At 40.8% G+C, this 62,263-nt stretch overlaps 3 protein-coding genes across 3 annotated transcripts in view; 2 read left to right on the top strand and 1 right to left on the bottom strand.

Annotated features, from left to right (window-relative positions):
- Nucleotides 1–3,228: 3,228 nt before the first annotated feature.
- On the top strand, nt 3,229–13,632 carry Heatr9 (HEAT repeat containing 9). The gene is made up of 15 exons (XM_051181022.1): nt 3,229–3,359; nt 4,530–4,579; nt 5,843–6,021; nt 6,304–6,430; nt 6,632–6,688; nt 6,876–6,932; nt 7,971–8,028; nt 8,401–8,531; nt 10,083–10,265; nt 10,649–10,738; nt 10,831–10,950; nt 12,099–12,172; nt 12,561–12,612; nt 12,995–13,081; nt 13,267–13,632. The coding sequence occupies exons 1-15, from the start codon at nt 3,272–3,274 to the stop codon at nt 13,630–13,632; spliced, it is 1,719 nt and encodes a 572-aa protein (XP_051036979.1). The 5' UTR covers nt 3,229–3,271.
- Nucleotides 13,633–17,066: 3,434 nt separating this feature from the next.
- Nucleotides 17,067–48,455, bottom strand: Taf15 (TATA-box binding protein associated factor 15). Its single transcript, XM_051181151.1, has 16 exons — nt 48,313–48,455; nt 40,686–40,725; nt 38,036–38,087; nt 37,844–37,928; nt 37,659–37,761; nt 35,969–36,159; nt 34,217–34,337; nt 26,562–26,596; nt 25,950–25,982; nt 24,510–24,619; nt 21,837–21,966; nt 20,476–20,568; nt 19,150–19,231; nt 18,955–19,043; nt 18,348–18,831; nt 17,067–17,389 (listed from the first exon to the last, which is right to left on the bottom strand). The coding sequence occupies exons 1-16, from the start codon at nt 48,317–48,319 to the stop codon at nt 17,350–17,352; spliced, it is 1,695 nt and encodes a 564-aa protein (XP_051037108.1). The 5' UTR covers nt 48,320–48,455; the 3' UTR covers nt 17,067–17,349.
- A 10,059-nt stretch (nt 48,456–58,514) lies between these two features.
- The window catches only part of Mmp28 (matrix metallopeptidase 28), a 24,051-nt gene continuing 20,302 nt past the window's right edge, over nt 58,515–62,263 (top strand). The window contains exon 1 of the mRNA XM_051180769.1: nt 58,515–58,645. Coding sequence (XP_051036726.1) covers nt 58,535–58,645 — 111 coding nt within the window. The 5' untranslated portion in view covers nt 58,515–58,534. The remainder of the gene's footprint in view (nt 58,646–62,263) is intronic.

Here is a 62,263-nt window from a genome sequence, read left to right as displayed (position 1 = left end):
CCAGCACATTGGGGTGGGGGTTAGGTAGTCCACCTTTCCCACCTATGTGTCCCTTCAGGTGAAAACATACAGATAACAGATGTAGTCATAGATGTAGATAACATTACTTGAGCACTATGTGCCCAGCACTGATTCACCTCCTCACATTCATCATCCTTTTTTACTTTATAACTTCAGAGTGGATATTAGATGTTTATGGTTTTCATTTTTAAATTATGTGTGAGACACACACACACACACAGAGAGAGAGAGAGAGAGAGAGAGAGAGAGAGAGAGAGAAAGGATTGGGAGAATGGACATATGTGCCATGGCACACAGTGAGTGGGTTCCATCTTCTCCTTTTATCTTCTCATGAGGTCCAGGGGTCAAGCTCAGGTAACCAGGCATGTGCAGCAAACATCTTTACTCATTGAGCCATCTCACCATCTCAACACTCAGTAAAAATCATGGTAAAATGAAATTTACCCAAAATTCTACAACGAAAGGAAAGCAAGTTTTAAAAGTTTCTAAACCCATTAGATCTAATATAAATCTCTACATGTTTGCCCAGCTTCAAATTACAAATTTTTAAACACAAAAAATTTTCAAACAAATCTTTTAAATTCTCTGGTTAAACATCTTTTTTCTGAGCCCCTCAAAGCTGCATATGCAATACCACTACACCTCTAAGGGTTTCAGTATTATCTACTAATAACAAGAATGTAACTACAAAGTGAAAAACACAGGAAACTTAACGATGACATTACTATTTCCTAAAGCACAATCACCAAATATATATTATCACATCCTCCCACTCTCCCGGTAATGCAAGACTCTAAGTCAGGCCAGGAAGTGGTAGTGCACACCTTTGATCCCAGCACTAGGGAGGCAGAGGCAGGCAGATCTCTGTGAGTTCAAGGACAGCCTGATCAACAGAGTGAGTTCAAGGACAGCCAAGGCTACACAGAAAACCCCTGCCTGGAGTGGGGGGAGTCTAATTCAGTACACACATGGTATTTAGAGGTATATCTTTTAAGTATTATTGGGAAAAAAAACACAATAGGATCTCACTGTGTAGCCCTGGTTGCCTACAACTGACTATGTAAGTCAGGGTGGCCTATAATTCTCTGGGATCCACCTGCTTCTGCCTCCAGGGTGCTAGGATTAAAGGCATGTGCTACCAAAACCGGCCTTTTCAGTGTTCTTTAACACAGTTTTTGGCTATGTGTGTGTGTGTGTGTGTGAGAGAGAGAGAGAGAGAGAGAGAGAGAGAGAGAGAGAGAGAGAGAGAGAGAGGGAGGGAGGGAGGGAGAGAGAGAGGGGGTTTGTTACAAAGCCCTGAGTTGCCTGGAACTCCCTATGTAGATGAAGGTGGCCTGGAACTTAAGATAATTCCCTCCATCTCCAGCGCTGAGGTTACACAGCTGACCCACCATGCCCAGACATTTGTCTATTGGGTCAGGATCTCAGTACATAGCCCAGACTGGCCTTGAACTTTCGGGCTGGAATTACAAGTGTGTGTGCTACACCACCTGGCTGAACAACTTTTTTTTTTTTTTTTTTTTTTTTTTGGTCCTTAAGAGTATTGAAATTGTTAGATGTTTAGATTATATTTTGTCATTTAGATTTGCTTATTTCCTTATAATTAGACTCAGATTAAGTAATTTTTATAGGAATCCCATTTGAGTAATGTTATCCTCATCTATGTAGCTTATAAAAGCATATCATGTCAGTTTATTTATATTAAGACAGATAACTCAATGATCCATATTTTTAATATATTTTTAGATTTGTTTTTCCACTTTATGTGTATAAATTTTTTGCAAGCATACATATATGTTCAGCACATGTGTGTCTCCTGGATCTCTTGTAACTGGGGTTGTCAGTCACCATGAGTGTGCTGGGAATTGAACTCAGGTCTTCTGTATGAGCAACAATTGGTAACCACTGAGTCACCCATCTAGCCCAATGATCCATATTTTCTTGATACATAGTGTCATGGTTAATCTTTGCTGACAAGATTGAATGAGTCTGACCCAGCAGTAGTGCCACACACCTTTAATTCCAGCACTTGGGAGGCAGAGGCAGATAGATCTCCGTGAGCTCAAGGCTAGCCTGATCTACAAAGCAAGTTCCAGGACAGTCAGAAACCCTGAATGAGTCTGGAATCAACTAAGCCACTGGCCATACGTGGAAGGGATTTCCCTTTTTCTTTTTTTAAACATGAATTTAAAAGATTTTATTTATTTCATGTGTATGTTTACCTGCATGTCTGTGCACCATGTGTGTCCTTAGTGTCCATTCAAGTCGGAAGAGACATTAGATCCCCTGGAATGGAGTTTTAAACCATTGTTTAAAGTTGCCATATAGATGCCAGGAACCAAACCTGGGTCTTCACTAATGATCTTAACTGATGAACTACCTCTCCAGCTTAGTAGTAGTAGGAAGATCCTACCTTTAATGTGAACAGTACCACAGGGCCAGGCCCTGGACTGAATGAATTGAGCGCGCTAAGCATAAAGAGTGTTCTCACTATGCCTGACAGACTACTGTGACTTCCCTGCCATAGTGGATTATAACCTGAACTACGAAGTAAAATAAACCCTTTCCAAACATAAGTTGCTTTTGTCAGAGTATTTTAACCACAGCAACAGAAAAGAAAACGACACACAGTAGGCTTCTTGCTGTAAATTGCCCAGTACTGTTAGACACTGGGGTGGAATAAGAAAGGGATTACATCAGAGTCAGGTGGGGAAGGAATCTTGGGGAGGAAAGCCTTCAGAAATGACAGCATTGATATGGATTTGAAAGATCTGTCAGTAGGAAGGAAGGGAAAGGCTACAAGGTAGATGGAACAACAGAAGCAAACAGAAGAGATCTGAACAGCAGCTCCTTACCACACAACCTTCTACCAGCAAGGAGGAATGTGTATATAAAAGCTTTCCTATCCCTGTCATTTTCCTGATGCCCAATCCTGTGAACAACCCCTGCCCCTAACATGGGCTGACTTGAGTGGTTCACAAACACTTTGTGCCCCACTGGAGTCACGCAGACATGTGTGACTTTGCCATTTTTTCTGCTAAGATGCGCAGCTCAATAGGCAGGCCAGCAGTAGGGCTCAACAATGGTAATGGGTTCTGTTTCCATAGGCAACCTGGTTGCTGGGCGCTTGGAAGCTTCCTTTTCCAGAAGTCAGTCCCAGGAGGAAGGGCCTTGTCAAGCTGTGCCCCCTTTACTTCACACCCTTGAATTTTTGGCTGTCCTAGTTCACCTCTGGCCTACACCAAACAAGATGGACCATGAAAAGCAGACCGATTTCTCTCAAATCCCCAAGCCAATGTCCAACTATCCATGGCTGGAATATCGAAACAGGAACAAAAGTGAGGATGGGGTGGGAAGGACTGGAGCCAGGGGCGGGGCCTGATAAAGCAAAGCTAGCTATCCAGACATGGCTCTGGGTTTTGCAAATCCACAGGAAAGGCCAGGGCAGGCTTTGAACAGTTGATGGTTCCCCACCACCTCAGTCTATTTCCTCAGCAGGACTTAATGGATTATCTCAACTTCAGACACCTGTGTCTCTCCCACATCTGTGCCCTGCTCTCTGCATCAGCTCTCATACCTCCCAGCTCTTTGCATAAGGTCTTCCCTAAGTCTACTGCCTTTTCTGATGAGCTCTTTTTAATTTTTTGAGACAGGGTTTCTCTGTATCGCCCTGCCTGTCATGGAACCTATTCTGTAGATGAGTCTGGTCTTGAACTCAGAAATCTGCCTGCCTCTGCCTCCTGAGTGCTGGCACAGCCACCATCACCAACTTATATGCAAAAGTTGGTCTGTATCATCTCCTCTAGGAAAAAAAATACCTGATTCCCCAGCCCCCAGGGTGCCTCTCAGCCCTACTGCCTGTGTATATTTTCACATTAGTTTCCCTTTGTAAATCACTACAGACTAGAATTTCTGCCTCAAATGCTAGGCCAGTGATTCTCACAATATCCCAGAATGATCAGATCAAAGCCCAGAGAATCAGTTACTAGGGGGATGAGTCCCAGAAACCTGTGTTTTAACATTCTTTCCAGGTGAGTTTAATGCACATTCCCATTTGAGAAAACAAATGAAACCAATAGTTGTCACCTTTAACTAACTATTGGATCTCCAGGAGAGCTTCCCAAACGCCTAAGCTCTATTATCACAAACCTGACTCAAATTATTCTGATACAGGACCAGGCATGCTCAACTACATTACAATAATTCTGATATGCAACTAAGATTGAGAACACTTTGCTAGTTCTGTGTTCCTTAAATGTCAATTACATGGAAGGCACTGGGGATCTGGTTGAAATGAAGTTCCTGATGGCATTTCTGAGAGGCTTGTGAGCACAGTAACTGGAAGACCACATGGCCCTGATGGAAAAGGGCCACTTTAGTTCCTAGGGAAATCCCTAGTGTTAGTATTTAGTAATGCAGAACAAATGAATGCCTCACCAAGCATTTAAACCTACTTTTTAAACTACTGTCTCATCTGTACCACATATTTATCCTTGCTCTCCTTGCAGAATTCAGAAGAGCCATGGCTCCAGTTCACCTACCCTTGTCCTGTTACAAGGTAAGTAACTTTTTGTTACCTTAAGAACTGTGTCAAAGTAGGAAGGCCACCAAACTCACTCCCAATTCAAGCTATCTCACAAAACTACTGACATTCATCTGTGGGTCTGCCATTATTGCTGTGTGATCTTGGACAAGTTATTTTCCTTCTCTGAGTAAGCCTTTAGAGTCTCCTTGTTATAGGTCAACAGTACCTGCCCCTTGTGTAGAGACAAAGTCCATAAGGCCTGGGCTGTACAGCGTGCTTGCTAAAAGGAATCATTTTGTTAATGCAGCAATCCTTACCTGGGGTTGCCAGATAAAATACAAGACTGCCCAATTAAACTTAAATATCCCATAAACAATGCATGGGGTTTTTAAAATATATAAATGTCCTAAATACTTTATTCATTGCCTGAAATCCAAATTTAAGTTGACAATCTTTTGAAGTTTCTTATTTTTGCTTTTCTAAATATAGAAACCCTATTTCTACAAGTCAACGGTCCATGATCTGAAGTCATGATAATCACTGGAAAACCCTTAAGATCCTATCAGTCACTAAGTTGGGACTTCCTGGCTGAAATCCATGCCCAGAGAGATTTATTGTTAACATGGAAAAGTTTGAGAGATGGCTGAATATTGGCCAGATCCTCCGAAAACCACTGGCCTACTCGAACCCCTGCTACAGTCATAACTATACCACAAAGTTAAAGGCTTGGGATCTAATTGCACAAGGCCTAAATGTAGTCTCAGCAACACATACAACAGAATAGTCACACAGTTAAGAGAGTACTTGAAGGAAGTCTATGAAATTCATGGAGGCAGAGAACTATGCAGCATATGGTAGGTGCTGGTGTATGAATAAGCAGTAGTCTCTTTTCCCTAGCTTTCTATCTCCCCCAGCCCTGACCTCCTTTCTCTCTGCCCATGTGACCTTTCAAAGGCTTTGAGATTCTCAAGTAAACAAACTGTGAACTCAGATCAATTTACAAATCCCTTCGAGATCTAGAGTGCTTTTAAGCTTCACAACTATCTTGGGAGAGGAACAGAACAAAGAATTAGACTCCATTTTACAGAGGAGAAGACTGACGCCTTGGTAAAGCAAACATTTCCAAGTCATATAATGGGGGAGATGGTAGCTGTGGCTCCAGCCTGGATGAGAGGCCCAAAGTGGTATCACTCATGTTTCCTTTTCCTCCCTTCAATATCCCCTCTCTGGACCTAGCACCCCAGTAACAGCCTAGGGGAGCCCTCTGACTGCTCTGCCACTTTCTCACCCTACTAGTTGCCAAAGGAAGCATTTCCCCCAAGTCCAGAGCGCTGGAGGGTTCATCCAAGCAGGCCAAACTCAACTCCTGGCTTCCATAAGAAGCCTGATCTCTTCATACATTGGCGCACCCTCTATGATCAACGCAAGGAACGGGAGTCACAGAAGGTGTTTTTGAAAAGGAGAAAGCTCCCAAGGTGTGCTTTGCCCATCTTTGTACTCTTCACACCATACAACTCCTCCAGGAAAATCAGAATCAGAGGAAGAATCAGAATGGGTTGGGCCAAAAGTGGGACAAGTCAGGTGCTAGAGAGGACCCTGGGTTCTAGAAGGGCAGCTCCATCAAGTAGGTATTGCTGAGTCTTCTTTGATATCAGTCTTTCTCTGGTCTCTTCTCTGAGGCTCTGTGGCACAGCTGGGTTTGTGGACTGAGGAGAGGAAGAAGGGGACCATGGCTATCTGTGCAACTTCTCACACAGGTACTTCAAAGACAGTGCCCAAATACAAAACCTCCATGTCTCTATCAGCAAGTTGACTGTAAAACCTAAGTTGGGAACTGGGTCATTAGATCCCACCAAGGACCCGCTGAAGTGGCAAAGATTAAAGGTCAGGACCATGGTGGGATGAGGACTGTGGACACTCCTTTCCTTTGGATACCTTTACCTTGGGTTCAGACTACCTACCCTTCAGCCCTGAGTCCTCTGCATTATGGAGGGAAGGGAAGGTGGGGATAGGGTTGACTGTACTCCTTCCAATTTTGAGTGCTGTTTTTTTCTTCCATTGAACTGGCCAACCTTGGATGAGCAGGAACTCATAAACAGCCTGAAATCTTCAAGAGAGGACGAGCAGTGCTATGCAGCCTATGTGAGAAGCAGCAAAGGGATTATGGGAGGGCAGCTTCTGGGGGTGGTAGCTGAGATGGAAAGGGAAAACCAGCTAAAGGTGGGTGTGGGGAACACCCCAGGTATAAATTTCAGCTGTGCCCAGAAGACAGTAACTCTTGAGCTAGTGTCCAAGGTCTTTTTCCTTTCCTCTATCCATCTTCCTGCAGGCTTTAGGTCATCTGGGCATCAATAACAAGTTTGTCATAGAAGCACTGTGGCAGGTGGTGAGTCTGGGGGCTCCATGGGGTTCAGAGAAAGAGGAAAGGGGGTCTGAGGTATATAGAGGGTGGAAGCATGGGCACATAAGGCTTCCCAGAGCACCAGAAAAATTCAGGTCCACTATTGTGCAGTGAAGTACCTTTGGCCTCTTTAGACTGCAGCTTGAGGGGAGTGGGAATCTTAAGATCCTCTTTGTTTATGAAAACACTTTGGACTAAAAAGCCAGAAAAGAAATGGCATTGCAGCCAGGCTTGGTAGCTCATGCCTGTAATCCTAGCACTCAGGAGGTGGAGGCAGGAAGACTGCAAGTTCCTTGAGAGCTTGAGCTACATGAGTTCAAGACCAGCCTGGGCTGCATAGCAAGACCCTGTCTTGAAGGACTAAGGAGGGACCTCAGTAGTAAAGCCTTGGCTAGCATATACTAGGCCTTTGAGTTCTATCACCACACATGGAAACATACATCACCCTGGGACTTAAACATACACTAATCTCTTACTTAAAACATTACTCCAGGCTTACATATGTTAAGCTAAACATCCCTCTTATCATTATTGATGGTAGTAACATGTGTGCCTGTGTGCATGCATGCAGGCATGCGTGTTTATTGTTATTTGTTTGCAGATAGATTTTTTTTTTACTATGTTGCCCAGATTTTGAACCCATGGGCAATCCTCTTGTCTCCTGCCCCCAAATGTTGGAACTACAGGCATGAGTCACCACACCCAGCCTAAGCCCTAATCACTCTTTATAGTCACACCTACAATCTTACAGAACTCTCAGAAAAGTTAATAGTGTCTCACAAATAGAAGCTCTGAGAACCCAAGTGCTTGCCTAAGCCAAATGACTATGAGATGTGCACAGGAGCTAACTCCCTGGCTTGATAAGGCTCCCATTATACCATCCTGCCAGTGTACTCTGTGTGAACATAAACAAGCCACTCTCTAGTTCTCTGATTTCTATTTTGTAGAAGTTACACTGAAGCAATCCTTAAAGCTTTGACTATCACTTTATGGTATGCTTTCACTATTTCCTTCTAAAATCAGGCTCAAAGTGGTTCAGCAAAAGTGAAGGATGAGGCCTACAGAGCCCTGGCCATCCTAGGTATGTCCTTACCCTTTGTAGGGAGTGGGGAGGTATTAAAGTGCAGCCACTTGCTTCTACGGGAATGGGTAGAAGTGGGTATGACCCCACTCCAACCTAGCATACTGCAGGGTCTGGGGACTACCCTAGGTACTGTTGGGCAGAGAGAAGGCAGGATGAAAAGGGACAACAGACTTGAGAGAGAGACAAGGAAGCCTCTACAGGTTGTATTCATGCCTAGCCAGCAATCTGATACAGTGGGAGGATAGGCAACCAACCCCTTGGAAATCAGTACTTGGACCTCATGTCTTAATAGTAAAGTGTTAAATAGGTCCTTACAGAGAGGAGCAGTTCTTGAGGCCCTGCCGTAACCTGAGCATCCTCCCTATCCAGGTTGCTTGAATAAGGCTGTGATCCGGGCTCTCATCAAACAGTTGAAGAAACAAAATGAGAGTCAAAGGATAGAGACCCTGGTGGGGCTACGAGCAGCTCTGAACTCCTGGGCTGCTGTGCCTAGTAGCAAGGTGATTGGGAAGAGAATCTGTAATTGGGAAAAGAAGGTCAAGGTAATTGGTGATGTGGGCTGGGACTTGAGTCTGGAAGAAGGTAGCCCACCCATAGTAAAAGACACTGTCGTTTGGAGATCCCTCTAAAGTTGGACAGAAGTACAGGCTGATACACTACCGTTAGACAAACTCTGTAAAGCCAAAAAGAGTAAATGAGATTCTGTAAGAAACCAGTATGCCTGTGCCCTTTAAGTGGGAGCCATTGTTATCATCACCTCTAAAGCAGCCCATTGAAGCAACATCTCTGTCAAGAAGGAAAAGAGACTAAGGGAGTCTACTGATAAAGCTCTCACTTATTTCCCCCTTTAGAGCCCTCACTCTCTAATTCCAGCAGTGCTTCATGGAAAACAAAAAATCCATTACTCATCCATTTATTCAAGCAAATACATATTAAACTGTTACCATGTGCCAGGCACTGTTGTTCCCTTGAGATTATCAAAAACACCAAAAAGACAAAGCACCCTGCCTTTGTTTTGGGACTCACAAAATAGTTTAATTATGAAAGTATATAGTATGTTAGAAAACACAAATGTGGTGAAAGGAAGGAATTGGCATCAAGATTGCAAAGTAGGGATGAAGATGAGCTGTAATTTAGACACAGCAGACAGAGAAGGTCCAATATGAACAGTGAGTGCATTTGAACAAGACATGAAGATGCTTTAGAGACACCGGAGATGGTGTTCCCAGCAGAAAGACTAGTCAGCACAAAGGCAGGAATATGACTGGCATGGTCAAGGATAAGCAAGAAAAGCCAGTGTTGTTGAAGTGTAATCAGAATAGAAAAAGCAACAGGAAATGAAGGGCTAGTCAAAGAAGTTAACAGATTAGATCATATGGGGCTTTGTGGGCTTTTTAAGTACCTGGGCTCTTACTCTATATAAGGAACTTTTAGAGGTATTAACCAAAATGTAATTTCCATTTAAAAAAAAAATCACTCTAACAGGCATATCTCTGTGAGTTCAAGACAAACCTGGTCTACAGAGTAAGTTCCAGGACAGCCAGAGCAACACAGAGAAACCCTGTCTCAAAGAGAGAAAGAGGGGATAGGGGGAGAAAGAAAGAAAGCAAGAAAGAGTTCACTATAAATGATGAATTAGGAGAGTAGGTAATAGTAAAAAATAAAGGAAAGAGTGCAAAAATCATGTGACGATCTGAAGCAATATTCTAGAAGACAAAGCCCGAGCCAGGTATAGCAGCATGCACCTGAAAGCCCAACTCTTGTGAGACTAAGGCAACAAGATCCTACGTTTAGGGTCACATATAAAATGAGATCCTATCTCGCCAGGTGGCACACGCCTTTAATCCCAACACTCTGGAGGCAGAGGTAGGCAGATCTCTGTGAGTTCAAGGCCAGCCTGGTCTATAAGATCTAGTTCCAGGCCAGCCTCCAAAGCCTATCTCAAAAAAGGAAAAAAAAAAAAAAAAAAAAAAAAAAAAAATTAAAAGGTGACTGCCAGCTGAAGATACAGCGCCTCCTGCTGCTCATTTCATATACTGTTTCCCTTTAAGAGACCTGAAGTTGGAAATGAGGAAGAGCTGGTGCCTGTGCTGCAGAAGCTGATAGACAAGTCACTGAATGAAGTGTCTTTAGAGGCAGCCCTGTGCTTGGGTTTCCTGAGGCCTACCAACAGCATGGTCCAAGAGTTCTTGCTGCTATGTCTGTGCCAAGGGCCCATGCCTCAGAGGATGAAGGTATGAGAGGCAGGAAGCCAGGATCCCCGGGAAGTGCTTGGCAAACAGTGGCCAGTATTGACTTGGGTGGAGTATGGTCCTACCATCACATCCCAAAGAACACAAGCTTCAGCTGGGTGCACAGCACAGTTCTCTGTGTGCTTATGAATATGTAAATATAGGACTGTGTGCTATATGGACAAATGTGTGCACACATACATATACTTGGTATATGAGTGTTCATTTATTTATGTGTGCACACATCCACTCGTATTCTCATTCAAAGGGCCAAGAGACAGAAAGAAGCACCCTCTCCCAGTTCTAGGCCCAGCCCTAAAATCTGCTTGGCTATCAACACACCTTTGAGTATACCATAATACCATGCCCCATCCTATCCTTCACAGGCACTTAGGATGCTGGTCAAGATGATGAATGTTCACTCAGCTGCAGTTACCAGGGCCATTCTGGAACAGCTACACTCTGACATCCTTGATGTAAGCTCTAGATTACCTTCCTTAGTACTAGAAGAGGAGAGTTAGAGTGCAAAAATACATCATCTTTCACACCTTCCTGTCCCTTCCCTTAGGATCGTTTTGAAGCTACCCAGATGCTCAAGACCATTGGTCTGGAAAAGATCCAGGCACAGGGTCTGGAGGAACTCACATTTGACCTGCTCAAAAGGAAGATGCACAATGAGCCCTTCCTAGTAAGACCATATAGCTCTCAGTCCCAAATCTGTCTCCTCTTTATTCTTTTGAGGGGTGATTCCACACTCTAGTTATCACACTGGTTTTAACTTATTTCTCTCATACAGCCCATGTTTTTAATCTACCTCGTCTGATTAAGCAGTTCTTCAGCACAAAAATGTCATTCAAACTGCTTCCTACTGTTCATTTCTTCCCTTTCTCCCTATGAAAATGCTATTGCTCCTTCCAGACTGTTCTAAGCCCAGTGTGGTAGTACACCCATAATTCTAGCACTTGGATGATCAGGAATTCAAAACCAGCCTCAGATACTTAACAAGTTTGAGAACTCTATAGGCAACATGATTTGGGATAAGCAAGGATAGTCCAAATAGCATCTTCTAAGGTGAGCTTTCCCAAATCACCACCAGACTCAATCTTGCCTTTCTCACATCCACTGCATTAAACTTTATAGAACTGCATTTCCACATTGTTCTAAAATGTAGATTGTCTCACCTGTTCATTAGACTTCTCAGTGGTTTCCAGTGCCCTCAGGATGGATTACTTTGTATCCCATCTCAAGCCCTACTTAGCTCTTTATAGTTTTTTTTTTTTTTTTTTTTTTTTTCCCCCTTCTGGTGCAACCAAACCCAGGCCCCTGCATATGGGAGGCAAGTACTTTGCCAATGAACTATGTCTCCCAGCCTTGATTCTTTGATGACTCATTATAGCTGGCCTCAAACTCACAATCCCCATCCCTCTGCCTCCCAAGGGCTGTGCACAGGCGTGCACTACCCCGCTCAGAGCCTCTCCAGCTTTACTACTCTGAGCCACATATCATTTGTGCTTAGGGTAGCTATATCCTGATTTGCCCTCATATACCAGGATAATTACTGAGTGCATTCTGACTACTTCAGTAAATTGTCTCCCTACTCCATCCTTCCTCTCATCCTTCAACAAGCTGAGGGAAATATCCCACAACCCAAGACTGAATATGGAAGTCTTATGTGCATCTTTCAGAGTACTAGAATTGCCTATTTGCTTGTCCTTTACTTATTCAGTTGCTCAAGGCAGATACTCTTTTGTAACAAAAACTGAGTGTTTAATAAATGTATGAAGTACTGCAATGGTACATCCCTGCATTCCCTCTTTCTGTTATCCCACTCTGCAGGCAATGAGGCAGGCTGTGTCTGAAACAGCAGAAGTTCTCAAGATGAAGCCTTTAATAATGAAGCTGATGGAGGCGTGAGTTGGACTAGATAGGGCCAGAGGCTGAAAACCTTATCTGTACTTCTGAGGCAGGTCATTCTGACTCTAGACTTTTATCTGAAAAGGGGGGAAAAAAGGCTAATAATACCACTCAGGGTTGTTATAAAACTGCACTATAACCTCAAGGGAATTTTTGGAAGGCCAAGAGTTGTGGTGACAACCAAACAAACCCTGATCATTTTAGTGTTTCATGGTGAACTATAGTATCTGTCCCTCCCAACTTCTCTGATTTAAGAAACAAGAGAAGGAAACGGAATTAGTAGCACTCACCATCATGCTCAGCTCACTCTGGGCCTGAAATGTAGCCAAACTCCCTCTCATTCTCCCTTCCCTGTAACTTAACAATATATTCCCTTCTACACAGCCAACTGATGAGCCCAGATGCCAGTGACCGCCAGGAAGCAATCATCTCTTTGGTAAGCAGGGCTACTTTTTCTACTCAATTCTTGAGGTGTAATGATGATGGTGGGGGAGTAAATGACTTAGCAGTTACTAAGAATAGAAAGGACTATGGTTTTGAGAAAGTTATTTATTTCAGAATAATGAAGGTTCAAGCCTTGGAATGAGTAGGGTGAATGACAGATGGATATGAAGGATGCTATTAGGTATTATAGAAAAGGTCTTGACTTAATAATAATGGGAACTAGATCCCCATAGGGAAGGGAAACCAAATCTCTATGTAGGTCATAGGGTCATCTCAAAGGGAGTAGAATGGGAAAGAGGATGGGACATCTTACCTTCCTGGGACATCTTACCTTCCTGGGGCTGGCTACTTAGGCAGACTTATTTTCTTCCCAGGGTGCCCTGGGGATCCGTAACCAACAGGTGTTCCACTTGCTGCTAGACATGCTAGATGCAGAAGAGACCCAGACTGTGAAGAAGAGTGTAAGACATATCCCTTCCATTCACCTTACTATTTGTTCAGCCAACAATGGGGAATTGGGGCAAAAGTCCTCAGATGCTGTACTGTCCCTTGGCTTCATTCCTTGGAACCATAGTAACCATGTCTAGAATTCCTCTCCTTTTCCAGCCCCAGCCCAAAGTGAGCCAGGGTCTTTGTTTCCATGCAGATACAAGAAACATTACTTGTTTGGGCCTCAAGCAACCCCTGGATCCAAAGAAAGCTGAAGAACAAAGTTTTCTTTGTGTATGATGTACCTAAAGCTGTGAAGGTAGAGCCTACAAGATTTCGGAAGGAGCCTGAGGATCTAGATGACTTATGTATCAAAGACTTCCGACGAGCTAAGCTGAGTCCCTTGTTCATCACAAAATCCTGCAACAAGCTAGGCAAAAAGCAAGAGGCACCAGCTTTCTCATTCTATTTCTCCAAACCAAGAAAGCAAAGGCCACAGGTCACAGGACCTTGGGAGCCAAAACTCAGGGAACAACTCCGGAACTTGGTGAGGCCTCAAAATAGATTTGTGTTTTGGTCCTAATTCCTACTCTTTCCTTCAGGATGGCTTCCTGAAAACTTTTGTTTGTTCTTTCATGAATAAATACTTGTCGTTTTACCTAGTTTCTGAAGCACCACTGCTGTTCACTCCTGAGGTTGCCCTGGAAGAGGCTCCATCCCATGGTTTCTATGCACTCACATGTCCTTTCATCAGAGCAAAGAGAGAAGGACAGAGCCAAAAGTTCTTTCTCTGTGGCTAGCTTTCCTCTTTTTCTAGCTTCATTCTGTTCTGTGACAAATACCATTACCAGAAACAACTCTGGGAGGAAAGGGTTTATTTGGCTTATACTTCAGTTCACAATCCATCACTGAGGGATGTCTGAACAAGGATTTAAAGGCAGGAGCTTGAAGGCATGAACTGTGTGGGAACACGAGCTGTAGGCTTATGCTTAGCTAGCTTTCCTATACACCCATGGGATACCATCCACAGTAAAATGGGCCCTCCTGTATCAATTTGGAATCCATACAATCCCTCCACAGCCATGCCCACAGTCCAATCAGATCTTATGGTAATGCCTTAATTGAAGTTTTCTCTTCCCAAGAGACTAAGATTGTGTCAAGTTGACAATAAAAAAGTAGGACACTCCCCTAAATCAAGTCCCTTGTTAGTGCCCAGTATCTGCCAACAAAACTGAAGAGCTGAGCCTCTGCCAGAAGAAAATGCAGAAGTTCCTTTGCTTCTCAGATTTTCTTACTAACTGCCCCAACCTCATTAATCTCTCTAAAATGGTGAGCATTTTAACTTTTACAGTTCTTTTATTCATTCACTGGTGAGTTACCTGTATGTGTATGTATATGAATCCATGTACCATACACCATTTGGGTTCCAGGCACCCAATTCAAGTTGTCAGGCTTGACAAAAAGTGTCCTTATGTGCTGAGCCTATTTTTTTTTTTTTTTTAAATCTCGGGGAAAAAAAAAGGTTTTTTTGAGCCAGCATCTAGCTATGTATCCCAGACTAATTCTGATAGTCAGCTTTAGTCAGAGCCAATCAAATTTTGTGCTGCCTCCACATCTCACAATCACTCATTTTAAAAGACCCTATTAACTTTGTAAAATTGCCTTAGTTTTTTTCTCTTATTTCTACTGACATTTGGATTTCTCTTTATCAACAAAACCTACTCCAATAATCTCAACAAGCTACAACCATATTAAAAGGTTGCCAGGTATGGTGGTGAATATCCATAATCCCAGCATTTGGGAGGCTAACAAGAGAATAGTAGATGTGAAGTCAGCTTGTTTTACACAGTGAGTTGAGTGCTAGGATTAAAGTGTGCCACCACAGCCAGGCAGAGAAACACTTTTTTTTTTTTTTTTTTTTTTTTTTTAAGTGCAGTGCAATGGTTTACAATACAATACAAAGAATAATCAATATCTGAGAGCTTTGGCGAGTAGAATTAAATCAAGACAAGATTTCAGATAAGCAAAGAACTGAAAATGTTTTTTAAAAAGTGGGGCTTGTTGATATCCTTTATTTGTTAAGGAGCATGCAAAGATCCCATTTCAAAGATTTGCTAGAGGGGTGTGTTACACTTTGATGTTGTCCTAGAATCAGTTCTAGTAGAGATTCTGATGGTTGAGGAGGCATCTTGGGACTCTGAGAGTTGTTAATGAGAAGACTCTGACACACTGGTGATAGACCCAGATGATAGGTGTTAATCAAGTCTGCTTCTGAGGAATGGTGAAATTAGGATCAACATGTTACCATGCACAGACTTGTTATCTGGTTAAGTAAGACATGCCTCCTAAGACACCATAAATATGGAAAAAGGGTGTTGGGGATCTGTGTAAGGCTTTACACAAGCTGAAAGCTTAATCAACAGTTAACAACACAATGTATGTGTCTGTAGGCTTTTGAAACCCAAGAAGTAAGAATTACATTGCTCATGCATCTAAAACCACAATGGCCAAGGAAAGAACATCTTTCCTATTTTTGAACATTGTGCCACACTGTCAGGGGAATCCTAGGAAGTGCTTATATTCTAGAAGGAAACCACACTCTCTATAATTAATTATCCTATTTTACTTTGTATTCAGAATTCAATTCTCTACCAAAATTTTACTAAGGCAGTAGTTCCCAACAAGGGACAATTCTACCCCAAGGGCACTGGCAGTGTCTGGACACATTTGGTTGTCAGGACTTGTGTGCAAAAGAGCTATTAGCTTCCAGTGAGTAGCTATCAGGGACACCGGACAACTACCAAAAGAAAAAATATCAACCTGGGTGTAGTGACAAACACCTTTAAATCCAGCATTCAGGAGGCAGAGGCAGGGGGATCTCTTAAGTTCCAAGTCATCAAAGCTAGAGAGACTTCTCAGAAAAAAAGAATAAAGATATACATGGTGTCGAGATGTATGCACTTATGAGGCTAGGAGAAGAGTTGAGGCTAACCTGAACTACATAGCAAGGATGATGGGAGATGTCATTCTGTAAATATAGGGTGGGGAGAATATATAACCCATATTGTTAATTTATTTTTTTGTGTAAGTGAATCAGTGTGTAGGGATATCTACAGAGACCAGAAGAGGGTATCAAACTTTGAAGCTGGAGTTAGAGGTGGCTGTAAACCAGCTGATGTGGGTACGGGGAACTGAACTTGAGTTCTCTGAAAAAGCAGCAAGTGATCTTCATGGCTGAACTACCATCTTTACAGAGGATCTTATACTATATGTAGCCCAGGTTGGCTCTGAACTTGTGATCCTCCTGTCTCAGCCTCCCAAGTGCTAGGATTAGATGTACCACAACACTTACCAGCTTTTCAATTCTGAAATTCACTCTTCCTCATATTAACTTCAAAACTTAAGACAAAAATGATGTTCCTTCTCAAAGGTAGGTACAGTTCACAATGTACTGTTGTAAGTGGGAGTGAGTATTGGTATAGGCTCTGACGCTACAAAGGGACCACAAGAGGCGAAAAAAGTTCTTTTTCCCTTGGGTCTCCATAGGTTATTCCCTAATTTCAGAATCTTCTTCTACTTATCCATTAAATGTATCTCTGAGTTGTCTTAAACTACTCTCCCTACACAATCTTCCCCAAACTAGACACCGTGCATGATTTTAAAAATGCCCAGGCTTCATTCAGATGTTTGGAGTAGAGCCTAGACATCTTCATTTTCAAAACTTTATAGCTTTTATATACAGCTAACATAGAAAGCAAATGCTCTAGACAACTTTTAATTGGAGGGTCAAATATTCTATTCAGTACTTAAGTTTTAAGACTAATCTTAAATTCCTCAGGTGATTATGACTCTCAGTCATCCTGGAGAACCACTATTCTAAACAAAGCAGGAACTCAATAACTAATAGTTAGAGATAACAAATTATATTTAAATTTACTTGGGTAATAGTAATTCTCTAATAATGTAGGGTAAATTTGCTGTACTGAGTCCTAAGTGTGATAAACAATGCACTCAATGTCCACAAAAAACAAGCAGCTTTTATTGCAGTATTACAAAACACTTTTCATTTTGGCAATATTTTACAACGCACTTAATTTTGAGGGTTGGGAAAAAGGTGGGAAACTAAAAGGGAAAATTTCAAAGGACATTTCTAAAAGGAAAACTATCCCCAGTCCTCCCACCCGAATAAAAACCCAAATGTCAATTTCACTACCCAAGAGGCCATGAGGAAAGCAGCAGGCAAACTCTGACAACTCCATTACGAATCATGTCAGAGACAAAGGAATATTCAAAACAGTCATCAGTACGGTCGATTGCGCTGATCATTTCTGTAGTCGTTTCTAGGGATGAAAAATAAAGAACCAAACTAAATTCTAGGGGGTTTTTGTTTTTAAACCAATGGCACATTAGATATTTCTTCAGAGTGCTGGTGACCTGCACCAGCTACATACTTTCTAAAAAAGCTGGTAATACACCTTATTTCTGTATCCTAAGACACAGGGCCTCTTGATAGCTCTGGTTGTCCTAGAACTCATTACACAGACCAAGGACTATAAAACCATTGTAAATACTTCCAATTATCTTCTATGGCAATTATCCAAATATGGCATAGTGGAATAAGCAAACTTTTAAAATTCACATTTTACGTATGAGTTCTTTATCTGTCACTTACTATGTATGTATCTCAGAAAAGTAATTAAATGCCTGACTCTGTTAGGAGACTGACAAAAGAACCAAAACTAAAGTTGTATAAAGACAATCTTCAGTATCTGTCACACAAAAGCTTATAATAATTAGGCTACTAGTAATACCTAACAATTATACAATGCTTTCTATGGGCAAGCAACTGTTACAACCTCATAAAACTCTACAAATTAGGTTTTATTTGCTCTACTGTACAGTGAGACTACTGATGCTCTAAAGTATTATAACTTGCCTAAGATCACATTAAGATGTGGAGTAGAAGCCAGGCAGTCTGACACTACACCATATAAGTTCTATATTAACTCTCACTAGCTTATACTACCTCCAGCAACATAATGAACAAGACACTCTTAATTTAAATATGATCAAGTTATCTCTTCATCCCAATTTTCTTTAGCCATGAGAAAAGTAAAAAAATAAAGATTAATTTGCAAAATAAAACCAAAACTTGAAATTAATTAAGCAGAGAACTAAAGATTTTACTGAAAGATATCAACAGGATTAAAGAAGAAGAAGCAAGTAACAAAAAAATGGCTGAACTTAAAACCTGGAAGCAGTTAAGGCAAGAGTTTACAAGCACATTTGAATACTCACCTTCCTCCCATTTTGCCTCCATAGCCTCCTCGGTCTCCTCCATAGCCACCTCTGTCTCCTCCGTAACCCCCACCTCGGTCTCCACCATAGCCACCACCTCGGTCTCCTCCGTAGCCTCCACCTCGGTCTCCCCCGTAGCCTCCACTGCTGCTACCACCACGGTCTCCTCCATAGCCCCCCCTGCTTCGGTCTCCTCCATAGCCTCCTCGATCGCCTCCATAGCCTCCTCGATCACCTCCGTAACCACCTCGATCTCCTCCATAGCCTCCCCCTCGGTCTCCACCATAGCCACCTCTGTCTCCTCCATAGCCACCTCCTCGGTCTCCACCATAGCCACCTCCTCTATCCCCACCATATCCACCCCCACTTCTGTCTCCACCATATCCACCCCCACTTCTGTCTCCACCATAGCCACCTCGGTCTCCACCTCTGCCCCCACGGCCTCTGTAGCCCCTTTCTCCACCGTAGCCTCTCCCCCGGAAATCTGCAAAGTAAAATTACAAACCAGTAAGTTCAGTATTAATAATAAGTCTCCCCAATGCTAGTTAGAAGACAAACAACTTATACATGCAGTTAAAGGCCTAAACTAAAGAAAGAGCTGGCCTACCTCCCCCTGAGGGACGAGCATCCTCTGGTCTAGGCTCATTGCACTGATTGCAGGAATTCCTTCGAGCAAAGTTCATATTTCCACATGATCTGAAAGAGGGAAATAGAGTGTTCCTAAGTTTCCAATAAACCCAAAATCCTTCCTTACATACTCCAATTATATCTACATACCCACCAAAGTAAATGGCGTACTTACGGGTTAGGGCAAACCCAGTCCCCATTCTTAGGGTCTCCTCCTCGCCCCTGAAAACCTCCACGGCCTCTATATCCTCCACGGCCTGGGGACAAGACAGAAGTGAAAAATAAGCAGCAGACATTAGCAATATACAGAAAGACACAAGATGAAAGAAATAAAAGAATAAAGTGACCATTAATACCTGGACAGGCCTTCAAAATTAATTTCCATTACAGCAAGACTGTAATGTTCCACTTTAGAAATATGGCAAACATTAAGAATGGACCTGACGTACATTACAGCATAGTTTCTACAGTAAAAACCCTTCAAAGTCTGCTTTCACAATAGTTGACACAGTTTGAGAACCTCAGTTATAAAGATTAAGTAATAAAGTAGATTCCAAAGTTGAGGAAATGGACCCAATTTTTTAAAACAATCAAGAAGCTGAACTGGGGAGTTTAACACTAGGTTAGCTCTGGCAGTGAGACTCAGCAGGCAAAGGACTTGTTCTAAGCCTGAAACACTGAGTTTGTGCATGTGGCCACACAAATAAATGCTTTTAAAAAGTTAGACCAACTACCTAACTAGGTTTCACTTAGACAATTGTTCCAGAGCTCCTTTAACACTGCTGTAAAAGCACTGCAAAGGCATTTCTACAACCTTTCCCACCACTTTCTTAACTACTGGAACAAGCTCATTTTAAGATGAAAGGCACGAGGGGAGAGATGACTCAGTGATTAAGAGCACTAGCTAGCTGCTACTGCAGATCAGGGTCTGATTCCCAGGACCCACATCATAGCTCAGAACCATCTGTAACTACAGTTCTAGGAGAATCCAACAGCCCTTTCTGGCATCCTTGGGCACTAGCCATTTACATGGTGCATATACATGCAAGCATACCACTTATGCAAAAGCCAAAAGCCTGGGGGGGGGGGAGGATGGCAAGAGGCAAGAGGCTAGCCTGATCTATAGAGCAAGGTCCAAGATAGCCAGGCTACATAGAGAAACCCTGTCTTAAAAAACCAACATATAAAAATAAATAAATAAATGAAATGTATGGGGCTAGAGAGATGTCTCAGTGGTTAAGAGCACCGACTGCTCTTCCAGAGGTCCCGAGTTCAATTCCTAGCAACCACAAGTGGGATCTGATGCCCACTTCTGACATGCAGGTGTACATGCAGACAGAGCACTTATATACATAAATAAATAATATTTTTAAAATAAAAAAGGATAGCAAGGAATTCTATGCAAGCAAGGACAGAATAGACTCAAATTCAAACTCTGTCTATAGCATTTGGGCCTTTTTATTTATTGACACAGTGCTGGAAGTTAATATAAGTATCATACCTCGTCGTCCACCTCCACTTCCACCACCTCTCATGAATTCAGGCCTTCTGGTGGCAAACGAGACTTTAATGATGTTTCCATGGAATTCTTTTCCTAAGAAGAAAAAACAGTTTCTGAGGCTGAGCAAAGTGGTACATACCTATAATCTAAACACTCAGGAGGCTGAGGCAAGAGGATCACTGAGATTTTGAGGTCCCAGCTTCAGTTAGAGAATTAAGACCTTTTCTCAAAAAAGAAAAGGAGGGAAGGCAAGAGGAGTTTTAAATAAATGTTATAATGCCACATCATACCTCTACCTCCCCCCCCAAAAAAAAACAGACCTTCTTAGCTATTTTTAGTTTCAGAATAATAAACACATCCCTGCAGAAACTTATACTAATGCTAAAAAAATAGCCCATAATCTACTCAACAGAAACAGACCTTCCATGGGGAGAGAGTTGTTTCTTACTAAACGTAAAACCAAAAATATCTAATATTTTTAATATTAGGTGCAGGTAAAAGTTTGTTTTCCAATGTTGAAGACTGAACCCAAGGCCCAATGCAAACATTCTAGATAGCACTGAGCTATACTCCTAAATCCTATTTAATATTTTATATGAAGATTTAATTTGTAGAATTGTCAACTATGTCATCATTTATTTCTTAAAGGGAATTGGTGTATGTACAAGTGAGCGGGCGCGCGCGCACACACACACACACACACACACACACACACACACACACAATTGTATATGGGCTTCTTTGTGTGCTTATGATTTAGAATAAACAAACAGGTGGGGGAGCAAGGTTGGGGATCAGATCTGAATGTAAAATTGTCCACAACAGGATCATGTTTGAACACTTGGTTCTCAGTTTGTGACACTGTTTTGAAGGTTGTATCATCTTTTTAAACAAGGCACCTAGCTGGCAGATGCCAACTTTCTATACCTATATCAGGGTTAGAATTAATGCGCAAGGTAAGATTAAGGAAACACTATAAACAAGCAAAGACACAGTTCATCTAATTTCTACAAGCACATAAAAGCACAAGCTTCTACTTTCTTGATCACTTTTAAACAAGAAAATAACCATTATCTCACAGAATATGTCTTGGTTTCCAGAGTAGAAAGACAACACTTCTGAAGTAAATGAATGGAGCTAGAGAAATACTAAGCAGTTAGAAGAACTCCTCTAGGGCCCCAGTTCAATTCCCAGTACCCACATGGCAGCTCACAACCATCTATACTTCCATTTCCAGAGGATGTGATATACTCTTTTGGCACCCAAAATCACCAGCTGAGCAAATCTCTGTATGCATAGACATACACTCAGGCAAAGCACCCAAACACATATAAAATTTGAAATATAGAAATGAAGCATACCATCAAACCAATCAATGGCCGCCTTAGCTGATGGAGGGTCATCAAATGATACTGTTGCTTCCCCTTTTGGCTTTCCCGTGTCTTTGTCTGTGTAAAGATTTATCATTGGTTTTCCAGTTTTTTTGTTAGTCTAAGAAAAGAAAATGACCAAATTGGTATTGTATTTCAGGAATAAGTGATCATGTATCATTCAGGCAGATTTTTTTCAAAGATTATTTTTAGTTCTTTGTATATATGTATGTATATATGCAGCCTGCACCTGAGAGTTCAAGCCCCATCAGAAACCAAAACCATTAGATTCTCTGTAGCTAGAACTACAGGACAGGGTAAACAGCCCAAACAAGTGTGCTCCTAAACGCAGGTCCTAGGGAAGATCAGTACATGGTCTACACAGTTGAGCCATCTCTCCAGCCAGGTAAAGATTTTCTTAAAAAGCATTCATACTATAAAATATTATATACCAAATATAAAAATGAAGTTTTCTGAAAACTTTCCATGCTACAGTAAGTGAAAACAAACTATAAAAATCTTCTAAGGGACCAGGCATGGATGTCTTTAATCTCAGTACTTTGGAGGCAGAGGCAAGATCAGTCTTAAGAGTTTGAGAACAGCTTGGGTCTACCTAGTGAGTTCCACAACAGCCAGCACTTAAAAAAAGAAAAAAAAAAAGAAAAAGAAAAAAAAAAGTCTGTTAAAGGGCTAGCACACATGTTAGGGGTCTGAACCCCCTCCCAGGACCAGCAAAAAACAAAACCAAAACCAAAAACAAAAAAAAAAAAAAAAAAAAAAAAAAAACAATCACACACATACATACCCACCAAACAAACAAAAAAACCTAAAATGCTCTTTATGTGTAATTTATTTAAACCTATAAAAATCAAGTCGAAGAGGGAGGACAAGACCAGGCTACAGAAACCCACAGACACAGCTGACCTGAACAAGGAGGAGCTAATGGGCCCCCAGACTGACAGCTGGGAATCCAGCATTGGATGACTCAGACCCCCTGAACATGGGTCTTAGTTAGAAGGCCTGAGCAGTCTAAGGGACCTCTGACAGTGGAACCAGGATGTATCCCTGGTGCACAAAAGGACTTTGGGAGCACATACTGGAGGGTTACTCCCTTAACCTAGAGGCAGAAGGGAGGGCCTAGTCCCGAATCCAAATGACTTGACAGATTTTGTTGACCCCTCCTGGAAGACATCATCCTCACTGTGGAGTTGGGGGGTGGGGGAGTTGAGATTGGAGAGTGGGGGGCATGAGAGGGTAGGAGAGAGGAAGGGAGAGAGGGAAATGGGATCGATATGTAAAATAAGAAAAATAAATAATCAAGTGGATTTTTATGTGGATAATGATTCACAAAAATACATATTTTGTAAAACATTTAAAGGCCAGGAACAATCTTTAAAAAAAAAAAAAAAAAAAAAAAAAAGCAATATATTGTGCTTTGGCTGAGATGATGGTGGCACACACCTTTAAACCCAACAGAGGGATTAGGGAAGGCAGAGGCAGGTGGATCTCTATGAGTTCAAGTCCAGCCTGGTCTACACAGTAAGGTCTAAAACAGGCTCCAAAGCTACAGAGAAACCCTGTCTTGAAAAACTTAAAAAAAAAAAAAAAAGTATGACTAGCCATGGTGTCTTGTCCCTCTAATCCCAGTACTCAGGAGGCTAAAGCAGATAGATTGTGCCTGGGCACAATGGAAACCCCTATCTCAGAACAATAAAAACTGACCTTGTGTGTGTGTCATGTATAAATTTAAAAAGCAAAAACAAAAATACCCAAAAAAAATCCTCAAAAAGGAAAGTAAGTAATTTTACTAACAACCAAAGCAAGGAATAATGAATGCGAGGTCAACCAAGTATTATCTACCTAACCCTGCTCTAAAGGCTGCTTTTCAGTTCAAGATAAGTGAAATTAAGTGACAATTAAATGAACAACATAACAACAACAAACCAATTAGAAGATAATGAACTGACTAATACAATACAGACATTAAGCACAAAAAGAAGTTAATAGCAATAACTTTAGTTTGTATATGCTGGCGTTTCAGAATCCAGAAATGAAGCTTAAGCACAGGCAGAGAAAGATAAACATGAACAAGAAATAAAATGTACTTAGTGTGCTCCTTAGTTTTGGGGGATGTGTTTTGTGGTTTTTTTGTTTGTTTGTTTGTTTTTGTTTTTTTGAGGGGGGAGGTGTAATGACTTTAGCTAAAATCATCTGGGAAGAGGAATCTCAATTAAGAAAATGCTTCCATCAGATTGGTTGATGACTGATATGAGAGGGCTGGGCACACTGGAGGATTTGCCACCTCTGAGCAGATGGTCCTGGGTAACACAGTAAAGGAGGCTGAGCAACCAACCATGGGGAACAAGCAAGTAGTATTTCTCTATGGTTTCTACTTCAATTCCTGTCCTGACTTCCCTCAGTGATGGATTTTGATAAGCCAAACAAAATAAACCCTTTCCTTCCCAAGTTTCTTTTGGTCAGAATAGTCTATCACAGCAATAGATATCTAAATAAGGCACTAAGCAAAGGCCTACAGACATGGGGGAGCACATGCCTTACAAGAATTAGATAATGCTGACTACAATATACAGACTCACAATGGAATGCAAGTATACCAATTAAAAAAATAATTATGAAATCTTCACTGTGACACTTTTTACTTACCTTGATAATTCCTATTTGCTTAAAGAACTCTCCCACTTGATCTGTAGACACACCCTCCCCAAGTCCTTGCACAAAGATTGTGTTGTTATCTGAATTATCAGATTCTGAATCTAAGAGGAAAAAATTATGATCAATTTCACATATTCCTTGGTTTTACCACTCCTGTTCAGTAATCAAAACCATTTATTGACTAGTATTAGGTTGCTTCTAAGCCCTAATAGAAGGACCAATATGAAATCTTATATAAACATGCAAAGTATTCATAGTAGTTATAAAATGAAGGTTACACTCTGAAATGCATATTGAAAAATAAAAGGGAGATGTTAAAAGCATTGCTCTTCAGATCCAGAACTAAAGCTCATGAAGAGATGAAGAAAATTAATTAGCACACCTTTCTTTGAAGAACTTTCAATTGTATATAGTCGTATGAATGACTAATCAATGCTTTTAAAAGGCTTTCTAGTACAAAATTCCCCCAAACTGGACATTTGACTCTCAAGCCAGTCAGCCAAGCATAATTGCTGGTTTCCCATTCACTGCAAAAAAAAAAAAAAAGCCTTGTGTATATATATACATATATATATATCAGAAGGTAAGAGCACCTGGTACACACACCTTACCTTACACGCACACTTTTGGATTAGTACAACAAAGTAAGAAAGTTGTATAAAAATTCAGTCCATCAAGGGATAATTCAGAAATTGCCATCCATATAGAATACTTTGGCATCTTAACAAAAACAAAAGTTCTGATTTCAATATATATTAAATATTTTTTACTCAAATAGATTTTAACCTCTAAACCATAACTTTCAAAATGCTCCAAAAGCAAATCTACAGCCTTGAATTCATGTAAAACCGAAAAGCCACATAAAATTAGTGCCTTCCACCCAGAGAAAGACAATTCTCTTATACATGAACTTAAATTTGTTATGTTCACTAAAACCACTAATCTATGAGCCTTTTATGTTTGTGTAGCTCTGGTTGTTCTGGAACTCACTCTAGACCAGGCCGGTTTCAAACTCAGAGATCAGCCTGCCTGTGCCTCCAAATGCTGGTATTAAAAGGCGTGTACCACCACTACCCAGCTGAAGAGTTTTTTAAACACAGCATTTTTTAAAATCTCTATGTTGCTAAGATAGCAAACTTCTCTTAAATTGGATTGTATTAACGCCAGTAACAGCAAAAATTTCAATGTTTTTTCAAACAGAAAAGCACAAACAGCAATTTCTCTAGCAAGCTTTCTAATCAAGACGCCCTGAATTTTTTTTGGGGGGGGGGATATTCTTTTTAGGAATCAAATTGCCCAGATCTGGCAGCACCATTAATTAAGTTAAATTAACTCTCCTGCTAGTATTTTCTCCTCCAAACACATTATCCTCTTCAAGGGACAAAAAAATGACATTTTGTAACTGCAAAACCAAACTATCAAGAATCTTACCAGCATCTGGTCTGGGCCCATAATCCCTGTGACCTAAGAGAGAAGAAAAGACAAGGCTGTCTAAGGCAATTCTTTTGAAATTGAAAGAAGACGGTAATAACCAAGCATGTAAACTCAATACCTCCAAATCATTGAAAGTCAACCATCACAGGTTTATAAAATAATACTTAAGCAATTTTTATTATTAAAAGTTTAAGAAATTGAGATGAGTGTCAACATTTCCTTAAACTTGTCCAAGACGGCACCCACCACTTTTGTCATTATTCTTGTCAAGCACTGATTGTAAAGAGTAATTGGAAACACCTAATGATTTAAAAACACCGTGTCAACTACCTTTATAAAAGAAAAAAACCTACTGTGAAAACCCAGTGAAATTCTCATTCATTGGTCTCAGACTCTTTCATGCAAATGCACTGTGTAGAAACCTGGACTATTTGAGATCAGTTTTGGCTTTTAATATTTACTTTGATATAAACGTGAATACAGAGTATGCACACAACACACCAGCCTCAACAAAATAAGAAAGGGCTGAGACTGCATCTGCGAGATATTGGTGGCTTTTAGGTTTATATAGCATTTCCACTGAAACATTTTGGGATACTCAGCACTTACCACCAAAATTTTTGAAGCCACCGCGGTCACCACCACTGCAGAGGAAAAATTGAAGAAATGATTTCTTCCTTAAGTCTCTAATGTGCTGAGCCCTGGGCTCAATCTACACTTAACTGTCACAAGTAGAGTGCCTAGGAAAATAGTAGCACCACTAACTTTCCAGTAAATTCCATTTAAGAATTCAATGATTCAATCTAAGTGCTTTCTCTAGGATTTATTTCTACAAGTTGTCTTTTCACATTTATTATACTTTTTATGTTTAAAAAAAAAAAAAAAAGAAGAAGGCACTTCCCAACCCCAAGCAAAAGACTACTACTCAAACCATAACTCAAAAAGCATGAAGAATGTGAAATTGGAGCAAGTATTCTTTTCCAAGAGATATTTTGAAATACAGGAAAAAGCTAAAAGACCAGACATAATAAAAAGCCAAGTGAGACTTCGATAGCAGAATAGGAAAGGTAAAACCTGAGTACAGATTTTGCTGTGATATTAAATTATGGGTTTTATGAGATGAACTTATTTAAAATGATACATAAATTTAAACAAAAAAGGGCCTGAATGAAAGAAGTCTTAATGCTTGAATTTTTTTGAGAAAACTGATAAAATGAGGACTAAAAGCATCTTAACTCAAAACAGTTCTTCTCCATTATCCATTGGAATATAATATCTTTTCATATCACAGCTGAGGTTCAATGCTGCCAAATGCTCTAAGTATCAAAGCAGCAGATTATGTTAGAGAATGCAACTACTCCAACATTGTAGCTGCCCATAAAATGACTTTATTTGGCAAATTTACAGTGTCAGTTAAGTCAATGATCCTTATACCATAGCTTTATGTAACAAATCTAAGCAGCTCATTCTAATCAAGAAATTAAAACAAAAAAATTCTATTTATCCCTTAGGTCTGTTTCTCTTTACTAAAAAACATTATTCTTCTAAAATATAGGTGGTGATAAAGAAATAACACAAAATTTCCTGATATCTGATTTCCTGCTCAACTTTATCATGAAGCTAGAAGCTATCTGCTTACAACTTTCTGCTCTAATGATTACCCAACTCTAGAAGGTTTTTCTGAATCACCCAATGAAAACTAGTGACTAAATGAGAAAGCTTTCTCTTTTACATTTTATTACCCTGACATAAAGATATTTTGTTTTGTAGTCAACTTAGGTACACACACATGCGTTTTAATTTGCTTTTGTTGTGTATATCACAGAAAATCTTTCTAGCAGAAAAATAAGATTGGTTCAGAGCTATGGAGACAATATAAACTTAAGTTCTTCATAGACACAGCTTTGTATTTGAAATTACTATTTCAGCACAGTACCTGTGTCTTCCCTACACTTTAAATAACAGGTATATCATTGCTACCTTCGTAAGAAAGAGAAGCTAGTCATTTTCGTTTAGAGACAGGGACTTAATAATGGTCCTGATTTTGCTACATACATAAAAATGACCTTGAGTTCTTCCTCAAGTGCATTTGCTATGAAGAGCCCAATAAAGCTGAGGTCAAACTGTTGAAAACAATGTTTCCTTTCTTTTGCAGTACTGGGAAATGAACATAGAGCCTCATGCTTGCTTGAGTGGATGGTCTACCATTAAGCTATACTCCCAGCCCCTTGAAAATATTAGAAGCCAAGGTTCCCTCAAAGAAGCCAAGGTTCCCTTGAAGATAAACCTCAGAATCCCAATGACAGACAAGAATTATTGAAAATATCAAGCCCACATTTCTTAAAAATTGCTGATGTTTAATTTATTTTCTTGTACATGATGAACTCGTGCACAGCTGTGCCTGCATGTGGAGGCCAGACATCTATCAGGAGTCTTCTACTGTTCACCGCCTTATATTTTGAGATACGATTTTTCACGGATCAGCTAGAATGGCTGGCTAGCTACTGAGCCAGCACTGAGATTACAGGTGTGTGCCATCATGCCATTTTAGGAGGTTAGGGTGTTTATAAGATGAACGCAGACTTGTATAAGGAAACTAGAAGCTATTTGTTCATAAAACATATCCTAACTGCTTTGTTGTCAACAAAACTGCTGATTTGGCCCACAATTCAAGGAAAATATGTAATTTTATATATAAGGCAGACTCATTTCCAAGTTGGCCAACAATATAACTTTGAACAATTTTGGTGGTGGTGGTTGATTTTGAGACAGGGTCTGTCTACATAGCCCTAGCTGTCCTGGAACTCGCTCTATAGATCAGGCTAGCCTCAAAGTCAGAGATGCAACTGCCTCTGACTCTCAAGTACTGAGATTAAAGGTGGGCACCATTATGTGGCATGGCTGAACAACAACAAAAGGCAGAGATGACTCAGTGGTTAAGAGCACTTGCTACTTTCAGAGACCCAAGTTTGGTTGCCCAGCACCCATGTTCAGCAACTGCACATAACTGCCTATATCTCTATTTCCAGATGATCCAATAACCTCTTCCATCTGCAGACACCCCATATATATGGCTAATATTTACTACACAGTTAAACACAAATAAATATAAAATTATTTAAAGATGCATCTCTAAAAGGATATATAAAAAACAGTAAGGTTGCTTCCTTCTTCACAAAACCCAGTTCTACACCCTTACTATTCAAATGGTTAGCACATGCATAAACATAGCTTAAGAGCTTCTCAGAAAAATTCAGACTCAGTCTCCATTGACAATTTGCATTTCACTAAGTAAGTCATATGCATATTTAAATCTAAGAAGTACTACATTCAAATAGCATTCAACCATTTTTTCTCAAGTAAATTTTTTATTCATTATATTACATTCCCTTTACTAAGAAATGTATTAACTCCAGAAACAGACTTTAAGGAGTATTCACTAGTAGTAAAGGAGATATCCCTGTGGCAAATTTCTTTCAAACTTGCAGTTAAGTTACAAAGTTTTTTCTTCCACATATTAAGGTCTCATTAGCAAATTCAGACAGAAAGATACTTCAACAGCTGAGTCAAGACGCTACAAATTTGTTTTCAATCCCAGAAATAGAAGCAAACATTTGCACAAAAGAATTACCTCAAGGCCATTTTAAGGTAAAGTAGAAGAGATATGTACAAGACATATGCATCATCAATTTAATTGGCTGAGTACCCCTACATAAAGAAACTTAAATCCAAAAACAAAAGGAAAAGAGGACTCTAGGGTAGACTGAAGGTTTCAATGTATTATCAGCACATAGTCAGAAAAGCAGATTCAATAGAAAAGAAAACCTGGGGTTGGAAAGATGGCTTGGTGCAGAGAATCATATTCAATTCCCAGCACCCACATGACTCACAGCCATCTGGAACTCCAGTCCTAGGGGAATCCAATACCCTCTTCTGGCCTTCATGGGCATGCAGTGTAAAGAGATACATGCAAGAAGAATATCACACATATAAAATAAAAAGTTAAAAACAAAACTTTTTTGAAGAAAAAAATTTGAGTTTTTCTTTCCTCCCAAGACAGGGTTTCTTTGTGTAACAGTCCTGGCTGTCATGGAAATTGCTTTGTAAACAAGGCTGGCCCCAAATTCACATAAACCCATCCATCTCTGCCTCTGGAGTGCTGGGATTAAAGGTGTATGCCACCAAGCCCAGTTTAAGTTTTTGTTTTAGGGGCTTGCACTGTTTTCTTGTTTGAAGGCAGAGTTTCCTATTTTATATCACTTGGGTCAGCCTATTACAAGGGGGCCCAGACTGGCTTCAAACTACGGCAATGCCCCAAGTACTGGGACAGATAACAAACATAAGCCATGACATTAAGCTCTCAATTTATGATTTAAAAAACAAAAACAAAACAAATAAAAAACCCAAAAACTACATGTATCCAAATTTCCTAGAAGTCATAGGATGATGCAGGAATACTGCCACACCACCAACTTATCACTACTAGGAAATAAACCCAGAACAATGTTGCTAAGTTATCCAGTCTATAGGTTCTTCTGCCTTTACCTCCTAAGTAGCAGGGCTTAGTATGAACTGGGCTGCAGGAGTCTTTTATCTTAAAAAAAAAAAACTCACTTAGAAAAAGAAAGAACATAGCTAAAAAGCAATAAAAGAATTTAAAACCTTGCACTGTGCTTGAGTTTTCATACTAATAAATCTAAAACACACATTTTGAGAGTGGGAGGAAAAGACCAACAATATTGTATGTGAATGATTTAATCAATTTGATATCATTCCTAATAGTCTGTTTGACTTCCCTCGTGTCCTAGATGTGTGGCAAAAAGGCTTTCAGAATCAACATATATAAAATAACTTTAAGAAGACAAGAATCTTCTCTTTGTAGAGCTGTAATGTCCAATATATAGTTAGTATCTACATATGTTTAAAATGTAGACTAAAATGTGATGACCTCTAAATATCAAAAAGGAAATTAAGTTCCAGTTCTAGCATCATAGCTTATCCATTACATGGTATATTTTAGATGTACTGAGTTAAATAAAGTATATTAAAACTGATTTCACTGATATTATTTCTCTGTTTCCTCTATCTTTGTCAGTCCTATAAACTGAATCCAAGAAACTATAGCTCTGGGCTTTCTGTTTTCTTTTCAGTGTGGCTTCTAGAACATTTAAAACAGCATACATAGTTCAAATTTAAAATCCACAGTTTTCCATGGAGTAAGTGCTGTTCTAGATTACAACTAGAGCAAATATAATCTCCATCATATTCAGGTGCTGAAAATAAAATCCAACTTTTATTTATTATGTTTTGGTTTTTTCGAGACTTGGTTTCCCTGTGTGGCCCTAGTTGTCCTGGAACTCACTCTGTTGACCAGCCTGGCCTGGAACTCAAAGATCCCACCTGCCTCTGCCTGCCATTAAAGGTGTGTGTAACCACAGCAGGCTAAAATTCAATATTTTTTAACCATCCTTAGCAAACACTTTAACACTAAGCTACCATGTGCCACCATGCTGGGTTGAACATACACATTTTTTTTTAAGGGAGCTAATTAAACTTCTCTTGCAAAAGAAAATACTCAAAATTTCAGAACAATTTTGGAATTTACCCGTAAGAACTTGAAACACTTGATTACATACAAACAATGGGGGAAAAAGTTATTCTGCAAGATAATAATCAATGCTTTAAAAAAAATGGTTCTGGAACATCTTTCATCTTTATCTTAGCTTCTATCCCATTAAATTGTCAACGTTTCTCTCCAAAATTAAGTCAGTGGCTTCTTTTTTGATTTAAAGTCTCCCTCCAGCCAACCAATCACAGAAATAAGAACATCCTATTCTTTACCACATATCCAAACCTCACCCTCAAAACTATGACCCTTTTTTAAAAGATGATAAATCTAACCGTTCTGTCCCTCTATCCTTCTATACCCCCACAGATAAAAGTTTCAACATACTAAGTTAATTAGAAAAAATTGCATTGCTGAAGACTAATTAAAACTCTTGTGTATTTTGGTAGTTAAGCACAAAACCAAGTATGTTAAAAAAAAGAGATATGAAACTGAACAATTATAGTCGAATTCACAACACTGTACCCCAATGAATAAGCTAAAGGGCACATCTTAAAAATGTTATAGCACATGAAAATTATATGAACTCTCATTTTTTGTTCTCTTGAGACAAGAGGGTAGTCCTAGAACTTTATGTAGACCAAGCTGGCTGTGAGTGAACTCACAGAGATCAGCCTGCCTCCAGAGTGCTGGGATTAAAGGTGTGCACCACCACACTCAGCCCAGAGTTCTAACGTCAGGATTCATAAGTAAACTTTTATTAGAACAGAGCCTGATTTGTTTACATTCACTTATGACTACTTTGGTGCTCTAAGGGCAAGTCTTAAGAGCTACAAAGCCTAAAACATTACCATCTTGCCTTTAACAACAACAACAAAATCCCCAAAAAACAAAAATGTTGCTACCTCAATACAAAGAGTAATAGCCACCCAGATCTCTAAACAGGCTTTATGTTTAGAAACTAATCTACTGGGGGAAGAGGAAGTAGTCAAGACTAAAAAACTCTTCATCATTTTCACCTAATATATGCCAGGCTTCTATACAAGCTCTTTGTATGGAGTTTCTATGTATAAAGAGATTTAAAACTAAAAATTTAGCTCATCAATTAGTATCTGAGCTACAAATTATACTCAAAATATATTGCCAAGGAAAAAAGACCCAGACCGTTTAAGGTCCTTCTCTCTTAGCAGGGAAGAACCATTCAACATTCTTTCAACCCTGTAGATCTAAGATGAGTGCTCTGTCAACAAACTAAAATGTTATTTATAGACTCCCTACCCATTCCCTTCCTCCTAAAACAGTGGGACTCCATCATTCAACTAGACAGTCAGTTTTACTAGATAATCTATTAGACTGTAGCTTCCTTATGCAGAAAATTGAACTTATGACACATATAACATTGATAGCATTCCAGGTAGTCAGTTATATAAAACAACTCCATTTGGTAAATTAAATATCTAACAGTTGTTATCTCAGGGATTGTTTTAGGTTAGGGAGAGGTTACTAGGTAAAAATTAAGTACCATCTTACTTTATACTGTTAATTTATATACAAATAATAAGTGATGGTAACAGACTGTTCTTCTGATAATGAAGACACATATAATATCATTTATCTTGGTAAAGTGAATACCAATCCAAAAAACTCATTTCTTAAAAATGCCTTTAACGCCTCTTACAAAAATTTTCAAAATTATTAGATGTTGGAATTTCCATAATATCAAAGAATATAGTACATTGAAAGCATAAGAGCAAATTTATGGCTCACTTGAAACAAGAGTGAGTGAGTGTGTGAGTGAGTGTGTGTGTGTGTGTGTGTGTGTGTATACATACGTATGTATACATGCACATATGTTGTTTTTCATGTCACCTTAAGGGACATTCAGTCCCTAAGGACAGGACTGAAGTACTATTGCCATATCATTAAATATCAGGACAATGATATTTCAATTTCCAATAAACATAAATTATTTTAAAGCCTGTTTATTTCACAAATTTACAATCTACAAATTTCATCTTAGGGCATAGACCAATTGGTTTTTCATTCCATTTTCAAGACCAATATACTAACTTTACAAATATATTTAAATATTATGCTAAAATCAGTTTTTATAAACTATGTTGTAAACATGAAATCAACATTAATAATTTAAAAATAGCAATGAGAAAGGTAAATTAAAGGCTTCACACACCAAAGCTATGATCAGAAAAATTATAGAATGTTGTATGTTATAGTAATTACTTCAATAATTATTTTTAAGAAGAGACATGCATTAAAATTTCCTTACATGTCTATCCCATCTTTCTACTCTGCCACTGCCTAATACTTTCCCTGTCCATCCAAGGGAACTCAACTTACCTTTTCATTGTTAAGGTACTTTGGTTTCCAGAGTTATTTTTCAAAGGAATTTTGAATCTAGCTCCAGCAGGAAAACCAATTAAGTAATTCAACTGAATCATAACCACAGCAGGGAGCTTTAATGGTGTTTAAATTAATATACACCATATGAAATACTATCAAAATAGCCTCTTCTGAAGTAATTTATGACATAGAGATTTCAAAATAAAGTTTTAATTTGTTCTTTTTTTTTCTACAACATAATTTCTGAATGCCTCTTTAACTAAAGTAAATGCCAGAATAAAATAGGGAAAGGACTAAGAGAAAGAGAAAATGAAGGTATCTGTAACTAAATACTTACCTTGATCCTGTCATAGGACCTCTTCCATCCTTGTCATATCCCCCACGCCCTCTACCTCCTCCCTGTGACCCGCCATATCCTCTATTATCTTCTCCATACCTACTCACATCACGACGGTCATCTACAAAAATGAAAATATAACACATAAAAACACTGTCACTTCAATTTTTTTATGTTGTTGCAACAAATGACTCCCTACATTAGGCTGATCTTGAATTCTTGAGCTTAAAACAATACTGTCTAACTCTCATATATAAGTCACCAAACCAAGCATTTAGTGTTGTTTCTAATTAAATGCTTCAAAGAATAATTTTAAATGTCGCCTTAAACCATACAGTATGTCCCTCAGAGGACACAAATACACCAAAATGTAAGCAAAATGCACATTCTGGAAATGTGCTTGAGAATTATATCTATGTCAGATTACATATTACTGCAAAACCTGACAGCAAGTGGAATGATTTTAGCTAAACTAGAAACTTTCGATTTAAGAACTTTAATAACTTAAAAACAGAACTCTACTTCTATTTTTTTTTTTTCACCTCAAAAACATTAAATGCGTCAAGCATAGATCAGGCATAACCACAGCCACCACACATTTTCAAACTGAGAAGAAAGATATTCAGAAAATGACTATCTGCTTTTACTCATTCACTCTATTATCAATATGGCTGGTGCTATAGCTCAGTGACGAAGTGTTTACATAACATATACAAAGCCCTGGGATTCAATTCCTAGAACAACAAAAATAATTTTTTCCCCAGCAAAACTGTTTAATAACCACTTAGTAGGAGCCAAGTCCTATCCAGACAATAAATGCATTATGGCCTGGGGGTGGGGGAGTGCAGGGGGGAACCTTTGTCCTTAAGCTGTGAGTTGCATGATGTGGTCTGAGTACTAATCAGTAACATATATAAAGTGCTATGAAACAAGAGAAATTAATGACTATATTTTCTTTCCTAGGATTAGAGAAGGCTAGCAGAGGATAGCTTTCCCAAATCAAGTATACCACCAGCAAAAGAACTGACAACAGGGGATGGAGAGATGGCTCTGTGAAGAGCATTGGCAGCTCTTCCAGTTCAATTCCCAGCAACCACATTGTGGCTCTATAATGGGAACCAATGTCTTCTAGCATGCAGGTGTACATGCAGATAAAGCACTACATACATAAAATAAACCTTAAGATTATGAAAAGGAAAGAGAGAGAGATTAAGGAAGGAAAAAAAGAAGGAAGCAGGGAGAGAGGGAGGGAAGGGAAGGAAGGGAAGGGAAGGGAAGGGAAGGGAAGGGAAGGGAAGGGAAGGGAAGGAGAGAAAGGACAACAAACAAGCTGAGCGGTGGTGGCCTGGGGTCTTTAATCCCAGCACTCAGCAGGCAGAGGCAGGCAGATCTCTGAATTTGAAGCCAGCCTAGTCTACTGAGTGAATTCCAGCACAGCCAGGATAGTTACACAGAGAAACAATTCTCAAAAGAAAAAAAAAAAATTTTAAAAAGAAAAAAAAAAAAAAAACCTGACAATAGCATTGTCAAATAAATGCTTAGAGTTTAAGACAAAGGAAAAGTAAATAAAATCACATGACCTGACAAACTCCAGATAGTTTAAAAAAAAAAAAAGTTTTAATAGTTTGATAGCCATGAGATAGATAATTGGATCTAAAATTTTTATCGACAAGTAAAATTCTAACTCAACAAACAATTCTGTGAAGGAATTAAAAAAAAAAAAAAAAAAGCTAAGAGCCATTATAATCTTACCTTGTGTGTGGTGGCTGTAGTTTTCCCTTTGTGAATGGTAAGACTGCTGGTTTTGATTATAGGAATCATGTTGCTGATAATTTGACTGCTCATCGTATGAGCCTTGATGCTGATCATAGCCTGACTGCTGGTCATAAGAATCTTGCTGACCATAGTCAGACTGGCCATATGAAGGTGCTCTTCCACCTTGGCTAAACAGAAATCAAGAACATAAGATCTTACTTTACTGTAGCAAGTTAAAGAACACCAAAATAAAAAGGAGTAGTCAGCAAGACCTCAGCAATGTCTAGTACTATGCTCTTACAGTTAATTATTTGGTTCTTCAATCTATGAAAACTCATCAACAGAACACACTCCAAAAACAATTTCACTATCACTTAAAAAAAAAAAAAAAAAAAAAAAAGCCAAAGGGGAGAAAACAACAACAACAAAAAGCACTTTTAAATGCCATTAACAAAATAACTAGTTTTTACTTTCTTGAGCTAAAAGAAAGAAGATACGTATGATTCTTTAGTAAACAAGGCCAGAGTTCTCTTACTAGTTAACTGAAAGGCTCTATGTCACTACCTTTCAACATCATGTTTTTTGTATTTGTAGCAAGGCATGATGCATGTTCTTTTGGAACTGGGGAGACAGGTGCATCTCAAAAGGGGGGAGGGGGTAATTGTCTCAAATCTTAACAGTTACACCCAATCCTACAGAATACCACAACAATCTATTCTAACTCCCAACTCAAAGCACCACAAAACTATAGTTTGAACACTAATTATTTACTTTAAAATAGTCAAAAAAAAATTTCTCTTTGCTTTACATTTATTTCATTCTTTCAAATATACAGCCTTTATAAAAGCATTTCCTTTATGATTAAATTTAGCAATAAGGCTTAAAAGTTTTTCCTAACGCAGCATGTCTTCCAGATATTATTTTCTACATATGTATGTTCTACTTACTTTTCTAAGACCAATAATCTGACCTCACAGTTCTTTCCCCAGTGCCATTTACACTTCACTTAAAGTACTTCTGTCACTGCAGCCAGAAACAGACAACTAAAAACCCCAGGCTCTGGTTCTTTTAACCTTCTTCACCTCTACAAAACAGAAATAACCACTAGTGTTGTTTCATTGTGGTGTCTGAGGACCAAATACACTCAGGAATGTGGATTAGTCCACCAAATAAAACACAATAAAACTCCACTAAGAAATAATACTAGTAGTTATTTCCATTTTACAGAGGTCTATATAAACTTTTAAGCCAACATGACTACATAGTGAAACACTTCTAAACAAAAAGGGAAGGGAGGCCTAGAGAGATGGCTCAGTGTTTGAGAGCACTTGTTTTTAAAGAAGACCCAAAGTCAATTCCCAACACCCACATGGTAGCTCACAACCAGCTGCATGCAACTCTACTTCTACAAGTGGCCTCTGTGGACATCAGCACACACACACATGGTACACAGAATACACATAATACTCACAAATCAAAGTAAATGTATCTAAAAAAAATTTTTTTTAAAGGTAATGCATCCAAGTGGCACAAAAACAAAATGAAGGACTTGGGAACAGTGGTAGAGTACTTACTTATATAGCATACACAAAGCTTTGGGTTCTAGTACCAGGATTAAAAAATAATTAAATGGAACTACAAAGGCAGGCACATCCAAGACAATTTCAATAGTTTACTGTTTCCTTACCCTCCTGATGATTCCGTGTTTTGTTGTCCCTGGTTATTATATGATTGCTGGCCATATGAGCTCTGCTTTTGATTATCATAACTACCATAGGACTGTGAATAACCTAAAAATTAGATAAGAATACTATTTAGTAAAGGCTCTGATTCCTGACTCTCTAAAATAGCAATTTCATAAACTAGTCCAACCTGATTGATTCTGTCCATAACTGGAGTAACCACCATAGTTTTGTCCATACGAAGAATCAGTCGTTTGCCCATAGCCAGAATAGCTCTGAAATTCAGGTAAACACTCCAACTTTATTATTTACTAAATGAAATAACTATACTTAGTAAATATAATAACCATTTATAAGAAAAACAACTGATTTTTCAACCTACTTGTGATGTTTGTCCATAGCCTTGACTGCCTTGATTTCCATAGGAAGAATAACTGTAAAAGAAAATTGTAATACTTGAAAGACATATGCTTAAAGAAATTGAAAAGCTTAAATAAAAACTGCCTTCAACCAAACCTAGTTTTTGTTTTTCTGGCTACTAGTTATAAAGTTATTTTTTTGGTTGTTTTTAGTGAGTGACTCAAAATAAAAGGCTATTTACATTTAAACAATAATTCTGCCTGTCTCTTAGAATCTAAATTAATAACCAACAACTAAAGACATAAAAGAAGTCATTCCCAGACCTCTGGAATGTCAATATTAAAGGTTGCTGTGAAAATTTCTCATAAATATTTCACCAGAGCTATAAAACTAAGAAAATTATGTTTTGGAATAAATAAAACAGAAAGGCATTGAACAGTAGCATTCTATAAACAGATTTTTATTTAATATCAGATACAGAGATTTCTAATTCTTAAAGCGTAATAGTTGCTTGCAGCTAAAAATGTGTATACAAATAACCATTCTGATGACCACATGGTAGCCCTTATCTTTAATCCCAGCACTCAAAACACAGAAGTTGGCAGACCTTTGTGAGTTTGAGGCTAGCTGGATCTACATAGCAAGTTTTAAGCTTGCCAAAGCTATACAGTTAGAGTCTGTCTCAAAACAAGAACAACCAGCCATTCCTAAGAAAGTGCTATTTCCAAAAACTGCATGGTAAGACCCATAGAGAAAAAAGGTAACTTGTTTGTCTTTTGAGACAGGGTTTTGCTAGCTGTCCTCCCTCTGTAGATCAGGGTGGCCTATAACTAGGAGATTCCCCAAGTGCTGGGATTAAATGCACGTGCTACCATGCCTGGGTTAAAAATGTAACATTTTAAGCTTATGAAAACAGATGAATTTCTTTGTACTATTATTTGTTTGAACTGAATGTCTTGAATTTACAAGAAAAGGCACAATGTTACAAAAGTCCAGTTTAAATGCTTCAATAATTAGATCCAAAGTACCAACAAAAAACTGCCAAGTAGTTTGATAAATATGCATTGTTATTGAATAAATGTACCTTCCTAAGTCTTAACTAAAAAGTTAACTAAAAAATTATATCATGTAAATACTAGCAAGTCAAAAAACAACTCTCTGATTATATGGCTCTTTAATACCCAAAGAAAATTATCTTCAAAATAAAACCTTTTATTTTAGAGCAATCTAATACTAAAATTCCCGAACTATTTTTTTTTTTTTTTTCCAGAATCCTGAACTTTTAAAAATACAAGCAATAAAGAGATACTTGCCAGGTACCTACTAAGAGGCTAGCACTATCTTATAAAAACAAAATCACATCAATTTTGTTTCTGATATGCTTAATATCTCACATTGAGTTTCCAACAATAGTTGTAGTATTAGATTAAAGGTTATTCCGGTAAACAAGAACAGCTGACCATCATATAGGACTTTTACAAACTGCTAAGCACTGTATTATACTGATTTAAGAAAATCTGTTCTAGCTCTGATCTTCCTTAATGTGCAGTGCTGTTTTCTGGCTCAAGTTTCAGTGCAACTGGAGACTGCCAACTGAACTCAAGGACGACAGGGTTCAGTTGTCCTTGTTATTTAAATAAATGGTTTAATTTAAAAGAAAGAAAGAAGGAAAGAAGGGAGGGAGAGAGGGAGGGAGGAATGGAAGGGGAGAGAGAGACAGAGAGAGAGAGAGAGAGAGAGAGAGAGAGAGAGAGAGAGAGAGAGAGAGAGAAGAAAATCTGCTCTGCAGCTGGAGAGGTGACTCTGGTTAAGAGCACTTACTGATCTTCCAGATGATTTAAATTTGATTCCCAGCATTCATATATTAGTTTACCACCATCTCTAACATCAGTCCCACAAGGATCCGACACCCTCTTCAGGCCTCTGTGGGCACTGCATGTGCATGGTACGAACATGCAGACAGAACACCCACACAAACTTTTTTTAAAAAGTATCACATTATATATCATCAAAAACTAAAATGCTTTTTCTAACAACTTGTTTGATGTGAGTTTTAAGACATTCTCTAGGCAGAACGATAGCTCAGAGGTTAGGAGAACTGCAGGCTCTTCCAGTTGACCTGGGCTCAACTCCCAGTATCTACATCAGGCACATCACAAGTATAGAACCACAGCTTCAGGGGATCTGACACCCTGACCTCCTCAATGTGCATAGTCACATGCTAACATACACATAATTTAAAATTAACAGTATTTTTTTTTTACTTCTCTTAATTTCTAAAAGAAATTTCTAGAGAAAAAGATCTTTATAATACCTAGGATTTGTCTTAATCTTTAAGGTATGTATTTATTAATCAGACTACTTAAAAGAGGAAGACATGTTACATGACACCTATTTATAAAGGCAAGCTCTTTCCCTGCTAACAAGTTTTAATTATTTAGTTACATCCCCCCCCCCTTTTTTTTAAAACAGAATAGGGTCTTTCTACGTAGCCCAGACTGGCTTCAAATTTGTGAGAGTCCTCCTACCTCAAGTTCCTGAATGCTGGGATTACAAGCCTGAACTACCTTATCTATCCTTATTAAGACATCCAGATAGCAAATTTTAAAGAGAAAATTGTATTTTTCTCAGTTTCAGCCTCATGATATTATGAAAACATACATATACTTTACCTTTGCTGCTCACCCCCAGACTGACTGTAACTTCCAGAATCTAAAACACATAAAAAGAATTTAAATCATATTTAAAATTATGCTTTCCCCTAAGACTAACTTTAGTTTACACAAATGAAAATACTGCTAGAAACTGTAAAAAATTACAGGCACCGTACCACACACCTTTAATTCCAGCACTCAGAAGGCAAAGGCAGGCGGATTTCTAAGAGTTCAAGGCCAGCCTAGTTTACATAGTAACTTCCAGGCCAACCAGAGCTGCAGTGAGGCCCTGTCTCAAACAAAACAAAACAAAAACAAAAAAAACCACACACCCAAAAGAAAACCTAGAAATTAAATCTGTACATGGTGAGGTCTACAGTGTATTTTTAAAACAATAATTACTTTTTTTTTTAAGTAGCACCATTGTTAAATCACTGTTCACAATTGCTGGTGGTCACAAGAAAGAGAACAAATATGAAATCAGCGAAAAGTCATCATTTGAAAAACACTAAAAACTCAACCAGGTGTGGTTGTTCATGCCTGTCACCCCAGCACTTGGCAAACTGAGGCAAAAAGGATTGCCAGAAGCTCAAGACCGGCCTATGCTAGGTAAAGACTTTCAGATTAGGTTGTATGGACTAGTAAGACCTTGCTTCAAAGGCAAAAGGCCAACAACCCACCCCTCAAAGTTTAAGCTACATATATGTAGCTTAATAAAAGCAAACAAAAAAATGTTTAAACTAATCAGGGCCAAAAAAGGAAGAAATATGCACTCTGACATGATTAATCTACAGACTCACACTGGCTATCATTACCACATCAAAACATAACACGATTCTTGGACTACTGTGGCTGACAGCACCAATAAGACTCTCCTAAGACTTGCTAAGAAAAGCTGTTGATTTTACCAAACTTCCAAGCAACTAGCCAATTGGTGACATATCAAACCAGCAATGATACATACCTGCTGCTAGCCTGCATTTTAGTTAACAAAAACTACCTTAGAAAAAAAAAGCCTAAGCGAATGTGTTAAGTAAAAAGGGCAGAAAAGGGTAGACTTTAAAGTTTTCTCTATAGTTCAAAGTCTAAGTCATACCAAAATTGAGGAGGATCGACCCTTTAGGTTTATATTCAATGTCAAATGAACAGTATTAATTTGTGATGAATAAGACAGATGTTACATAAAATATGCAATTACAAAATAGGAGTATCAAATTAATCATATGGCCAACCTTACCTAATAGTAAAATCTTTAATGAGCAATTTGATAAAATCCAGTTTCTTTTTTTCAGTCAATTTACATCATTAGCACATAAAGCTACATCATTACAGGTTTAAGGTGACATTTGTCACTATTCTACTGCAAATATCTCCAACGTGACATTTCTTTTAAAATCCTTAGGACTATTAAATGAAATCTGATAAATTATTTCTCTGAAATTAAGGACACAGGCTACATGACATGGGGAGGGATATCTTATATGTCACAGCTGTTTTCATAACTGATAAGAGTAGCAGCTAGCAACCAAAGGAAAATAGGAACAGACTCTACCTGAACCAAAAGAAAATAGATATACCTATCAAACAGCAAAGGAAAGCCACCCAATCAGAGTAAAAAAGATTGGGGGTAGGTATATAAACACTTGAAGACATAGGTATTCTTCTATCAACAGTCTAATATCTCAGTGTTTCCTTTTGGTCCAAAGCCATTTACTTAAATTTTCTAACCTCTCAAAATCTAGTATTTGTCCTTACTTTAGCCTAAGTAATCACAGTCCTCTGAAACTATAAATCTTCTCCTGAACTAAAACTTCAAGGTACACACATAAAAGCACAGCCTCCAGAAAAATATGTATTTCAGTAATAAAAATACAGGTGTTACTTTCAGGGTTTTGTTTGTTTGTTTTTTTAATCAGTTTATAAAATAAGTCCTTGTTAAGATAACCTGACATTAGAGTCTTGTGTCTGGACTTGTTCATTATTTGTTAGTTCTTCTAAATTACCAAAATGTACCAGTGTACTGGGTATTTCTGTTGTTGTTTGGTTGATTATTTTTGTTTGTTTTGTTTTTCAAGACAGGGTTTCTATGTATTGCTTTGGAGCCTGTCCTGGAACTAGCTCTGTAGACCAGCCGCCTCGAAATCAGAGTGCCTCTACCTCCTGAGTGCTGGGATTAAAGGCATGCGCCACCACCTGGCTTGTACTGGCTATTTTATGTCAACTTAACACAAACCATCTGAAAGGAGGAAACTTCAATTGAGAAAATGCCTTCCTAAGAAAAGCTGTAAAGCATTTTCTTATTGATGATCAATGCGGGAGGACCCAACCCAATGTGGGTAGTGGTCCTGGGTTCTATAAGAAAGCAGGCTAAGCAGCCATGAGGAGCAAACCAGTAGGCAACATTCCTCAATGGCCTCTGCATCAGCTCCTGCTTTCAGGAGCTGCCTGACCTGTTTGAGTTCCTGTCCTGGCTTCTTCGATGAGCACATATGTAGAGTAAGCCAAGTAAACCCTCCCCAAGTTACTTTGGCTATCATCACAATCAGAGTAACTCAAAAACAAACTTGTACCAGGACAGTGGGGTATTGCTGTGACAAACCTGATTTTGTGTTTTGGGGAAGATTGTGGAAGGACTTTCTAACTTTGAACTAGAAAAGCCACTGATTGTTAAGAGCTCAGTGATTTGTTCTTTTGGAGCTTGGAAGATAATTATTACATTGAGGGCAATTCAGACCATGGAGGCCAGGCTTGGGAAGTTTCTGAGGGAAGCAAAGACTCTGATGAGCCTTTTTTTTTTTTTTGTGAGCAATCTGTGGTTTGGGTCAGCTAGGGCTGAAGAGTCAGCTGTGATTAACCAGAGACCAGAGTCACTAAAGTAAAACCTTTCCTTTAATGGGATAATTGATGTTGGTCAGCTAGGAAATTTGTGATGATTAAATGACCAACTAGAAAGTGGTTCTCAAGTTAACACACATAAGCTGTGCTCTAGAGGTGGACTAGGTCATATCTTGTGCTGGCAGCCCAATTTGGTAGTTTTAGAGTCTCCCAGGTAGTACTGGTTTTGAAGGCAAAAAGGGGTCAGAGTTACTGTGAGAAGCAAGGAGAAGCCATTGATTAAGGTTCAACCTCTGTAGCAGTTGGAGCCCAAGGACTGAAGGGGTCATGAAGAGCAGTTTGAGGCTTGGCACCAGGACAGGTTACTGGTGAAAGTGTAGCCCAGGATTTTGGAGATGCCAGTACCATGGGACAACCACCAAGAACAGCAGCAGCAGTGGAGCAGTCAGCTAGATCCTGGAAGACAGGGCAGAACCAGAAAAGTGGCCCAAACCCTTTGGAGGAGTCCAAAAGATGAGTGAATTCCAAACAATAGATACTGAGTTATTTACTGCTGGAGTTTGGTTTTACTGTGTTCAAACTGGAACTGTGCTTTGGTTCTTCCCTCTTGAAGAAAGTATATTTTTTTTATTTTACAGAAGCCCACAGGTACAAGACTAACTTTTTAAAGAGATTTCAAGTTTTAAGGTTTTAAGAGACTTTAGACTTTTAAAGTCTAAAAAGAATCATTTTAAAGTGTTTGAATTTATAAGAACTGTGGGATTTTTAAAGTTTATAAAATGTTTTATAGTGTGATGCTGATATTGATGTGTGATCTTGGGAATGAACAAGAAAGGCTGTAGCTAAACAGTGATGTTTGTGTGTCAAACTGATAAGGGGTCATTTGTCCTGGATAGTTTTATGTCAACTCGGAAGGAACCTCAACTGAAAAAAAGACTTCCCTAATTTTTTAAAATTATCAACGGATGGGGGAGGGCCCAGTCCATTGTAGATGGTGCCATCCCTGGGCTGGTGGTCCTGGGTTATATAATAAAGCAGATTGAGCAAGACAGTAAGCAGTACTCTTTCATAGCCTTTGCATTAGCTCCTGCCTCCAGGGTCCTGCCTTGCTTGAGTTTCTGTTCTGACTTCTGTGATGAACAGATATGGAAGTGTAAGCCAAACAACCCTTTCCTCTTCAAGCTGCTTTGGTCATGGTGAGTCACCACAGCAACAGTAACTCTAAAGGTAACCAGGTATATATATTCAACTTGTGGCCCAAGTGCTGGAATTGGAGACTTGAGTCAAAAATCCTAGCTTATGAATTTCCTTTAAACATCATATACACTAGCTTCAAGCCCATAACACATTTCAAATGTTTGCCTAGTTACTCTCTCCATCTTACCTTCAATGTGTTTAATATGTATTATTTCTGAACAGTATTTATCTAGGTAATTTTTTAACACTGAACATCTTTGTGCTTTAAGTGGGCTGCTTTTTCTATTAATTTTTTACTTGTGTCTGAAATCTTACAATTTTCTAACTACCATAATTTTCTTTCCCTTTTAACTCCTTTTCTATACATTTTCTTTAGCCACATTTTTACTATTGCTTTATTTACATTTGACTTCCATGGCATTAGAACTAAATTTCTGCTTAACTTTCTTAACAAAATTATCAACCTCCACTAAAACATTCATACTTTACTATCCTAATGTCAATAATGTCACCTTTATTTTCCTTGCAATTTTTATTGGTCTTCCTTTCTATGCATTAATTCTTTTAGCAGTATGTGCCAGTATATTTGGTAGAAAACTCAAGGTCATTGGTTTTCCCTCTAAACATTATTTAGTTTTAAATTTTAAGACTTTAAAATATTTTTGCTCTAATCTGGTTTGCCATTTGACTCATTTTGACACCGGTTTCTAGTGTTCAATTTTAACCATGAATACCTTTTTAAAAGGTCTCGATTTCCTCAGATTCTTTGTGATCTATGTTGTGAAAATTCCTCCACTTTTTCATTTTTTTTTTAAACCCAGGAACCCAAAGATGTTAGTCAGCATAGATATGTTTTTATGTTAAACCATTTTAAGGTTCCCTAAAGGCTAAATGAGTACCTAAAAAGAAGTAAGAGGTTTCCAGGTTACAAATCCTAAGATCCTACTGTGTCTGAACTTCCTTGTCAGCTTACACTAGGATTTTCTCCTAGTGTTCATTTCTCCACTGAAGGACACAGTTCTTCAAATTTATAATCTGTAAGCCCATGATTTGTAAGGGCTTCAGTTTCTATTATCTGGCTAACAGTTCAAGGTTTCATCACCCATCCTTAGATAATAAAACCACCCTACACAAAACCTATACTCTCTGCAATTGCCAAAATAAATCTATGTGTATTATACTGGCTTCTACTTCATTTTTAGCATGGATCTTAGCTTTCCCAAATTTTTGCCTTTTTTTTTTTTTTTTTTGAGGTGTATGTAGAGGGTAAGATTCCTTGATCTGTCCTAATTGCCAAATTGAGAAATAGCTTGACTTTATTTTATATATAACTAATATTTCACTCATGATTTTAATTCAAAAGCTCCAGTAACTCACTTTTGCATATAACTCTTAAATGTCAGACTGACAATAATTTCAAATTATTGCCAAAATGCTATGTATATATCTCTTTCTCCTGACACGGGATCAAATCCTTAAGTTTTGTGCATGCTAAGCATTAATTCCAGCCCAAATGCTTATCTTTTTTAATGTTTGTATGTCTGACACAGCAAGTATCTACATTAGTTGAGTCAATTAAATTTCTAAGTGTAGTCTGAAATGTTTAAAGAATGTAACTTATTAATGATACTAGTTTCTTAGGGGGAAATTTATTCTGTTAAGTTTATTAATTTAAACATGCATTAAAAAACAAGTCAAAGCATTACTTTTATACAAAAGTCACATTTTTATACACACATCACAAAAAAACATGTTAAACTTGAAAGAGTTTAACTTATGCCTCTAAATTTAAATTTTCCATTGAAACTACAGTTTTATAAAAATGTCAGTCTTATATGAACACATTTAAAAAAGAACAGTTTGGGCAAGGTGCAGCAAGCCTGTAATTCCACTCAGGAGGATGTTTAAAAATGACGAATCCAAGGCCAGCCTGGAGATACACTGAAAGACACTGTACAAACAATCCTACGAGTTTTTACTAAGTACTGCTTGCACAAAATTTTGGTAATTTCTACATGAAGGCAGAACGCTAATTTTTTTTTTTAAAGCCATGGTTAACCTACATATACCCTTCCTAAGGAAGCATTTGTACATATTCTTCTGGACCTTTACCAGACACCATGACAAATTATGTACCTAGTAGACGACATATCAATGCCTACTCTGGAAAAATCCCTTGTTTGAAAAAGAAACATAATTTGAAAATCTAACTTCAGTGCAGCTTAGCCTTTTCTACCGACAGCTATGCCACACCCCCTCCCCCAAGCTTCCATCTCCTTAACAGCAATGCTACTCTAAGGACATATAATCTTCCCTTGCCCAGTCTTTCTTGCTCATTTGGAATCTTGTCCAATTATGGTTCCTTTGATCACAGTCTCTCTCTCACACACACACACAAGTGGGGATACCTTTTTAAAAAAGCTTTGCCAATTAATAGAGGTGTAAAACTAGAGGGTATAATAGGTTCACACCTTTAATCACAACACTTGGAAGGCAGAGGCAGGTGGATCTATTGAGTTTGAAGCCAGCCTGGTTTACACATCGAGTTCCAGTCAAAGACACATAATGAGACACTGTCTCCATTAAGTAAGTAAATGTGAAACTCCTAAAAGGCATATTTTATCCAAGCCATATGGCTTTAGGCAGTGTTTCCCCCAGATGGAAAGTACAAACTCATGCTGGCTGCTAAGAACAAGTGGGTATCTGGGTCTGTCTTTGCCACCTGTAAATGTAGTCCAACAATAAAGGACCTGGGTGATCAACTGGAACTGTTAGAATCGAGAGGACTTTTTCTGGTTTAACAGGATCCAAACTGGCTGTCCAGGAGGGGTAAATGCCTCTCTTCCAAACATCAGTAGCCTCTATGAATACCACTTGGAGGAAAACACTGTCTTTCCTTTGATCTCTCTGTTTAAGGAGAATGCCACGAAGACCTAAAAGTGTTCATCAGTAACTGCCAAGGCTCACTTTTAAGTTCAGGAGATTAACAAGTACAGGAGGGAGTACAAAGGTGAAGCCGAATACACAAACACCCCCAACCCCAATCAATCCCGGTGGTTACAGCAGAGGGAGGGAGCGACCCGTACGTGCGATTTCGTGCTGTGAAAAGGGCTCCCAGAGCTTTAAGACCCCCACCTGATGAATGGGTGAGTCAGGAAGGCCCAGCTCCACTTCTCGGATGGGGAAGCTGAGGAACGAGGCGGCGAGACGACCGCTGAGAGATCTGAGGCGGAGCGGAGGGCCAGAAGCCCCAGTCCTCAGGCCGATGCTCAGATCTCGGCTCCCCCCCCCTACGATGCTGTAAAGGGGCCTCCGCCCCCCCCCCAGACTCACACACCCCCTCCCCGGGAGCTGCACGTCTCCTCGGGTTCCAAGGGCAGGAGGGTCAAAAGACAGGGCTCCAGACTGCTCCCGCCGTGACTCGTAGCCAGAGAGCGTTGGGAGCGTGCGTGCCTCCAGTCCAACATGGCGGCGACGCGGCCGCCCCCCCCCCCACCCGAGCCTCCCTCAGGCCGGAGGCTTTCCCTCGCCGCCCTCCGGTGGGCGGGAAGACGACCCGAACCCGCCGGACCCCTTCTCGCCGCTGCCGCTGCTCGCTGAAGGAGTCACCTACCCGACATGACTAACAGCCGCGGCGCGGAGCCCCCACGGCCCGCGGAGAACAAGGAAAACGAAAAGCCAGGCGGCGCGGCTGCCGGAGCTGTTCTGAGGGCGGCGCGGCGGGCTGAGGCCGACTGCGGGGCCGCGGCAGCCAATCAGCGCGCGCTGGACGATACCACCGCGCCGGAGCCGGAGGGGTGGTTCTACGCCACTCCAGCCCGCAGACCGCGGAGTCCCTCCCGGGTCTCCCCTCCGCGACGGTACCATTATTGAGAGGGAATTGAGAGAGGAAGGTACCAATGCCCTCGTGGGACTAGGGGAGGAAGCCCGGCAGGCTCGCCCCGCCCCATTTGCAACCCCAGCTCTAATAGTTTCGGGTCAGGTAGAATTTGGAGCTGTAAAAGCGAGAGAGGAGGCACCCCTTTTATAAGTAGGAGCCATTAGCCTGGAAAACTGTTTTTCTCCTCTAAAAATCGAGAATGGTGCGGCCGGCTTCGCTCCTGCTCTTGTTGCTGAGCTTGAACCACTTGGGGGCGTTCCGAGCCTTGAGGAGCGCGCGGGACGAAAGTCGTGACGAGCTCAGTACCCGATCACCTCCAGTCTTGCAATAACTGTAAAAACCAAGATGGGACGAGGACAAAAATGTGAGTCCAGTCTAAATCACGCACAAACCTGACTCCGGGAATAAGGTGGTGCCGGAATGGAGCATTCTCGGTCCTAATAATAACAGCTAATTGTCGACGTCTTACATCATCTCATTTAATTCAAGCAACAGACTGATGAAATATTTCCCCCTGGTTGCGGATAAAGCGGAACAGACTGAAGTCGTGTGGGTAATAAAGGGCAAAGGTGGAATTTGGAAGTCTAGTAATCCATCCCTACTGCCGAAGGCCTTAACTGTACAGCTGTATAGTAAACTCAGTTGGAGAAAGGGCTTGGAAAACTTAAATAGAATCAGCGAGGACATTTCCCGGAATGACATCTGAACCAAAGCCTGTGTGATGAGTTAAGTTGAAGAAGTGGGCAAAAGATCTGTCCAAACTAGTTGTAGAACAAGTAATTTGATATGTTTGAAGCATAGCCTCCAGGGGAGAATACTAGAACATGCCAGAAAGGTAGGAGGCTAAATAGCTGAGGCCCTGTAGTTTGAACTTTATCCTGAAGGCGGTGGATCCACCCACTAGAGAACTTCAGAAGGGTGAGATAGATATGTATTTTCCAGCTGCAGAATGAAGAACAGGTTGTAGAGGAGAGATGCCTAATGTTTGTTGGGTGGGGGGAGGGGCTGAGAATATTACTCGGTAATTAAAGCCTGGCCTAGCTTGCTTGAGTTCTTGAGTTCAATTCCCAGCACTGGTTAAAAAAAAAAAAAAAAAAAAATAGCCATCGAGGTGGCACATGCCTATTAATCCCAGCACTTGAAGGGGAAAATCAGGCAAACTCTGAATTCCAGACCAACCTGGTATACATAGTGAGTTCCAGGACACACAGGGCTACAAAAAGAGACCTTGCCTCAAAACAAAATAAACATTTTTAAGTGAAAAGATCACATAATTGGCCAATGCAATGATTACAGTGAGCAATCATAGTGCACTGGACTCAGAGTAGCTATGGAGGTAAGTGCAGAAACCACAGGCACACTTATAAGGATGTGAAAGCCTGGTGACCAGTCTGTGTTCTGGGGAAGTTCTAGGTTTCCTGTATACACAAATGGCCAGATAGGGACCAAGAGGAACAGATCGGGATGCAGTGATAAGTTTCAGGATTGATACTTCAGGTCAGAAAGAGGCATGAGGTCATTTCTTCTCATTATGCCCTCAACTGTATAGACAGAAGATGATAGAATCCTCCAGACAGGTCCAAACAGCAAGGCTAAAGAAATAAAAAGTCTTTAACTACTACAAGCCGTGTGACTCTAGCCTGTGTGTTGAGAAAAATAACCCCAGAGAAGAGCTTGTACAATAGCAATGGGGAATCAAGTCACAGGAGGAAGAAAGAGGTCTCCTGGCTTGGTTTTTTGTTTTGTTTTAATTTTAAAGAAAAAAAAAGGTGTTGATCATCCTTGACTAAAGTTTATGTCATTATTCATCCCCTTATTTACCTCAGTTTCCCTTTCCTAAGGTCTGCTCTGTGTATAGGACTTGGGAAGTCCTAAAGATAGAGAAACAAACCCAGCCACTGCCCTCCAGAAACTGCAGCGGAATAATAGGCATGGTTCAGACCCATGGTTCCTACCAGTTAACTGGATTTGAATGTTCTAGGGTCAGAAGATGTTCCAAAAATGGGACACTTCATCCATAGGAAGGTAGGATTATCAAGGAGAGAACCTGTATGAGGTGCCTCCTACACTGAGCTTTGAAGAAAGGACAGGAATTAGCCAGTGGTATTTCAAGCAAAAAGGGTCACATTAGTGATCGTGAGAGAGCACATCAAGGGACTTTAAGCAGCCCTGATTGGCTTGTTGATGAGGTGCAGGGATGGGGGTGGTAAAAACTGTCGTGAGAGAAATAAGCATGTGGACATAGAAATGCATGTGTGTAATCCCAGCACACAGGAAGCTAGGCAAGGAGGATCCCAGGTTTGAGGCCAACCTGGATGACAGAGATCCTGTCTGGAAAACAAAAAAACAAAAACAAAGCAGGAGCTACTCTGAAAGGCCTTGTATGCTTTATAGATGACTTTGTACGTAACAGTTTTTAAAAAACCGAGTACTTCAGGGCCAGTGAAATGGCTCATCAGGCAGACACTTGCTGCCAAACCTGACAGTGTAAGTTGCATCCTTGGAACCTTCATGGTAGAAGGAGAGTACTGACTCTGGCATGTTGTCCTCTGACCTCTGTATGCATTAATTAGTTATTAAAGAAGAAAAGTGGGAGCTTCTGAGGAAGCTAATTTAGGAATGACAGATAGTTTTCTATATCCATTATCTCTAACTTTCTGGACAGCTTGTGAGGTAGGGATCTATATTTTGTGGATGATAATAACCCTGACACTCAGAGAGGTGAACATTTTGATCAAGTTCATATGGCCAATTAGGGATAGAAGCAGAGCTCCGATCAGCCTTTGAACTAAGGTCAGTGATCTGTACAGTGTCCCTGCTTTCCAAACTTGAAACTCCTCCCATGTCTACACTGTTCCAGGTCCTTCTGCACCACAGATAGAGAGAGTCCTGTGCCCTTCTACCTTCCAAGCTTTTGCCTCATAGATGAATCCAGTGGGCCACACTTGCACTGATGCACTTGCATAAGGCTTCATGATGACTGTTCCTGCTCTAGTGATGTCCACTCACCTGGCCTTGTTCTACACATCGAAAGAAGAGAGCAGGAACACTTAACCCAACAGCTCTAGCAGAATGTTTCTGGGCCTGTGTGCCTCTGACCCATTCCCCATGACCTCACAGGAGGTATTGTCCTCTGCAACCCCTCACCCTACCCCCACCCCATGGGGGTGGGTGTTGGGCTGGCTGTATGCCCAGCAAGCTATAGACCCTAGGTTTAATCCTCAGCCATGAAAGAAAATATCTTAAATTTAAAAATTGTGTAATTACTCCTCCTGGAATTGGTAAGTAAGGGGCTGGAGAGAAAAGCACAGGGATCAGAGTTAAGATCCTCAGCACCCATGCAAATGCTGGGCGATTGTGGTGGTCTGCCTGGAGTCCCAGCACTTGGGAGGCAGAGGATGCCCATGGCAAGCTGGCTAGCTAGACTAGTCAAATCAAGTGAGCTCTGGGTTCAGAGAAAGACCCAGCTTCAGTAAATAAAATGGAGAGCAATGGAAGAAGACATTGGACTTCAGCCTCTGGCCTCCTTATGTAGCAATTTTCCCAGGGATTGAATCAGTCTGCCTGCAGAGGCACTTCTTAAGACAGAAAGTAATTCCAAACAACTTCAGGAGGTCCCAGAAAATGATCAGATTCATCAAGCCTTTTGCCCTAAGACTATATTAGTGACTCCTGAGAGTTGCTCTCGCACAAGCCAAGCTGCAAAGAGGATTCTCAGACAAGCCCAGCTTCCTGGAAGAGGCTCAGACAAACTGAGCCACTAGGAAAAGATACATTGCAGCCTGTTGAGCTTCCTGCAGGCTGTGCAGTGTGCTCCAGGTTTCCAGCTTTTGTTACCTGTCACCCATGCTAGAGTGGGTTTTAGTATTGTAGCTGTTTTTCAGTCATTTCTGTTTCTGTAAGTCGTAACCCCACCCCCTTTTTCTTGTAAGTAGCCCCAGTGGAACTCGTTGGTTCACCAAGTTGTATTTGGTGTATGCATACATTGGTCTGTACTTCCTTTCTAGGGTAAATAGACATGTGTTTGTATTCCCAGGAAAAGTTTGTCACATAATACCTCTACATATGCATTTGCCCTTGTGCACACACACACACACACTTAATACACCAAACACACACACACACACACACACACACACACCCCATAGAATTTGCCAATGAGAAACTGACAGGAAATCAGACAGGAGGTGAAATGGAGGTCACCCCACATGGAGTTAACAGAGCTCCAGACCTGAGCCTCCTGGAGTAGGATAATGTTGAGAGCCCTGATCCCTGGCTCCGAAAACCCACCCTCTCCCTTTGTCCTTCCATTTCATGCCTTCCATAGTCCGATTAACACTGATAATTTCAGGGTTGCCTCCACTGCCAGGTTAGCTCCCCAACTCTCCCACCACTGATGCAAGCTTACAAGACCATTTTTAGGACTGTAGATTTAAGTAGGGTGAGAAGAGAAGCTGTCAAAGGGAGCTATTTGAGCAGAGGTGTGAACTGTTTGACCAGGATTTCTCTGGTTGCTCTTTTTGAAAACACAGTAGACTACAGGATACAAAACAGGAGAAGCCAAACAAAGTAATTTCTCAAAACAGTCAAACCCAGGCCATAGTAAGATCCTGTGACAGTCACAGAGGCTTTCAATTTTTTTTTTTAGTTTGTTCTGTGATGTGTGGCATATTTCTCTCCCAACCTACAGCACCCCTCCACAATACCTAAAACAGTAGACATAAAAAAAATCTAAGCTTATTTGTTTTGATTTTATGTGTATTATGTATATTAAATGTTCTGCCTGCAGGTATGCATGTGTGTCCCATGTGTGCCTGTGCCTGCAGAGGTCAGAAGGACATTGGACACCCTAGAACTGGAATTATAGATGATTGTGAGCTACCACGTGGGTGCTAAGAACTGAACCAGAGTCCTCTGGAAGAGCAACAGGTACTCTTAACAACTAAAGCCATACATTTCTCCAGCCCCAGCAGTATGCATTTTTTAAAAAGGAAGTGGGGGGGGGATATCCTGTGTACAATGAATGCACCACAAAGAAATGACCTGCCTTTTCTGGCTTGTGTATTAACTCCTCCTACTTATCTAGAACTGTCCTATGTCTCCCAGGAGGCACAAGTGAGTGTCTCATGAGTGTTTGCTAAAAAAATGATGGTTGCTCTATGCCAAGGGCCACAAGCAGTGTGCAGCCATTGTCAGCACTCCACCCTTGCAAGGGAGGTGTCCCTGGGGCCCAGTCCCTCCGGCCTTCCTCGAGAGCAGACCTTCCAGCTGTAACAGGAGACTCCTTATAAATACCAGGCTACCCCATCCTCCCACCGTGGCAGGCACTTCCTGTTTAGGGTGGAAAGGAACCAGACACTTTCCTGTTAGCAGGTCTCTTAAGCAAAGCTGCAGATGCTGAGCAAGTCACAGCCCAGTCTTGCCTGCCAGATGCCTGGCGGGCAGACAGCCTTTATGTGGAAGGGAAGTGGGGCACAGTGCCAGATTGGCCCAGCTTTTATTGTGTTCCTCACAGGTCCCTAGGGTCCTGGTGTGAGTAAAAAACAAATCAAGAAGAGACTGATGCCTTTGCTAAGCTGTGATGAGGGATGGGGCAGTGAGGCCTCTCCAGACTGGAGCACTGCTTAGGGAATAAGTTCTGTGATTGCTCTGCAGTGTGTCCTCTGGGATATGAGTGGGCCCAGGTGTACAAACTTCATAGTACAGGAGTGAACACCTGTGTCTGTGCAACCCATCACCAGTACTTGACAGAATTCAGGTTACTAATCATCTTGCTCTCACTCCTCGTTGCTTGTCATGAGCATGGAAAAAAGACAAGAATTCTCTTTGTCTTACTTGAGATACGGCAGAAACTCAAGAGTTGTTAATCTACAAAGGTCACACAATGTGAAAAAGCTAAGATGCAAGGCCCGGTCTGGCTCTTTCCAACTGCCTTGCTTTTCCCAAATCAGAGATGGGGCGGAAGAGTGGGAGGGGAGAGAGGAGAGATCCAAAAGTATATAGGCAGGTGCACTTGTGAAGGTGCCCCAGACTGAGAAGGCCATGTCCTTTGCTGGAGAGGGGGGACTTCCCTCTGTTATAGGCAGAGATGATTGCTAGAAAGTGGGGAAATTGTGTCACTAAAAGCACAGAGGCCACCAGTGATAAGTCGTATCTCCACCAAAGCCCTCACCACCCAGGGGAAGCCTCTCCAGCTCACTCCAGCTTCTCCTGTTCTTGTTAGTTCTTAGATTTTCCTATTCTTGGGGTTCCTTGGCCCTCCTGTGAATGAATGCCTTACTTGGGAGCCCCAAATCCCTTCTGATAGAGTCCTTGTTTGTGTTCTGCACACTTCCTGGGAAGGAGGAAAGGTCAAAGACAACCCGGGTTGTTCCTGTTATATAGAGAGAAACTGAGGCATAAAGGTTCCATGTCCAGGTTTAAACATCTTGCCTGATTCAAGAGATGTGCTATGACCTTCTACCAGAACAGGAGGAGTGGCCGCTGACAGCTACTCCCCTTGGCACACAGCATGCCCAGACCTGGCACGAGTTCCAGAGTCCTGTCCACTCTGGGAGGACTGGGAGGGTCTAAGGAGTGGAGCCAAACCCCAAGTTCTACAGGAGGAAGGGAGGGGAGGCAGCTCTCTTTGAAGAAGATGAGTGGTGAATGCTACCAGCACTGATGGCTCAGAATCAGAAACCACACAGCAAAGACGGGGGTAGGAAGGAAAACAGAAACAAGACCATTGGAAAACTCAGAGCTGATTTCCTCTTGGACGCTGGTATTTAGTGTTTAGTGATTGTTTAAGTCTGCAGTAAGCCTCAGGAATCTGAATGATTCTGGAAGGGGGAAGGAGAGCTGTGTTCTGGAGACTGAACCCAGGGCTTTGACCTTTGAGCTATAGCTCAGCCCAGGAATCAGAATTTTTAGCAAGTGTTTTTGTGAGGGGCCTGAGAACCACACTTTATGCGTTTCACTGGATGAATGATATAGTGCTGTTTTCTAGAGTCACATCATTCAGGTTTGAATCCTGCCTCCATTACTAGAACTGTGACCTTAGGCAAATGATGGCATGTTGGAGCCTCATTTTCCTCATCCTTTAAAATAAGAATGCATAGAATAGTAGCTTTCTCATAAGGAAGTCACAGAGTCTTTCTTTGTAGCCATGGCTGTCCTGGAACTGGCTCTGTGGACCAGTCTGGTCTAGAACTCACAGATATCCACCTGTCTCCGCCTCCCAAATGCTGGGATCTGAACATGTCATTACTGCATGGCTTCCCACCAGAAAAGATTTATTTTTAGGGATTGGAGAAATGGCTCCACAGTTAAAATCACTGATTTCTCTTGCAGAGCACCGGGTTTCATCTCCAGCACCCACATGGCAGCTGACAGCTGTTTGTAACTCCAGTTCTACTCGATCTGATGCCCTCTTCTGCCCTCCAAGGATACTGCATACATGTGGTACACATACATACACAAAGACAGGGAAAACATCCGTGCACATTAAAAAAAAAATACTTAAGGCCTTTATTTTAAAATATTTAATTTTTAATTGTGTGTGTGCATGTGGGTGTGTGCACATGGATGCTAATGCCCTCAAAGGTCAGAAGGGAGCATCACATCCCCTGGAGCTTCAGTTATAGGCAGTTGTGAGCGCTACCCAGCATGGGTGCTGGAAATTGACCTGCTGTCCTTCGCAAGAGCAGTAAGTGCTCATAACCACTAAGCCATTGCTCTGGCCCCTGATGTGTGTGGCACATTGGGGAAGGGGTTTTGGGGGGGTTGTTGCTGTTGTTTGTTTGTTCCCCTAATAGCACAACCAGGGAGACAAGGTAAAGTGGAACAAGGTAGCTCCCAGACTCAGCAGTGCTACTAGTATGAAAGGTCCATGGACAGGATTAACCTGGGATTCATAGAAAGGTAGAATCATCTCTCTATGCGGCCAAGCCTGCATTCTTCCAGATGCATGGATATCTAGAGAGACCCACAGCTCCCTCTCCCCCTTTCTCAGTAGTGCAGCTGAAATGGAGTCTGGTATGTGCCAAGAAAGAAAATAGAGAGACTAACTGGAGAAAGAATTGGCCAGCTCAGACCTGACTCCTGCTCAGAGTCTACTCTCAGAATGTGTCCCTTAGTGCTACTTCCCAAAGCTCCCTGACCCAGAGAAATGTTTCAGGCCCATTAGAACCCTCACATTAGTCAAGGCTACCATGTGCCATTGTCAGATTCAAAATTCATACCTACACCCTATGGTTGCCAGTTAAATTATAAGATGCCTAGTTGAACTTTGTCCTCTAATCCCTTTTTAGTATGCCTGTTCCAAATGACACCCATCTGTGTTAGACAACTATCAATGTAATATTGAAGTTTAACTGAAGATTGTGTTTTTATTTGCTGGTCTTTAACAGCTCTGTCCCATTTCCCTTCAGAACCTCACCTGTGGGCCACCAAAGCTTGTCCACCATTTGTTTTGTTCTTAACTGAGAATTTACACTGTGGGCCATGTAGGTAGGCTGGAAGCTCTCAGAGGGCAAGGCTCAGGCCTCAGGCAGCATTTCTGAGGAGGATCCCCTGCAGGATATAGTTAAGCAAAGAAACCCATCTCCAAACTCTGCCCCCCAGCTGCTCCCTGGCACAGGGATTGTCTGCCCCAGGGAAGGGTGGATTTTTCTCATTTGTTGTCTCAGAGGAGTGCTTGTTTCTATTCGATCTCCCCAGACATGGGTGCCCCCTTTCATTAGTTGGTTGGAAGGTGTGGTGGAAGGAGGGTGCTGTTTCCAATTAGTGCCACACAAGGAGTGCCTGTTTACAAGATGGAGATGTGTACTCAAAGAACTTTGTCCAGTTCCTCCACTCCAGTAGTGTCTTTTTCTAATAGCACAAAATTTCGAGAGCAATCGAGACCCTGAGCCTCGGGGTTTAGAACACTGCATTACTTTTGTTTAGCATTTAATAGATTCCAGATTTTTTTTTTTTTTTTTTTACAACCCACACCTAATCCCAGAAGGACCAAGTCCTGGTCCCATTTTACATCTTCCAGATGAGTGGACTGACAAAGCAACCTGCGTTCACTCTCAAAGGCAGACACGAAGGAGTTCACTTTTGCTCAGTATGTGTGTAGCAAAGGCTGTCGGAGAAATCTTTCCATTCTGTTCTTATACACTGAATAGGTTTCTATGGGCTCTTTTGCCACGTATGCCCTTCATTTTAATGCTATTCTGGAAACTAAATGTCATTTACTCTCCTACTGATGAAGAAAGCGGCACTTGAAATAGATGATCCTTTGCCAAAGGTGGCACCACAGTATCCTGACATTATGTTCTACGTGATACCAGGCTCCCTGCTTACTTAATACAAGCATTATCACTGAATCTTTCCCCAGACCCCAAGATCTTTGTTCCTATCCCTATTTCCCATGATAAGGACTCAGAAAGGGTGAGTAGCCCAAATCTACACAGCTTTGACTGGGGCGTGTCTCAGAGCATTTCCAAAGGAGCCCATCTCAAACTCAAGCCCCCAGCTCCCTGACCCCAGACCTGGCTTCTCCTCCCTCAAAGAGCCTCGCCTGGCACCCGACTGAAACCACAAGCCTCGCCTAGGCCAGGACCGGTCTGTTCCAAAGTCCTAGGTAACCAAAGGACTAGGAGACCTATCCGCCCCGGCCCTTCCTGGAGAGACTAGGACCAAGGATGAGAGTGGCAGCCAGGCTGCCCCGCGGGCGGAAGAGGCTCCAGCGAGCTGCTAGGCTGTTGGGTGGGGCGGCTCCAGGCACTCCCTCCCCTCTCCGCCCCCTCGGTCCTCAGGGCAGCCGACCAGCCAGCAGGCATCGCCTGTGCGGGACGACCTCGGGCGGCGGTGGAGCAGAGCTCTAGAGAGCCCCGGGAACTGGCAGGTCGGCTCGTGAACCACGACGAGCTGGCATTCACCGGAGTCGGGTGCAGCTGATCACCAGTGCCCCACAGCGCGTGAGGTGATGGTGGCTGGCTTGAGCCTCCTGCTGCGCGCCCTGCCTCTGCTGCTGTGGGGCTGCCAGGATGCACAGCCTGCCCGGCTAAGACACCCGGAGCTGCGCCAGGAGGCGGAGGTACGGTGCGTGCCTGGCGGAGAGGGGGACGCCAGCCGCGGTCCCCTCCTAACGACCAGCTGAGTGCCCTTGCTTTGATAGCTTTTCCACAAAGAGACGGGACAGGATTTTCCCCTGTGCCAGAGCTGTGTGAGACCACACAGGCTTAGGGTCCCACAGTGACTAACGGTCAAGAGTCAGTGACCAGACTGGACAGGCAGGCAGGCTAGAGCCTAGAGAGAACCGCACCTTAGCCTCAGCTTCGGAGAGACTATGACACCCATGGAATGTCCTGCCCCTTGGGTGTTTTACAGAGGGTACTGCTGACTGGCCAGAGCAACTGCGGCCTCCTGGCTACGCTGCCCTGCCTAGCAAAAGCAAGCCTTTTAAGCTGCTCAAAACTAGTTTAACTTCGTATTAAGGTACTTTCAATAGTGCTTTAGGACCAAAAGTGAAAAAAGACAGAATTCTCATTTCACTTTTCTCAACCTTTGTGAGGTGGGATGGGGATCCGTATAAGGGGTCTATGTTCTACTTTCGATTGTACTAACACTAATCACACACACACACACACACACACACACACACACACACACACACACACACAAGCATCTCTGTTCTGTTTCACCTCCACTATTGTGAGAAGAGGTGGAAATAAGCTTTCACATTTGAGTCCAGGTTCTGTGCCGGGACTTGCGCCCCTGCCCTGCTTCCTTCCATTCTCTAGCCCCCATCGGGGCTTGGGGATATCTGGAAATGACCTTGTCTTAACAGGCAACCCGTTCTCCAACCCAGTCAGCCCTTCTCTTTGCACTCCGATTTCGCATATAAAGATTTGCTTGTCTCTCTGAATTTACTCTTACAGCATCAAGTGCAGCCATGAGGTCCCAGGAGAAGGCTTCTGCACTTCTGCCTGCTAAGCCATATCTTGCTAAGAGTCCCACCCCACCTCCCTCTAGGCAATCCCTGGCAGAGGAACAGAGTATCTCTGCCGCCTATGCTTGTGGCCCCAGATGGAGAGAATTTCATCTTGGGGTATGCTTGGGAAACTTAATATCCAACAGACTGAGTCCCTTTCAATCTGTTTAACATAAATTGGGGGGGGGTATTTTAAACCCTGGGCATTAAAAATGTTTTAAAAGCATAAATGCTCAGGAAATGTGTAGTGGGTGTACATCTCTGTGTGTCTATACAAGAGCACATGTGAGTATATACAATTGTGTGTGAGAGTCTATCTGTGTTTCTGTGCATGGTTCCAATGGCTATTGCTTACATGGGCTTCCAGACCTGCATGTACACCAGGGCAAGTGGCTTAATCAGTAGGCACTCATAATGCCCGGATCACAAGATTGTTGTATGGTTTCACCAAAACTATGTATCTAAAATGCTCAGCCTAGTACCCAGTACATAGGAAGCAGTCCGTACAAAGAAGTTGTTCTAATGTTGATGTTAGAATTAGAATTATCTGTATCATTATCTTGGAGCACTGAGCTTCAGATTTAGAGCTCCTGGCCAGGAGTCTAGCTCTCCAACAATAGCACAGAACAAAGCATATAAAGCAGTTATTTCCAGCATTGGCCAATAGACAGCAGAGGACTGCAGCTCCTAACGGTGTTAAGGTAACTATGGCTATGACAAATTATGTCTCATAAAATCAAGCAGCAAGGCACATACCCATAATCCCAGCACTTGGGAGGTCTAAGCAAGAGGATCAGAAGTTCAGGTCATCTTTGGCAACATAGTGAATTTGAGATCAGCCTGGGATACACACCACCTTGTATCAAAAAGTCAAAAACAAATAAGCAAGCAAGCAAAAAAAAACAAAACAAAACAAAAACAACCCCCACCCCAAAAACCTACCCTCCAAGATTTGGTGAGATAAAAACAACACTTTATTAAGTTCACAGAGACTATGGATCAAAAATTTCAGGTAAGGCACATCAGGGTGACTTCTCCCCACTCCACAATGTTTGGGAGACTTCTCTCACAAAGCTGGCAGTGGCCCCTGGCTTTCCACCAGAGCACTGAGTCACTGAGGGAGATGCAGTCATCACAGAATGGGAGCTCTGAGGGTGAGCCCACCCCACCTCCCCAGTTCTCTGCTTGGACACAGTTGCATGACTGCATTGCAGGGAAGTGGACCAAAAGTAGAGCACAGAAGCCTGCTGAACTGAAGTGGCAAAATGCAGAGTTTAAGGCCGTTGAAGCAGCTTGAATGATTGGGGCACTGAACCACTGATGAGGGAACTAGGCTTAAGAGTATGCCATAGTCTGTACGTGGATTTACTGTAGACTTTGTCCTGAGGACTCCCCTGGCATGTGCAAGTTGAGATAATAATGGCTTTCTAGAGGACAACCGCTATATGACAAAATTCTGGAAACTGAGCAGGTCTGGAAGATGTGAGAGGTCTAGTCCAGACAAAAGAAATAGTGGGCAAAAACTGAATACCCCAGTGTCCACGAGAGGCTACAGTGATGCCATGTTTTAGTGTTAAAGATGGTCTAATGAGAACATAGAAGGTGTTGTCCCTTTCTGGAATTTCTATAAAAGACAATTGACTAAAGAAAAATAGCCCTATATGTTGGGCTATGTAACACATTCAAGATGTTTGACAATTGCACAAGAAATGAGGGAAATGAAAGTATGCTGTCCTGGGTTAATAGATTTGTGAATTGGAAGTATCTGGTGTGAAGTAGAAAATGGAATGTGTAAGTGGGAAGTGCTACATTGGTGTAATAGTAACTATAAGTAGACTAAAATAGGTTAAAGATGTACTGACATAGGCTAAGGAAGTCATACGTACACCCTCTCACACACACATCTACAGAATAAAGCCAAGCCTTGCAAAAATCTGCCTCTACATATTTGCATCTTCTGGATGCAATGGAATGATATAAAATGTGATGGGGTTTTCTTCTTTTGAAGGGGGGGGTGTTGGGAGCTTTTTAAACATTTGCTTTGCTTTATAAGACAAAGTCTCACTTGTAGCTCCAGACTGCCTTCAGATTCACTATGTAGTTCCTTTCTGCCACGCTTCAGATTTATGGTAACCTTTCTGCCTTTGTCTCCCCCAAGGCTGGGATTATAGGCATAAGCCAGTATCCACTGCCTAAAATGTGGTATTTTGTGGAAAGTTGGAGAGTTTGCTCCCAATAAGGAGCAGAACAAAGTCAGTTGTGCATACATTTAATCCCAGCACTCAAGGCAGGCAGGCAGATTTCTGAATTTAAGGCTAGCCTGGTTTACAGAGCAAGTTCTAGGACAACCAGAGCTACACAGATAAACCTGCTTCAGAAAACAAAACAAACAAACAAACAAACAAAAAACAAAGATCAAAATAAATATACTTTAAAAACAAACAAACAAAAAGCAATGGCCTTCTGGTGGCACACACCTTTATTCCCAGCATGAGGGAGGTATAGGCATGTGTATCTCTGTGAGTTCGAGGCTACATAGAGAGTCCTAGGACAGCCAAGGCTACAAGAGACCCTAAAAAATAAAATAGATTTCAAAAATTAAATAAATAAGTAAAAATAAAAACAGCTGGGCATTCAAAGTGGCAGTAAAGTGCTGGTATAGCATTTGTGGGGTCCTGGGTTTGATTATATATCAGAATTTGATTCTATATCAGAATGTTG

The sequence above is a fragment of the Phodopus roborovskii genome, unplaced genomic scaffold (assembly GCF_943737965.1).
Source record: "Phodopus roborovskii unplaced genomic scaffold, PHOROB, whole genome shotgun sequence".
NCBI classification, from domain to species: domain Eukaryota; kingdom Metazoa; phylum Chordata; class Mammalia; order Rodentia; family Cricetidae; genus Phodopus; species Phodopus roborovskii.
Note: the sequence above shows the minus strand (reverse complement) of the source record. Positions and strands in the feature narration are given on the sequence as shown.

What these genes read in the sequence shown, in the direction of transcription:
- Heatr9 (XM_051181022.1), top strand. Translation starts at nt 3,272, where the DNA reads ATGGACCATGAAAAGCAGACCGATTTCTCTCAAATCCCCAAGCCAATG. An exon ending in TGAAGTGGCAAAGATTAAAG is followed by an intron (nt 6,431 to 6,631) that starts GTCAGGACCATG and finishes TTGGATGAGCAG; the next exon opens with GAACTCATAAACAGCCTGAA. An exon ending in TAGAAGCACTGTGGCAGGTG is followed by an intron (nt 6,933 to 7,970) that starts GTGAGTCTGGGG and finishes TTCTAAAATCAG; the next exon opens with GCTCAAAGTGGTTCAGCAAA.
- Taf15 (XM_051181151.1), bottom strand. An exon ending in GCTATGGACAAACATCACAA is followed by an intron (nt 37,929 to 38,035) that starts GTAGGTTGAAAA and finishes CCTGAATTTCAG; the next exon opens with AGCTATTCTGGCTATGGGCA. An exon ending in AACACGGAATCATCAGGAGG is followed by an intron (nt 36,160 to 37,658) that starts GTAAGGAAACAG and finishes ATTTCTGTTTAG; the next exon opens with CCAAGGTGGAAGAGCACCTT.